The sequence below is a fragment of the Rhododendron vialii genome, chromosome 11a (assembly GCF_030253575.1).
Source record: "Rhododendron vialii isolate Sample 1 chromosome 11a, ASM3025357v1".
NCBI classification, from domain to species: domain Eukaryota; kingdom Viridiplantae; phylum Streptophyta; class Magnoliopsida; order Ericales; family Ericaceae; genus Rhododendron; species Rhododendron vialii.
Window position 1 is genome coordinate 35,390,715 of NC_080567.1, and position 71,101 is coordinate 35,461,815.

Here is a 71,101-nt window from a genome sequence, read left to right on the forward strand (position 1 = left end):
GTGGGGGCGAGGAACGTGGAGGAGACCTGTTATCTTGAACCTGAATGTAAAATTCACCAGCACACCTTATCATGTCAACCCAAATAAGGTGACCCTCTTCGCGAGTCACAAGCATAAGCATGGGCTTGAAGTTTGGGAAGTCGGTTAACAAACCCTTGACTGTCTTCATCTCTTACACACTTCTCATAGGTATCCACTGTATCTTCTTAAGTTCTGATTCTGTCGCTAGCATAACCAAGCAAAATAAAAACTGATAATATAGCAGTAACAATTACGATAAATGGTACATTCAAATAGTTAAACATCTAGTCTCCAAGTCTGCTCAAGCCGAATCATTAATTAAAAAGAGTGAGTGTGATTATGGGTGCCACGGGTAACAATAATGTAACTATGGGGTGGGATGTAATGGGATGATCGGCCCCGGGTTCTAAATATATGATTAAATTCGTTGAATTTGTGAGCGTTTTTTTGAACAATTGGTAACTTTAGTAATTTTTTTGGTTTTGATTGGACTATTGTGAATGCTCTAAAGGGACCTCGGGTTGGTGCTGTGCAGTGAGGTGCACATTACCATGCTGCACATCTCCGAGTTATAGATCTGACGGCTCGGATCTCATGTTGACAACCAAAGATCGAGAGTCGTTTATTGTTGAGATGAGATCCGAGCCGTCGGATGCACGATCCGACGGCTAGGATGCGCAGCATTGTGCTACGCACACCACTGCACAGCAACATCCCCCAATTCGCTCTAAAGAGGGGAGTCAAAATGTCAAAGTCAAGGTTTTCTAGCACACAAATTTTGGGTCCCACTTTCTACACCTTTTTTTTCTTATAACATAAAAAATGTTTAAAAGTCAAATGTAAATACTCTCATGCCCTCATAACGGTTTTGTACGCCCTCTGATTGCGATGATCTCACACCCTTTTTTGGATTTTTAAGGACTTCATACTCTTAATGTTCTGCGGAGTCTCACATTGATCTTTGCCATGTGGCCAAGCAGTGCCATTGTGCATTACTGCAGGGGTATTCAAGAAAATCGTCCTACCTGCAAAATCAATCTGTTATGGACCCAACCAGTCTATTTGGTCTGATTTTGCAGTTCATTGGTTAAGTTATGGTTCCGAAAAAATAAGAATCGTAAATTTTGGTTCAGTTATCGGTTATCAATTTAAGGTCCATAGTTAGAATCGAACCGGTCCATTTAGTATTAATTAGTAATATCTATGCATATATAATTATTTATTTTGATTTGGTAGGTTATTGTTTTCTTGGTAAGTTGATATATTTATAAGACAAATCTCATTTGTTAGAAAAGTCTTTAATATACTATTGTAGTTGAATAGAACTGGAACCGAACCAAAATTGGATCGATCTTGCGGTTGGATTCTGGTCAGATTCTACACATATATTGGTTAAGTTTTTAGTTCTCAATATTTTAGAACCATTTGAAATGGTCAGGTTATTTGTTTTCTCAAAAAAACTCGAATCAATCTGGACCGTGTGCACTCGTACATGCATGTGTTTGCGACTGGGTTAGGCGACCTAAACAAGCTAAGAATATTTATTAATGCAAAAAACATGTTTGACGGGTATTAATTATCAAAAACACGTCATTGACCATCATTTTCCCGTCCAAAGCACGTGGCCCAATGTATCACAGTCCGAACGGCACACTTTGAGCCGGCCCAAAAGGCAGCAGCCCACGAAACAGTTGGACTTACCCAACCATTCGACCCTCCATAACTGCATCTTATCCTAAAGTTTGCCCCCCAAAAAAAATAATAATAATAATTTCGCGATACGATTCGAGTCTTTTCTTTTGGTTGATCAACGCTTCTGTCTTCTAGATGCTGGTTATCGTCAATAATAACTAGGGGTGGGTGTCGTGTTTGTGTTCGTGTCAGAATTTTTTTAACTCTAATTCGATCTATTTAGTTTTTCGTTTTATCGAGTTGTGTCATATTCGTATTCTGTGTCAAAAATAGCCAACCCTCACTTGCTAATTTCGTGTCGGGTTATCGTGTCATTTCATAAATTCTCATGTCGTGTCATATCGTGTTCATGTCATGGCATGTCATCTCAAGTTCGTGTCAGAAAACTCTCAACGCTAAACCGACCTATTTAGTTTTTCGTATTATCGTGTATTTTCATATTCATATTTTGCGTCAGAAATAACTGATCTTAGCCCGCTTACTTCGTGTCGTGTAGAAAATTCTCACCCCTAATAATTTGCCTAGTCCAAGTCAAGGTCTTCGCTATTGAAACCATACCCCTCCAGTCCTAAACCGGGAACGTGTCAAAGTAAACAAAGTGATATTCTTTTTTCATTTTTTTTTTTTTTTTGGGAAAGTAAGTGATTCAAGTGAACAATGTTTTTAGTTCCGTTTCCTTTTACCTCATGAAAAGCCCCAGGTTGCGTACCCATTACATGTTGAGGCACAATTCAATTGTTGAACTTTTTCCCCTTGAAGCTCATCCATCTATCAGATGATGAGTTCGACTTTTACCGTCCCCACCCCTTCAGGAGTGAATCCATTCAATGTAAATGTTGGAGTTTGGTTAAGTGATCTTAAAAAATGTTGACGAATAACTAAAAAGATCACTAAAAGTAAAAAATACTGGTTTTGTTTGGTTGAGAGTTTAGTTTAGTTTGGTAGTGGGTAGAGAAAGAAATAAAGTAATGATTGAAAATAGGGGTAATGATTGGAGAGAGATAGAGAGAGATGAGAAAGTAACAATTGAAAAAATAAGGTAATGATTGGAGAAAGAATTAAGGTAATGATTGAAAATAAAACTAAAACTAAAACTAAAACTGAAATGTTAACCGAACAAAGTCACTGTCGTTTTTAAATTAAACAAATCGATTTAGGCCAAACTTTTTTTTTTTTTTTGAAGATAATTCTACACGATAAAATAAGAGGATTATTAAAATACATGAAGAGTTCCCAGGAAAATGTTCATGAATGGTTCCGATTCACACATTCAGTTGAGAATCGGAACATTCCTTTACTTTTCAGGGACATTTTCGATAAGATTTAACATTGGTTAGCTAATATGTTTCGACGGAGATAAGCAGAAAGAGGAAAATTCAACGTGAAAATTAGTACTACCGTACACTAGCGTTACTGTGACCAGTTCTTTATCTATTTACGAATTTTTCTTGAACGACCACTTAATTTGGTCAGAATTTACGCCCCGTTTGGTAGTGGAGAAAAAACCAGAAGAAAACAAATTTCCTTCCCCTAACCTTTGGACCGCTCAGGTGAAGAGGAAATTGGTGCGAAATTCAGATAGAAAATCGTACATGCTTCTCAAAGTACTATTTAAAGAGCGCAAACGAAGCCTACGACACCAACCCAAAAACAAAGCAACATTTTACAACAGTATCATGGCTAATATGATGTACTTCCTTTCTTTTCTGGCAATTCTATCAACCCTCCAAGCAATCCATGCGGTCGAATACAGCGTTGCCAACAACGTACCAACCACACCCGGAGGAATTCGGTTTACGAACGAAATTGGACTCGAATACAGCAAGCAAACCTTAATATCCGCCACTGAATTCACCTGGCGCCTTTTCCAGCAGAACTCCGAGGCAGATAGAAGGTAAGAGTATTTTTGGATTGCAGGATTTTGTTGTAATTCACTTTTTTATTTTTCGTACTTGAAATTTTTTTGGTGTTATATTATCCGAATTAGGGATGGCAATCTCAACCGACCCGTTCGAACCCGCCCCATTCTCCGCCCCGAAAATCCCCGAACTTTGGGGATTCGTTTGGGGATTGGGTAGGGTACGGCGAATTTTTAAAAAAAAATTCGGGGATCGAGTAGGAGATGGGGATAGGTCTGTCCCCGCCCCGAACCCTACCCGTTCCCCGATCATTACCCGCCCTGCTCCGTCCCTGAATCCCCGAAATATATATATTTATATATAAAAATAAATAAATGGAGGTGCTATTATGTGCCGCAAATACAGGTGCATGCCAATGTGTGTTGCAGAATTCTGCTGAAGCTTTTCAGTGATAAATATGGTCATTCCTGATACCTTACTTTATTTTATTTTGTTGGCTTTTCTAATTTTGTTTGTGAAGTTATGTTGGTTCCTAACTTGGCCAACCGACAACCGTTACTAATACTGTTTCCTCAGCATTTTTCCCTGGAAAAAAAATACAAAACAATCCAAGTCCTTTCGACTTTCACATGCTAGTATATGCTGTTAGGTGCTGAAATTGTGAAATACAGATGCCCGAATTTCGAATCCCCGTTCCCCGTTTGGGTCGGGGATAGAGAAAAAAAACAAATCCTCATTGGGGATCGGGTCGGGAATCGGGATGGGATAAGGGGTAATACCCCCGTCCCCGACCCGTCCCGTTGCCATCCCGAATCCGAATCAGTTTTGCACTTGTTACTTTAATCAACGCCTACGAGGTTAGGAATATCACTTTCTCTTTCGCTAACGACCTCTACTTTGTTCCTTAGAACCACCCCAAAGTTAAGCTTATTTATCGAGACACTCGGAGCGGGCCAAGTGGCCTTTTCCAGCAACGATGAGATCCGTGTAAACGCCGACTACATCCAAGGCTTCTCAGGCGATGTCAGGAAAGAGATCACCGGAATTTTATACCACGAGGTGGTGCACTCATGGCAGTGGGACGGAAAGGGGCAAGCCCCAAGGGGTTTGATCGACGGCATCGCGGATTTCGTGAGGTTGAAGGCCGGGTACAAGCCCGATTACTGGAGGCAGCCCGGGTCGGGTAACAAGTGGGATGACAGTTACGATATTACGGCATGGTTTTTGGATTACTGTAATGGATTGAGAAATGGGTTTGTGGCAGAACTTAACAAGAAGATGAGGACTGGGTATAGTGATAACTTCTTTTTTGAGTTGCTGGGGAAGACTGTTGATCAGCTCTGGAGTGAGTACAAGGCCAAGTATAACACCTAGATAACCTAGGTATATTGTACTCTTATATAATCATATATATGAATAAATCAATGGAAGTTATGCTGTAAAAGTGATTTTGTATGTTTCGAATGGCAAATAAAATTTATATGGAAGGCAAAAAAGTATTATAAATCCATATTATTGCCGTTGATTTGCATTAGCTAGAGAAGTTATATGAAATTCTACCAGAAAATGTAGCTTTTGATCGAGATAGGCTACAAACAACGAGATTTGGAGCTTTTGAGTTAGGCTCAGTTTAAACTTAGTAAAAGTACTCGAGCTCCGTTCGAGCTTATTTTTAAGCTTACCAAACTCTATCGATAAGCTAAACAGAGGACTAGATTGGATCATTTTCCCTGGCCACGCCAGTGTACAAGTACTGGTGTCAGGTGAACCCACTAAGCTGCAGAATCCGTAATTTTACGGTGTCTAACTTTTCTTTTCTTTGTTTTGGAAAACATCTAGTGCGATGACACCACTAGAAAAATCTCTTGAATCCATTGATCACATGTTTACATCTAAATCATACGGCTGGCATATGACCAGCTCACAGAAAAGCAGCTAGGAAAAGTAGAGAAGCACACCCACCCCACACTGTTTCGGTGTTTCCCTGCTATTATTTTGAACACATATTAAGGAACCCTGCTACAGGTACAACAATGGCTGTACAGCAGTCGAGTACAGATGGATTTTGCGTCCGTTTTGGGTCCCGCAAAGATGATCGGAGCCGTTCATTTTGTTCAAAACATTTCGATTAGGGTCCTTATGAAAAATCATCTCAATCCGATATCGGAAAAGGTATTTATGAATCATCTAACTTTGCTTCAAAATTTAGGCTAAATTCTGAAGTAAAGAATTTTGAAGCAAAATTGGATGATGCATAAACACCCTTTCCGATATCAGATTGAGATGATTTTTTACAGAGACCCTAAATGAAATGTTTTAAACAATCTGAGCGGCTCCGATCATCTTTCTGGGACCTGAAACGGGCTCAAACGAAATCTGTACCTGGCTGCTGTACAACTTTTGCTGTACTACTATCTGCATGTTAAGTATGTTAAACTACTTCTTCTCCTCCTTTTTAACCAAGGAACAATCTTGTAGCCGAGCCACTAATGGATCTGACTATGCAATTCAAACCTCGAGAGAGATTAACACAGCAACCCACCGCCATGACCTCCCAATTAAACTACCTTACTATCAATGATTTGAGAAACATAAATTAATTTTTCATTTTAAGAGATTTGTCAGAAGGTTATCGATGCTATAAATTATGACACCACAGATCATAATTTCTCAAGCCGCCACTGATCCTCTTCAGTGGTAAGATCGAAGAGATGAGCAAACGTAGAATTTTGCAGCCTTGCAAATTAATACTTCCTCCGTTTCAAATTGAAAGTTCCTTTTGAGGATTTCAACTATTTGAAGAGACATGCAATGATTATACCTATAATGCCCATTATTTTCACCATTACCTATATATTCTATCTATTACGTAATTTTTGCACAAACATCAATCTTCAACGAATTAAGGTAAATGATAGTACATTCAAAAAGTTAAACATCCAATGTCCAAGTCTGCTCAAGCCGAATCATTAATTAAAAAACATGAGTGAGATTACGGGTACCATCGTACCACGAGTAACAATAGTGTAACTATGGGGTGGGATGTAATGGGATGAACAACCCCGGATCCTACACGTGGTTAGATCGGTTGAATTGGTGAAAAATAGTTGTTAGGCATTTTGGTAAAAAAACAACTGTAAGTTCTTAGATAAATTCGTTCATTGTGATTCAGAATTCTAAGCTACAAACACTAAACAAAAAAATTAGATGTGTTAATCAAGTATTTACTGGCATCCGGTTCATATGAATTTTTACAAAAATTGTTCACAAAGTATCATCTACAAAATAAACGACTCTATTTACCTGGGATGGATCTCACCCACCCCAAGAGGGGGCATGCTATGTGCATCATGCCGTGCACTTCCAGAACGTTAATCTTGACAATTAACGGTCCGGATTGCATGGTACAGTGTCATAACCTCCACCATCCAATCATTCAACAATGTCGAGATGAACGGCCCGAATGTGCACAGCACACAATCCCCGCCCCGTGGGTTCACAATTGAAATCCATGGACTTCAGCCGACAAAAGTCGGTTAGAGTAATCCTGGGCCTTGACTTTACCCCAATTCATTAAATAAAGCAGCAAAATTGACCCAAGAGTCCAAGTCAACGTCTTCCCCGTGGAACTTTCCAACGCGTATGAGTCAAAGTATACTTTCCGTTGCACCACCGTTCCAGGTTTTGTAATTCACTTATGATTTTGTGTTGGTGACCGGAGTATCATGTTTTTGGTACCATACGATGTGTTATTGTAGTATTGGTAGAATATATCTCAATTATCGTGTAGCGGAGCACATTCTACCAATACAACAGTGACACCTCACATAGTACCTAAAATATGATAATTAGTTATGATAATCGTAGCATTACATATAATTAATCACTTTGAATATGACACAGTCCAAAGGGGCGTCACATCTTCCAACTTGTCTTGACAAAAGTTTTGTCAACCCACTGTGTGTGAAGCAGCTCCGCCATTATGCCATGTTTTAAGTAACGGGTAAAACTAAAACTCATTCCTCTTGTTTTTTTTTTTGGGTCAAGCGGAAAATTCAATAAAACTTAAAGAGAGTACCACATAAGAGTACAACTAGAGTTTTAAAAACTAGAGCACAAGAACTCACAACCTAGTCAAGCACTTGCCTGATATTCAGGCTATCTCTAATTACAAATTCCCTTATCGCGATGAGCATGTCCATAACAAACACGAGCTCTTCTGTGCGTTCCGCACCCATCCTGGCAAGGTGGTCGGCGCATTGATTGGCCGAACGATAGATATGCCCAATCGTAGTGTTAGTCTGAAACTCATTCCTCTTGTTTGACTGGCCTCCAAAGGGAAACAAGCAATGCTCCGGATGTGTATCTATCTGTGCGCGATTTTGTGCACCATCTGTACATGGTTGCTACACTTAGAATCATTTATATCCAACCCGTCTAGTACGGATAAGCATGCTCCGATTGTGCATACATCAACATGCATTGTCCACTTTAATCCGATCCATTCATTATTTTAAGATATTTATGCGAGTGGTTTCGACAAAAATCAGATTAATCGAACAACTGCAAGTGTTTGATCCTATGTATCATTTTTTTCATTCAGAAAACTGGATCCTAAATTGGATCAAGCACATACAACAATCGTATTGAGCTTAATTTTTTCTATGAAGTCACCAGCTTAAATATTTTAAAATTATTTAACGGTTTGAATCTTTCGTGCAAGACCTGGAAGTGGGCCCCGCGCGCCGATTCTGTACACCGTCAGTGCATGTGAGGTCGGTACCCTTAGAATTATTCACATCCATCCACCAGCTGCACCTTAAAGGTAACGGCAAATAGAGGTACAGATTCTAGAACTACGTATTATATTAAACTCCTTTACCTACTTTGGTTTCCACCAATTATTTCCTCGCGATAAAATTTCCACTTTTTTTTTTTGCTGGGTGGAGTGGCGCAGCCATAATCCCAAGTGGGTTGATAAATTTTCCACTTAAAACAACTAGCAATGGCCCAATTTTCACTTGTTTACTCCTTGTTATTTTATCTCCTTGTCGCCTTCTCTGACTTCCCTTCCTCCTCATAGGTTATCTATCCATCTTCTCCTGGTTGCCTTCTCTGACTTCCCCTTCTTCATAGCTTATCCATCTACTATATAAAGGACATGTTCCAAGTAACAACCACTTATTCGAAAACACCGCAATACAAAGTCATGGCTAGAACAATGTTCTCCCTGTCTTTTCTAGTGATTCTAACACTCCTAACAGGAAACCAAGCAGTCGAATACACCGTGACCAACAACGCCGCAACCACCCCTGGAGGAATGAAGTTCGCGAACCAAATCGGGATCGAGTACAGCAAACAAACGATGTCCTCCGCCACGGAGTTCATATGGAAGACATTCCGGCAGGCCTCGAATGCCGACAGGAAGAATGTAGATAAAGTGAGCTTGTCCATCGACTCCATGGACGGTGTAGCATACGCCGCCAACAACGGGATCCACTTCAGCGCGAACTACATACAACAGCACAAAGACAACGTCAAGACAGAGTTCCCCGGAGTTATGTACCACGAGATGACGCACGTGTGGCAGGGGAACGGGAACGGGCAGACCCCGGGAGGATTGATCGAAGGCATTGCAGATTTCGTAAGGTTGAAGGCGGGCTATGCACCAAGTCACTGGGTGAAACCCGGGCAGGGTGACCGATGGGACCATGGTTAGGATGTCACGGCCCATTTTCTGGATTATCGTGAGGGTCTCAGAAGTGGGTTTGTGGCGGAGCTGAACAAGAAGATGAGGACTGGGTACAGTGGAAACTACTTTGTTGAGTTGTTGGGAAAAACGGTTGATCAGCTCTGGAGTGACTACAAGGCCAAGTACCAGACCAATTAGACATGTCTAATTCATAATGGATGCTGGTTTTCCATTCTCTGCGATAAATGATTAGCTATTCTTAAATAAGAGAAACCATCATCCAATTACCCTCCGAAATTATAGTACTCCTACAATTACGTAAGCAGAAGTATGTTGACTACTACGTAAAGGTGTTGGAACTTTGGCGTGTATTTGTAAAACATTGTGTTTTTCTCTAATTCCACATTGCCTAGTCACAAAATTTCTATCTACTTTAAATGACTTTACACACAAGCGGGCTTGTAAACGAGGACCCAAGGAGAGGTCTCGCGCGCTCAGGAAAATGGGCGGCAATTTGAAAAATTGATTCGAAAACCAGTTAACCGGGTGCGCGTCACGAATTATTCGCACGCAAGGGGGTGCAAATTCGAGATTTGAGCCTCACGCCTTGTTTTGCTACGTTTTTTTTTTTGGTTTCTTACTGATTAAGAACGTGTAAAAAACGTGTGCTAAATTTTTTGCTGATTAAAAGGTTTTTGTTTCCAAAATCAAGCCCAGCCCGCACCTATAAATTCAGCGTTTCAGAACTGGTTTCAATACAGAAAAAAATAACCCTCTCCTTCACCCCTAAAATGTTTTCTTAGTATGAGCAATAGGTCGATTGTGTGTTTTGTTTTCGGTTTTCTTCTGTGCAGAGAAAGGCCGAGCAGAGGTAGTAAATTCTAGGCTGATTTATACTGGCGACGGCATGGCATTGACGAACTACTTGCAGAATCTAGACAGAGCCGTGAAACGTCTTAAAGAAAGCGACCTAGTCCGCGACTCAACCCAGACGTCGCTCTACAATTTGGTAATAGCAGAATTTCGAGGTAATCCGTTCTTGTTTTACAGCAATTAATCCAACAAAAGGTGATAAAAAATCGTTTTCGAAATTTTCATGGAGAGCATCAGAGCACCCGTTTATCTCTTTCGCGATTTCTGCCAGCATCAGAGTTTATAGCTTGGTTTTGAAAAGAAAAAGAAGAAGAGATCAGACAAGCTACGTACGGGACCCGTATGATCTCCAATTTGGAACATAACTAATCTTTAACCAATTCAGGATCAAAAATTTGACGACCACAATGTGCAATATAGCCGGGCCAAGTCGAAATTAATCAAAGTATGTTTAAGCCTGTGTCAGTACGATAGACGAATACCATTCAAGCTAATCCCAAGACATTAGGCACATACGGATACGGCCCCTGCTAACGAAGGGGAAAAGTTCTCAGATTATTACAAATATCAGTTACGTACAGCTTATCATGTTGTTAGTAGCATGCCATAAATAAAAACTCTCATGATACCTTGTGGGGGAGAAATGGGTTTGTGGCCGAACTCTAATGAAGAAGACGAGTGGATTTAGTGACTTCGTTTCTGAGGTGTTCTGGGGAGGAGGAGGACTGTTGATGGAGTACAAGGCTGTGTATGACTTTTAACAGGTTAGTACTTTGAAAATCAAGGATTACAAATAGAATCTCCTAACCTTAAGTTTCTTCTCCCACGATCAGAAATCCCCAAATGATACCCATTCTTCTTCTCCTTCTCGGCAAAAGAATGGAAGCCTACGGTGGATTCACAGTATATATATATATATATATATATATATATATATATATATATATATATATATATATATATATATATATATATATATATATATATATCTCTCTCTCTCTCTCTCTACAATTGGAGGAGACTTTGAGGGCAGATTACCACATTGACCTTTTTTCTGACTAACTTGTTAATCTAATTTTTTCTTACGTTTAGCAAATAGAAAAAGTGAATCGCACATAATTCTAATTTTTGATACATGACCACTTTGAATATGTAACTCAATCCAACACTGTCAACCAAAGGGGTATGATATCTTCCAGATGTACTTCTGGGCACCTGAGTAAGCAAAGCAGGAAATATACCCGTGCCGTGGTGGGCATGGCCTTGTGATATTCTCGTGACAAGAGTTTGTTTATCACTAGCATTATGTCCTTCCTTTCTTTTCCATTGATTCTAACATCCCTAACCGGCACCCAAGCAGTCCAATACACCGTCACCAACAATGCAGCAACCACTCCCGGAGGAGCGAAGTTCACGAATCAAATTGGGATTGCATACAGCAAACAAACGATGTCCTCCGCCACGGATTTCATATGGAAGACATTCCAGCAGACCTCGAACACCGACAGAAAGAACATACCTAAAGTGAGCTTGTCCATTGACTCCATAGACGGGGTAGCGTACACTGCCAACAACATGATCCACGTTAGTGCGAACTACATTCAAAAGTACACCGTCAACATCAAGACAGAGTTCACCGGAGTTATGATCCACGATTTGACACGTGTGGCAGGGGAACGGAAACGGGCAAACACCCAGAGGATTGATTGAAGGGATTGCTGATTTCATAAGGTTGAAGGCGGGCTATGCACAGGGTCACTGGGTGAAACCCGGGAAGGGTGACCAATGGGACCAGGGTTACGATGTCACGGCCCATTTTCTGGATTATTGTGAGGGTCTCAGAAGTGGGTTTGTGCCGGAACTGAACAAGAAGATGAGGACTGGGTACAGTGGGAACTACTTTGTTGAGTTGCTGGGGAAAACGGTTGATCAGCTCTGGAGTGACTACAAGGCCAAGTACAGTGGGAACTACATTGTTGAGTTGCTCGGGAAAACGGTTGGACAACTCTGGAGTGACAAGGCAAAGTACAATACCAATTAGACTGTCTAATTCAAAATGTACGCTGGTTTTCTGTCATCTGTAATAAATGATTAGTCTAAATAAGAGAAACCATCGTCCAGATTACTCTCACGAATTCTATTACTACTTCTCTGCACAAAAGCAAAAAGTACGTTGACGCAAGTATGGAAGGTGAGAAAATCGTCTCGAAATTAATAGAGAGCATCAGAAAACGAGCTTCTCACTTTCCCCAGCATCAGAGTTTATAGCTTAGTTTTGGAAAGGTAAAAAAACAAACCAATCAAAAAATCATATTCAGGTCATTAAAACCAGCTACGGTGAGGAATATGCAACTTTATGGGTTTCAGATTAGTGGACTTGGATACAAAAGGAGCAGTGCATCTACAGTAGAGGGGGTCAAGACAGGTAGCTACGGTCAACAATAAAAAGCCAGAAATCACAAGGATATTTGCAAATAAGAATGAATATAAGCATTCAGAGCCTTATTATCTCTAATTTGGAACACAACTACTAATTTTTTTCCAAATCTGGATCAAATTTGAGGACCACAATGAGCAATATAGCCAGCCCAAGTCAATACAATACAAATTCCATTCAAGCTAATCCGAAGACATTTGACACATGCAGCCCCTGCTAAGCGCTAAAGAAGGGGAAAACTGCTCTCTGATTATAAATTATAAGCCATCGCTTATCATGTTACTAGAGGCATGCCGTACATAAAAACTCACACACTTTATGTGGGAAATGACGAAATTGGTAGCAAATTACAAACGTTACCCGGAACTGTACCATTAATGGACTTTCAGAATAGCAGAAACGACTTCAGTGATGCCCTGAAATTTTCGCCTTTCCTTCAGAAGCATCTTGGCAAAGTCGAGAGCTCGCCTCTCACAGTCAGCTCTTACTCCAGCATCAGCGATTGATTCGAAATCCTCAACATGAGCTACCCCGACAATTCTCCTGTGAACAAAAGAAAAACGAGAGTTACGAAAGCAGCATTATTGCAATGTTGATCAACTAATCTACAACAGCCCGTCATTTAGTGACTCCTTTATCAAGGCAAAATGGTTTATTATCGACTATAGTGTTTTAGGTAGATTAGATACTAAAACCCAGGGCAAGAAAAGAAGGATTGCCCAAAAAGAAAGAAAAGAGAGAAGGTGCTAGGAAGTGAAAGATAAAATTTCAATGTCAGAAAACAATTTCAAATATTCTATGCACTTCGAAAATTGTCATTGAGTATATCTACAACAACATCAACTGAAGAATATGAATTATCAAACAGAGGTTAAGGAAACAATATTTATGTAAGGCATGATCACATGAAAAATATCACTGCATCTTTAGATTATAATTTCCTCCTTCTTGGCATTCCAAGGATTGAGGTTTGTAGAAAATGCTTCACAACCGAGCCATGCAAAACAGATGCTATATACCTTTAAGCAACGATGGAAAATGCAGCAAAGAAAGAATTGGCAGGTTTTATTAAGGACAAGGAGTGTATGCTCCAAAGGGAATCACTATCTCACCTTATCATTTTGGCAGTACCAAAACCAAGAGTGTCGTGGAACAAATCACTCATGAATTTCTGTTTCACAAGCTGCTGAAGCTGAGGGTTGTTATAAATTGCCGGAAGATAAGCCTCACCAGATCCATCCTTGTGTTTATCCCACAAAGCTGTAAATTTTTTGTGGAAGAGATTCCAAGTCTCCTCAATTGTCCTCAACAGCCAATCTTTGTATGCCTGCATAACAACATGCTCTTCAATCATAAACAACGAGAATGGAGTAGAAATCATTACCAATGGAACGAGGCATTAACATCAATGATAAATTCAATGTAAAACACCTGCACAATCATGGAAAAATGCTCACTGACATAGTTTCTCAACAGTAAGAAATAAATCATAAAGGACAGAAACCATAAGGAGACTACAAATTAAAATTTTCGAGGACACCTCAAAATAAGTGACTAAAGACTTCTTGGCAAGAAATTACCAAACTAAAGTATCCCCTAAGAAAGACTGATCAACTAAACAAACAGCAAAATGAGATAAGCTTCAACATTGACTGCCTACATATTTTAGGACATGTGGACATACTTCATGTTCATGCATCAGTCAAACAAGTTTCTAACTCGTTTTTCATCATATGGGAGCAAGTTTCTGACTTAGGAACTCAACTAAGTAGACAAATAACTGTTTATGTTTAGTAGGTGCAGTTCTATGTCACATTGACATATTACTAATGGTTTGTCCCCTCCACTTAACCACGGTAACTGAAACACTGAAGCAAAAGGTTTCAGACCAGCACAGGATACTGATCACTGATTTGGCATTTGGGAAAGTCGTGCGAGCCACAAGAACCCAACTTCAAAACACAAAACATGCTTAAAGCATGTTGTGCACTTTGTCAATTTCTCCAACAGAACTGGATTTCACAAACTAAAAACACAAAGAAAAGGCATGAATGAACAAAATGATCAAACCTTGAGAAATTTAAATCAGAAGCTAAATACTACCCATTAATCGGAAATTTGTATTGCAATCCCCTAAGAAAAATAGTCGTACAGGGGCTTAGGTGTTTACGAGCAACAAGGCCAAACAGGTAGGACTAAGTCCAGTGGAGTTAAGTTGAAGACATGAATTTCCAATGTGTTTAATTGGAGATCAATTGGTGCCATGATATCACTGGTAAAAAAAATTCGAATCAAGTACAACTAAAATCCTGAAATCAGAACAATTGTTCAACTAAATATGCAGGACTCCATAAGAAACAGGGAACACGTCCTTAAGAGATAGAACACCTGAAAACGAGTAAATAAAGAAGAGAAAAGGAATAGGAAGAACATACTTTTCGGTCGTTCTTTGGATCTGCGTGGCCATCTTGTGCAAAGAATGCCAAGATTAAATTTCCTAAAAAGGCTCCAATATCATACCCCATAGGACCGTAGAAAGCAAATTCTGGATCTATAACCTGGGTTGAGTCACTAGTAACCATGACAGAACCAGTATGGAGATCACCATGTATAAGCGCTTGGGCTCTCTCACAAAACCTGCACAAGTTAATGAAGAAAACCTTACAGGTTTGACAAAAGAAAAGGGGGTAACACATAGAGATAAAGTGAATTACGAGCGGCTAAAAATTTATCGAAGCAAATGTTACTAAGATGGCTGCAGTACATGGATTTCAATTCAGCAACTTCAAGCTTCAGAGTGTTATCCTCGCGAACTGCCTCCGCATCACGATCAAGATAAGGAGAAGTCCAGTGGTTATACTGAGACACTTTGTAAGGGTCAGAAAAGACAACCTGCTCAGTCAGCCGGCATAACTCCACATTCCCACAAAATTCAGCAACTGCAGAAAGCATGTTAAACACATTAGTATCATGAATTAAAACTCATCAACACTGTTAGATCCTTTTGCTTTTCAAGATCTCAAGTCAGGAAGCAATGAGAGATATTTATGTCATGAAAGCCAAGAAGTTCATCATGACCACCCATGTCAAACATGGTAGATACATACGTCGTGAAAGCCTAGTAAGAGGTAAGACATTTCTATCACCGAAATTCTGCATCACTCCTTAGGTGGAACTAACACGACATTGTTTAGTTGTGCAAAAAACAACCAAAAAATAAGCTCGCCCACATGTTTCATCACCAAAAGTCGAGTGTAACACAAACTATTAATATTTGTCACCTTTTCAAGGCACCAAGTCGCAAGTGGTTCTATAGTTTTCACATTTCAGAAACATATTATGGCATACACAGAGAAAATACAAATGACTTCTTATCCGCAAATTATATTTTTTCCCTTGAAACAAAATACAGAAATAGGAGAGAACTCCCATCGGAAAGGAGAACAAAACTCAAAACTACAATGACTTTATCCAACAATAAACTTTGCCTATGCAGTAGAAACAAGTGTCGGTTGAGTCCCACTACTTCTTCATTCTCGCTTCTTCATGTCTAGCAAAGATCATGCTTTGCATTCAATCTTACTCATTTAGGCTCTGCTAACTAGTAGAAAGAGATAAGAATCACCATAGTTACCTGCTTGTTTGTGCTCCGTGGTAGTACGGTAAATAAGGGATGTGAAGAAAAGAGTCCTTGCCATATATTCCGATATGTGTTCTGCAAGCAACGGGTACTCAATTCCAGCAATCAACCCTTTCCTCAGGATTATATGTGGAGGTTCCAGGTAACGCATGCCAATCAAAGACATGGCACGGTCAAAATGATAAACTTCTGGAACATGATCAGGGCACAACCGACCATGCTCTTTTAGCGCCACCGACTCAAAGTAAGCACGTTCCTTTGTCATCGGCCATGATTCCCCAATGCAACGTATGTACGGAAGAGCCTGCACTTAGTCAACCAGATTTCAGATACGAGGCTTTTTTTTACAAGAATGCTTTAGACACCATAGAACAAGTGAGTATTTTCAGAGACAAATGTAACAAAATCCAGAATACAAATTTACTCAATACACATAAACACGTGGATATACCGAAGTAAATAAGTACAAAGTCAACACTTCAAGCGTGACTACGAAATCAGCACAGCTACTGATATCGAAACATACACTGCATAATCTACTCCATACTCACAGTGGAGTACATCGTGCCGAACACGTTTTTGGTATCCCCAATATTTCTCATATGCAATAGCTTCTTTTGTTTTATATTACTAGAACACTCCAACCACAATGGACACACCCGTGGTGAGTATGCAGCAGATTATGCAGCATATATTTTCTGGCATCCTAACATTTCTCGTATCCAATTGCTTTCTTTCGTTTATGTAACCATTGTCAGTGATACCCTTTCAGCGATCAGTCCTTGTTCGACTACTTTGCTTTCAAACAAGCCCAACCTTGTCTCAGGCCTCTCAGAAATACTGTGAAATCTCATGTGTGCCGCTCCCAACGAGCCATTATATCTCAGGGAGGCCCCAAAGTATTTCGCTTCAGACAAATTATTGAGCGGGGTTTTCCATCACAATCGCATAATTGCAGTACACCTATACTCAATTTGCTGCACAGTTTACACAGATACATACACTCGTCTATAAGTATGCTACCTATGTATGCATATGGCACGATGACACCCAATTCATGAAAATTGAAGAAGCAGGTGTATCTATTTAACTAAAGTTCATAACCCAAGTTAAATAGTATCTATTCAATTCCGTTTTCCTTAACATAACATGAAATTGATCATCTAACTAAAGTTCATAGCACAAGTTTAATACCTGTTTGATGACGCAGGAACCGGAGGGGCTGGTAACGATGTAGACGAAGTTGAGATTGCCATCGCCGACTTCTTTGATTTGAAGCTCATCGATTTGGTTGCCGAGCCTGGAGGAGAGAGAAGGAGTGGCCTTTATGTACTCCGCCAGAGACTTGTCGTCCAGCGGCCGGAAGCCGTCGGATGCCATTACCTGCTATGATGTGTGGGGCCGACGGCGGTGGCGGGGTTTGAGAAGAGGGACGCGGCGTGAACCGCGACTGCTGAGAGTGGGAGGCGATAGAAAGAGAGGAACCGGATTCTATGGGAAAAAAAACAAGTGGAGGATTGTGATGGGTCGTCGTTGAGAAAAGTAAAGCGCTAAATAGGAAAACAGAAAAACAGAATAAAAAGGATACATTGAACCTGGCCAAGGGAAATTTTTTCAGTGCCGGCGGGTACCACGCGGTGTCCGCATGTGCATCCGAAGTGTTTATTGCGTTTTTAAATGCTCAGATTTGGAAAGAGAAAGTATTGGGATGAGAGTAGAGAGAGGATTTCAACTGGGCCATCCAAAAATTTATTGGATGACCCGAATGTACTGAACAAGTACCATGTGGAGTATACTCACCCTGCATCAAAAAATTTCTCCTTTCGAAGGGGGAAGTTTGGATAATTTTGGTGGAGTTTTTTCTTTTTGTTCTTTTGGATGATAAAAATTGGATTGAGTAGAGGGTTTTTCTTTTGTTTTTAACTTTTTTTTACCAGCTGTTATACAAAATCTCATTTTCACAAAGAACTGGTGTTTGTCCGTGTCTACGGCACTATTTACCTTTTGATGGCATTTTTGTAATATATTTGTAAGAGTGTGGATGTTTTCTTAAGAGAGTTGGAAAGCACATATCAGCCTTTAAATTAAATGAATCTCAGTTCTTCTTTCAACTTGTATTTGTATGGTACTTTTTAAAATTATGAATTTGACAGAATATTACTACTAGAAAAGAGTAGTAATTTATTTGAACCCAAATAGAAATAGGATCTCTCTAGTTCTTTCTCTTTATATCCATTTAAAAAAATTGATCCAATCAATAATGTCCTTATCTTCAATCTAACCCCAAACCTAAATCTGATTCAAATTCCTCCTCCATTTTTTCCTTTTATGTCATCTCCTTCACAAAACTTGTTTAAATTATTCAACGTGTAGACATAAAGTTGAGGTTTGGAGAAGCATGATTGATAGGGACCGAGGCATTTTGCAATGCTGTCTGCATTGCAGAGCTGTAGAACAGCGATCCAGCTATTTATTTTGGCGATGAACAACTCGAATTAATAGGAATTTGGATTAAATTCGAACTGTCGACGGATGGTCGAATTTGCTACCCTGCAACCTCCGCAGTGCATACTTCAGTGCAGGATTCCCATTCCAATTGACAGTGGTACGGAGGTGCACCAATGTTGACTTTCACTCCACAGGACGTGACAAGAAGTAATTGTACTTTTCTTCTTTAAAAAAAAAAATCACGAATTCTATTACTACTTCTCTACACAAAAGCAAAAACAAGGTGAGAAAATCATTTTCAAATTATAGAAAATTAGTCTTAAGATCATTATATAAATTTCGTAAGCCCACAAGTTCACCTATTAATTTTATAAAGTCTCAAGTCCACTTTAGGATATCCTAAAGAAGAGTAGGGTACCATGGAGTTTAGACACTTTCATAAGATTTTACGGTGCATTTTTTTATTATAAGATAGGATACCCTAGGGTAGGGTAGATTACCCTAGCATAGGGTACTCTAGCATAGAATACCCTAGGGTTTAGGCACTTTTAGGGATGGCAATTTCGGCCGATCTGACCCAACCTGATTCATTCCTCGCCCCAAATGGATAGGGGATTCGGGGATTATTTGGAGATCAGGTAGGGTATGGGGATAATTTTTTAAAAAAAAGTAGGGAACGGGTAGAGGTGGATATGAGTTAGTCCCTGTCGTATGCCCGCCCCGAATCCTCGTTATATATGTACATAATAATTAAGAAGTTAGGGTTTCATTTATTTACGCCACTGCCACTAGCCTACTATATATATACATAAGTTAGGGTTCCTAGAGACTTACGTCTTCATCCAGTTCCAGTCTACTCCTTTCTACTCTGGTAAATTCTCTTTCTCTCTCTCTCTCTCTCTCTCTCTCTCTCTCTCTCGATCTTGACTCACAGTCTCTCACACTATCTTTCTCACTGTCTGTCACACACACACTGACGCACACAAGTTCCAGAGTCTACTGATGCTCTTGTTTCTGCTATATAGGCACTTCAAGTTTCAAGTTTGGTAATTGCATGTGCTAGGAATCAACTGTTTGCGCTCCGTTTTCCAGAGTCTACTGTTTGTGCTCTGTTTTAATTTAAATTTAATTTGGTTTGTAATGGCACTATGGCAGCAGATATGTGATTGTTTTCAATTCGATTTGGTTTGTAATGGTACTATGGCAGTAACTGTGGCTGTTTTCCTTGGCATTTGGTTTGTAATGGCAGCCTAGATAAGCTAGATTATTATTATTTTTTTTTAATTTAGTTTCATGGTTTGTATTTTGTAATGGCACGTGACTTTTTTTTTTGGAATCTTTGGATTCTTGATTCCCCGCGGGGATCCTCATTTCCCGTTTGGGGCGGGGATGGAGGGTAAAAAAAAATCCCCGGTGGGGATCGGGGCCGGGATAGGGAGGAATTTGGGTTCGGGGACGGAGATAATGGTATCTACCCTTACCCTCCCCATTGCCATCCCTAGGCACTTTTATAGTATTTTAGAATGCACTTTCCTATTATATGGTTTTAGTAGTTTAGGTACTTTCATAGGATTTAGGATTTTAGGTACTTTCATAGGGTATCCTAAGGTTTAAGTTGTGTGGACTTGTGGCTTTACAAAATTATTAAGTGGACTTGTGGGCTTATAAAATGTCTACAGTGGACCTATCACTAAATCTCCCTTGAAATTAACAGAGAGCATCAGAAAACGAGCTTCTCACTTTCCCCAGCATATAGCTTCATTTTGAAATGGGCAAAAAAACCAATCAAAAAATCATATTCAGGTCATTAAAACCAGCTACGGTGAGGAGTATGCAACTTCATGGGTTTCAGATCAGTGGACAAGAGGAGCATGTGCATCTACAGTAGAAGGGGTCAAGGGAGACAGGTAGTTAAGCTCAACAAGAAATCATAAGGATATTTGCAAATAAGAATGATTATCTCTAATTTGGAACACAACTAATTCTTGTCCAAATCTGGATCAAATTTGAGGACCACAATGAGCAATATAGCCAGCCCAAGTCAAAATCTATCAAATATATTTAAGCCCGTGTTACAATACAAATTCCATTCAAGCTAATCCGAAGACATTTGACACATGCAGCCCCGGCTAAGGCCTAAGAAGGGGAAAACTGCTCTCTGATTATAAATTATAAGTTACAGCTTATCATGTTACTAGAGGCATGCCGTACATAAAAACTCATACACCTTATGTGGGAAATGACGAAATCCGTTGCAAATTACAAAAGTTACCCGGAACTGTAACATCAATGGACTTTCTGAATAGCAGAAACGACTTCAGTGATGCACTGAAATTTTCGCCTTTCCTTCAGAAGCATCTTGGCAAAGTCAAGAGCTCGCCTCTCACAGTCTGCTCTAACTCCAGCATCAGCAATTGATTCGAAATCCTCAACATGAACTACCCCGACAAATCTCCTGTGAACAGAAGAAAAACAAGAGTTACGAAAGCAGCATTATTGCAATGTTGATCAACTAATCTACAACAGCCCGTCATTTAGTGACTCCTTTATCAAGGCAAAATGGTTTATTATCGACTATAGTGTTTTAGGCAGATTAGATACTTAAAACCTGGGCAAGAAAAGAAGTAAGGATTGCCCAAAAAGAAAGAAAAGAGAGGAGGTGCAAGGAAGTGAAAGATAAATTTCAATGTCAGAAAACATTTTCAAATATTCTACGCACTACGAAATTTGTCATTGAGTATATCTACAACAACATCAACTGAAGAATATGAATTATCAAACAGAGGTTAAGGAAAAAATATTTATGTAAGGCATGATCACATGAAAAATATCACTGAATCTTTAGATTATAATTTCCTACTTCTTGGCATTTCAAGGATCGAGGTTTGTAGAAAATGCTTCACAATCAAGGAATGCAAAAGGATGCTATGTACCTTTAAGCAACGATGGAAAATGCAGCAAAGAAAGAATTGGCAGGTTTTATCAAGGACAAGGAATGTATGCGCCAAAGGGAATCACTATCTCACCTTATCATTTTGGCAGCACCAAAACCAAGAGTGTCGTGGAACAAATCACTCATGAATTTCTGTTTCACAAGCTGCTGAAGCTGAGGGTTGTTATAAATTGCTGGAAGATAAGCCTCACCAGACCCATCCTTGTGTTTATCCCACAAAGCTGTAAACTTTTTGTGGAAGAGATTCCAAGTCTCCTCAATTGTCCTCAAGAGCCAATCTTTGTATGCCTGCATAACAACATGCTCTTCAATCAAAAACAACAAGAATGGAGTAGAAATCAATACCAATGGAATGAGGCATTAACATCAATGATAATTTCAAGAGTTATTTTTCTTCTTATCCCCTAAACTATGCACATTTTCTCTACTTAGTCCATAAACTATCAATTTGATGATTTCATCCCCTCAACTATCGTACCGTTACCTATTTAGTCCAATAGATAACGGAAATTAGAAATTTGAACGGAAAATGTCACGTAAGACCCTATTTGGGACCCTGTAAAGTAGATACTTGATTATGAGAGCCTTAGAGATAAAAATTAATTACGACCCTTTAGGATAAAATGATCAGAAAAATAAGACATTCGCATCGGTTCAAACAGATTGAAAATTAAAGCACTTAATTTTTTTACAAGGTTCATATATTAGAATCTTACGTGGCATTTTATAGAGACTAACACATACATATTTTTTTTAAAAAGACTGATCTTTATATAGAATTTAAACTGCTTATATATTAAAAATATGGTTAAAAATTAAGCGCTCTAATTTTCAATCCGAATGAACCGGTGTGAAGATCTTATTCTTCCGATCATTTTATGCTAAAAGGTTATAAATAATTTTTCTTTCTAGAGCTCTCATAATCAAGTATCTGCTCTAAAAGGTCCCAAATAAAAAATAGATATTTAATTATGATAGACCTAAAGATAAAAATTAATCATGACTCTTTAGAATAATATGATTAGAAAAATAAGATCTTCGCACCGTTCCAAACGGATTGAAAATTTGAGCACTTAATTTTTTTAGAAGGTTTATATACTTAAAAATATGGTTACAAAATTAAATGTTCCAATTTTCAATCTGTTGAAACCAGTGCGAAGGTCTTACTTTTCTGATCATTTTATCTTAAAGGATCATAATTAATTTTTATCTCTAAGGCTCTCATAATTAAGTATCTGCTCTACAGGGTCCCAAACAGCCTTACATGGCATTTTTTATCCAAATTCCTAGCTTCCGTTATCTATTGGACTAAGTAGATAACGGTATGATAGTTGAAGGGATGAAATCGTCAAATTAATAGTTTAGGGACTAAGTAAAGAAAAGGTGCATAGTTTGGAGGATAAAAATAAATAAATAAATAACCCTCTAATTTCAATGTCAAACACCTGCACAATCATGGAAAAATGCTCACTGACATAGTTTCCTGACAATATAAGAAATAAAACATAAAGGACATAAACCATATGGAGACTGCAAATTAAAATTTTTGAGGACACAGAAAAATAAGTGACTAAAGACTTCTTGGCAAGGAATTACCAAACTAAAGTATCCCCTAAGACAGACTAATCAACTAAACAAACAGCAAAATGATATAAGCTTCAACATTGACTACCTACCTATTCAGGACATGGGGACGTACTTCATGTTCATGCGGTCTAGCAAGTTTCTTACTCAGTTTTCTTCATATGCGAGCAAGTTTCTGACTTAGGCACTCAACTAAGTAGACAAGTAACTGTTTCTGTTTCTGTTTAGTAGGTGCATTTCTGTATCACATTGACATATTAGTAATGGTTTGTCCCCCCCACTTAACCACGGTAACTGAAACACTGAAGAAAAAGGTTTTCAGACCAGGACGGGATACTGATCACTGATTTGGCATTTGGGAAAGTCATGCCAGCCACAAGAACCCAGCTTCAAAACACAAAACGCGCTTAAAGCATGTCGTGCACTTTGTCAATTTCTCCAACAGAACTGGATTTCTCAAACTATAGAAAAGGCATGAACGAACAAACCGATCAGATACCATGAACTCAAACCTTGAGAAATTTAAATCAGAAGCTAAAGACTATCCATTAATAGGAAATTTGTATTGCAATCCCCTGAGAAAAATAGTCGTACAAGAGCTAGGTCTTTGCGAGCAACAAGGCCTTAAAAGTGACGCAATGCGAAAACAGCACTCATGAAGCCAACACAAACAGGTAGGAGTAAGTCCAGTGGAGTTAAGTTGAAGACATGAATTTCCAATGTGGTTGATTGGAGATCAGTTGATGTCATGATATTACTGGTAAAAAAAAAAATCGAATCAAGTAAAACTAAAATCCTGAAATCAGAACAATTATTCAACTAAATATGCAGGACTCCATAAGAAACAGGGAACATGTCCTTAAGAGATAGAACACCTGAAAACAAGCAAATAAAGAAAAGAAATAGGCAGAACATACTTTTCGGTCGTTCTTTGGATCTGCGTGGCCGTCTTGTGCAAAGAATGCCAAGATTAAATTTCCAACAAAGGCTCCAATATCATACCCCATAGGACCGTAGAAAGCAAATTCTGGATCTATAACCTGGGTTGAGTCACTAGTAACCATGACAGAACTAGTATGGAGATCACCATGTATAAGCGCTTGGGCTCTCTCACAAAACCTGCACGAGTTAATGAAGGAAACTGTAGGAGCAGTAAAAAACTCTTGAACTCGTCTCCTCAGCGTTCAAAATAGAGCCCAAAATATTCATGAGAATAAAATGTACTGGAGAGGTAAAGAATGGTTAGTGTTTAGAATGAAGGGATGGAGGAGACCTAAAACGTGCGACCGTGCCCGAGTTATCAGGGCTACCTACGTATCCCGGTGTACAGGGAATCAGGTCAAACGTAGTTCCATTTTTTCTCGGGAAGATGGTCTCTCTTTTTCTCTGAAAATCTATGTTCTCTCTAGAGGAGATGGCTCTCTCTCTATAGAAATCCGTGTTCTCTCTAGAGGAGATGGCTCTCTCTCTCTCTAGAAATCTGTGTGTGTGTCTCTATTTCTGAAGGAGAGGTCCTCTCTCTATCTGAATACCAGCACTGGTATTTATAGGCTAGGAACAAAACCTCCGCTGGACCCATATTGCCGCAGACCTTGCCCTTCCATGGTCCTGCCGTGACCTTGTCCGCGGGACCCTGGAGGGCCTATCTACCCTTACTCGCGATTGCTCTTGCGGGCCTCAATAACCCCGTGAGCTTGTTCAGCTACGCGGGGCCTATCTTGCCGCGAACCCCACCCTTCCGCGGGACTACTGCGGCCCTGTCCGCGGGACCCTGGCGGGCCTGACTGCCCTCGCGATGGCTCTCGCAAACCTCTTTTACCCTCACGAGTTTGTTCGGCTGCGCGGTGTCCCTCTTGTGCCATGTCTACGCGCGGGCTCCATCTCATGCCTCATGGCACCAAATCTCTCTGTGAGGCAGCTACTTACCACATGTCAATCTCACGATCTGTCCACGCATCATCACGTGAGTGGTAGGTCAAACTTCTTCTGAGGTCGACGGTCATAATCTTGACCGCACCTACAAAAACCTTACAGGTTTGATAAAAAAAAAAGGGTAACACATGAAGATAAAGTGAATTACTAACTGCTAAAACTTATCAAAGTAAATGTAACTAAGGTGGCTGCAGTACATGGCTTTCAATTCAGCAACTTCAAGCTTCAGAGTGTTATCCTCGCGAAGTGCCTCCGCATCACGATCAAGATAAGGAGAAGTCCAGTGATTATACTGAGACACTTTGTAAGGGTCAGAAAAGACAACCTGCTCAGTCAGCCGGCATAACTCCACATTCCCACAAAATTCAGCCACTGCAGAAAGCATGCAGTTAAACACATTAGTATCGTGAATTAAAACTCATCAACACTGTTAAATCCTTTTGCTTTTCAAACAGGACTAATAGTATTTGCGAGATCTCAAGTCAGGAAGCAATGAGAGATATTTAGAGATTTGGTTGCCTGCAAGCTTGTTTGTGTCTAATCGGCTTGTGCCTTTTGGAACCAAGAAGTTCATTATGACGTACCACCCATGTCACACATCGTAGATACATATGTCATGAAAGCCTAGTAAGACATTTCTATCACCGAAATTCCGCATCACTCCTTAGGTGGAACTAACACGACATTGTTTAGTTGTGAAAAAGACAACCAAAAAATAAGCTCGCCCACATGTTTCATCACCAAAAGTCGAGTGCAACACAAACTACTGATATTTTAGTTACCAAAAAAAAACTACTGATATTTGTCACCTTTTCAAGGCATCAAGTCGCAAGTGGTTCTATTGTTTTCACATTTCAGAAACATATTATGGCAAACAAAGAGAATATACAAATGAGTTCTTAACCCCAAATTATATTTTTTCCCTTGAAACAAAATACAGAAATAGGAGAGAACTCCCATCGGAAAGGAGAACGAAACTCAAAACCACGACGACTTTATCCAACAATGAACTTTGCCTATGCAGTAGAAACAAGTTTCAGTCGACTCCCACTGCTTCATTCTCGCTTATTCGTATCTAGCAAAGATCATGCTTCGCATTCTACCTTACTCATAGTTACCTGCTTGTTTGTGCTCCGTGGTAGTACGGTAAATAAGGGATGTGAAGAAAAGTGTCCTTGCCATATATTCCGAAATGTGTTCTGCAAGCAACGGGTACTCAATTCCAGCAATCAACCCTTTCCTCAGGATTATATGTGGAGGTTCCAGGTAACGCATGCCAATCAAAGACATGGCACGGTCAAAATGATAAACTTCTGGAACATGATCAGGGCACAACCGACCATGCTCTTTTAGCGCCACCGACTCAAAGTAAGCACGTTCCTTTGTCATCGGCCATGATTCCCCAATGCAACGTATGTATGGAAGAGCCTGCACTCAGTCAACCAGATTTCAGATACAAGGCTCTCTTTTTTTAACAAGAATGCTAAGACACCATTGAAGAAGTGAGTATTTTCAGAGACAAATGTAACAAAATCCAGCAAACAAATTTACTCAATACATAAAAACACGTTGCATGCGGAGATATACCAAAGTAAATAAGTACAAAGTCAACACCTCAAGCGTGACTGCAAAATCAGCACAGCTACTGATATCGAAACACACGCTGCATAATCTACTCCATACTCTCAGTGGAGTACATCATGCCGTACGCGTTTTAGGTATCCCCAATATTTCTCATATGCAATGGCTTCTTTTGTTTTATACGGAGTATTACTAGAACACTCCACAGTCTCCACCCACAATGGACACACCCGTGGTGAGCATGCAACAGATTATGCAGCATACATTTTCTGGTACCCTAACATTTCTCGTATCCAATTGCTTTCTTTCGTTTACTTAACCATTGTCAGTGATACCCTTTCAGCTATCAGTCCTTGATTCGTCTACTTTGCTTTCAAACAGCATCAAAGAAGCCCAAGCTTGTCTCAGTCCTCTCAGAAATACTGCAAAATCTCATGTGTACTGCTGCCAACGAGCCATTATATCTCAGGGAGGCCCCAAATTATTTCGCTTTAGACAAATTATTGGGGTTTTTTTCCATCATAATCACATAATTGCAGCACACCTCTACTCAAATGGCTGCACAGTTTACACAGATACATACACTCGTCTATGCGTGTCCATATGCTACCTATGTATGCAAATAGCACGATGACATCCAATTCATGAAAATAGAAGAAGCAGGTTATCGATTTAACGAAAGTTCATAACCCAAGTTTAATATCTATTCAACTTCGTTTTCCTTAACATAACATGAAATTGATCATCTAACGAAAGTTCATAACAAAGTTTAATACCTGTTTGATGACGCAGGAACCGGAGGGGCTGGTAACGATGTAGACGAAGTTGAGATTGCCATCGCCGACTTCTTTGATTTGAAGCTCATCGATTTGGTTGCCGAGCTTGGAGGAGAGAGAAGGAGTGGCCTTTATGTACTCCGCCAGAGACTTGTCATCCAGCGGCCGGAAGCCGTTGGATGCCATTACCTGCTATGATGTGTGGGGCCGACGGCGGTGGCGGGGTTTGAGTAGAGGGAGGCGGCGTGAACCGCGACTGCTGAGAGTGGGAGGCGATAGAAAGAGAGGAACCGGATACTATGGAAAAAAAAACAAGTGGAGGATTGTGATTCTGTGCTGGATATAGTCGTTGGAAAAAGTCGTTGAGAAAAGTAAAGCGCGAAATAGGAAAGCAGACAACAGAATAAAAAGGATACATTGAACCTGCCCATTTTTTGGAAAAAATTTCAGTGTTGAGTGGCTATCACGTGATACCCGCTTGGCGCATTCGAGCAATTTATTGCATTTTTGGACGGCTCAAATTTAGAGAAAGAAAAATGAGAGAGAAATGATTTGGGTGAAAAGAAAGAGAATGTTTCAATCCAAGCTGTCCAAAAGTGTATTGGACGATCCAGATGTGCCGAGCAGAGTATCACGTGGGGAAGTTTGGATAATTTGGGTGGAGTTTTTGAGAAATTTTTAATGAGAATAATGATTGGAAGTAGGGGTAATGAGTGGAAAGAGATAGAAAGAAAAATGAGAATAATGATAGAAGATAAAGGTAATGAGTGGAGAGTAATGATTTGAAAATAGTGGTAATGCGTGTTTTTTGAGTTGGAAAAAAATTTTCAAATCTCGATGATTGAAAGGCTTTTGGCTTCAAGTGCATTTCTATAGATAGATAGATAGACATCCCGCTTTAGCTGAGGTCGCCCTTAAACCTGAAAAATGCAGACGTCAACTCACAGCCGTTGAATTGTGTTTTCAATGGTCGAGATCTGGTGATGATCATAAACCATACCATAACGTGGTTGGTGGTACTACAAATTTATTTTCTATGACACATATGTCTTTCAATGCATAGAATGAGATCGTGCATCGAACACAAGATCGAAAACTATATTTTTTATCGCTAGTATTGTGCTCATTCGATATTGGAATATTAGAAAAACCAAGTCAGGAGGAAAAGGACATGAGAACATGATTTTTTTTAAAAGAGGTACGACATTGGGAATTTTTTCGCCCCCAAGTATCAAACTAACCGGCGCAACAAGTACTTGATAAAAAAATCTATACCCTCAATCCTAATTTTCTGAATTTTCTAATTTTGAAATTCCCCCACAAAAAAAGAAAAAAGAAAACCCACATCCAAAGAGAAATGTTGTAGTTACTGACAAATGGATTTCGACGAAATTCCAACGTGCCAACCGCAACCCACAGTCTGAGAGTGAACCACGTTCTCTTCTTCCAGCATCTGCCCTACACCCGCACTTTTTTACTTTGATGAGAAGGAAATTCCTTCCACCAAAATTTATATGATATCAAGCCACACGAGAATTACAAGAATGGTTTCGTAAAGTGTAGTGATAATACTAAAATTGTTTTTATTTATGCCAAAATTCTAGTGCACAAAAGACTAGAGCCCGTTTCAGTTTTAAATAAAAGTTCTTATCTTTTAAGAATCTGTTTTCAAGTTTAAAAATAATGATCTTATTGAAATAAAAAAAAATATGCAATATGGATCTTATTTGATAAATCTCAACGAGATCTTTTGAACGATATAAAAAAAATTAAAAAAATATTTTCATAGATACATTATTTTTAGTTTGAAAATTGAAAATAAATTCTTATTTTTTAAGAAGAGTGCCTCGTTCTGCTTTCTCAAATAAGTACTTAAAAAATAAGGACATATTTTCAAATTTAAAAATAATGAGCTTAAAAAAAGAATTTTTTATTTTTTTTTACAGGGTTTGATAGATCTCATCGACATCTATCAAACAAAATCTATATTGCTTATTTTTTGATTTTAGTAAGCCTATTATTTTTAAGCGTCAAAATTACAAATAAGTACTTATTTTTTAAGGGGCGTTAACCCCATTCCATTTTCTCCAAAAATTACTTTTTCAAAAAAAAGGTAATTTCAAACTCAAATATAATAAAATGAAAAATAATTTTTTGAATTTTTTTTTCACCGTTTAAAAGATCTCAATGATATCTATCAAACAAGATCCGTATTGATAGGAAAATTATTTGCGTAAACACATAATTTTTGAGCTTGAAATTACCTTCTTTTTGAAAAAATACTTTTTTTGAGAAAGTGGAATAGGGGGGGCGTTCCACATTCCAAAACAAGCGCTTAAAAAATAAGGGCCTGTTTTCAAGCTTAAAAATAATGGGTTTATGAAAATAGTTTTTCAATTTTTTTTTACAGGGTTTGATTGATCTCAAACAAGATCCATATAGTTTATTTTTTTATTTCAATAAGCCTATTATTTTTAAGTTTGGAAATTGCAAATAAGTACTTATTTTTTAAGAAGGTATACCGGAACAATGTACAAGACTTTCATGCATTGAAGTTTTAGTACCAACAAAAATAGTTTTAGCATTATCACTTCCCTTCGCAAAATGCTGACAACACGGGTCAGGTAAGTTAACCTTTGTAAATTTTTGTTTTCACAATCTAAAGTTCGACTAATGTTTGAATGAATTTGAGATACATGTAATTTTCCGTTATACAGATTACTTTAAACTATGGTAAGAGCTCTACAAATAATTGATGACTTTCATTTTTCTGTTTTCCAATGGCTTCTTGATTGGCTTCTTTTACTTTCTGGAGGAATTTCAGTAATTTTTTTTTCTCAAGTTTTAATTTGACAATTAAATATATTTTAAACTACCATGGTGCCCGTTCAATGTACAGGATAACATAACAAAACAGATGCCATTAAATTATTTCCCGTTTCCCGTGCATCGAACGGGCACAAAGCTAGTAGGTACATATGAAAATGTACATACTATGTACATATGAATTTTGTCGAGCCCACCTCGGATCCCACAAAAATGATTTGAACCGTCCATTATTTTTAAAATATTTTTTAATGGAGCTCTGCAAAAAAAACAGCTTAATCCAATATCGGCAAGGATTTTTTCTGAATTTGTAAGGGCGAAACTACTTAATTGTTCAGTTTTGTCCCTACACATTCCGAAAAAATCCTTACTGATATCAGATTTGTTATGATCCGGGGTCACTCAACAACACAACGATATGATGAAAAACTCCCTTAATATTATTTACACAATAATACAAGATGAAAAAATCTCTCCGGGAGAGCCACAACCGGCTCTCCACCGCTCTGGTGAGCCACACCGGAGTGGGGTGTTGGCGCGAAGCACAGGATCACTCTCTACCTTATTTTCCTTACATGTATTAGGGTTTTTTTTTTGCCTATATATATTGATGTATATGAGAGCAGAGAGGTGTGTGACTGAAAACAATGTGAGGAAGAGGGTGAGGTCGAGTGGGTGAGCCGGTGTGGCTTACCGGAGCAGTGGAGAGCCGGTTGTGGCTTTCTCAGAGAGGTTTTTTCATCTTGTATTATTGTGTAAATAACATTAATGGAGTTTTTCCTTATATCGTTGTGTTATTGAGTAACCCCAGATCCTAAAAAGATTGAGTTGATTTTTTGCAGGGCCACATAAAAAAATATTCTAAAAATAATGGGCCATTCGGATTTTTTTTGTGTAAGATTTGAGGTGGGCCCCACAAAATATATATTTACATAGTATGTACAATACATATGTACTCATAGCAGTACTTATACAAAATCTCATTTTCATAAAGAATATACTTTTTCAAATTATGAATTTGACAGAAAATTACCAGACTATTTCTAGAAAAGAGTAATTTTTTATTTGAACCCAAATAGAAGTAGGATCTCTCTAGTTCTAATTTCTCTGTAGATCCATTTTAAAAAAAGTAATCCAATCAATAATGCCCTTATCTTCAATCTAACCCCAAACCTAAATCTGATTCAATTTCTTCCTCCATTTTTTCCTTCCATGTCATCCATCTCCTTCACAAAACTTGTTTAAATTATTCAACGAGTTAACGTCAAGTTGAGGTTTGGAGAAACGCAAAGTTAAGGTTTGGAGAAGCAAGATTGATAGGGACCAAGGGATCCTGCTGTGCCTGCACTACAAAGTTGTATAACAGCGATTCGGTTATTCATTTCGGTGATGGACAACTCGAATTAATAAAAGATCAAATTAAATCCAAGTCTTCGGCGTCAAAATAGACTGCCGAATCGGCTACTCTACAACCATTGCAGTGCATGCTTCAGTGCAGAATTTCCCATTCCAATTGATAGTGGTATGGACCGTAAAAGTAAAAAAAAATTACTTTTTCGATTTGTCTTGTCGGGACGAATTAATAAGGCTCCGTTTGTTTGGACGTAAAATGTTTTACCTATTTTATACTAGTGTTTGGTTGTGTAAAAAATAAGAAAAACATTTTACATGTAAAACATTTTTCATTAATTGGATGAAAATGACTTACCTTTAAATTTTTCGTAAGTTATTTTCCGAAATGAATCCGCTGCCTTCTACTGCAATTCTCACTGCTCAATTTTCTCGATCGTCAGTCATGATCCACGTTTAATTCCAATATTCTCAGATCTCTTCATCGTTTAAGCCCCCTCTCTTTACACTATTTTATCGATTTTTAAAAATATTTTTCAAGTACTAATCAAACACCGAAAAATAAAAATTTAAAATTTGTTTTCTGAAAAAATATTTACATGAAAAACATTTACATCGAAACAAACGGAGCATAAGTCACTCAAATTTGACACAAAATTAATAAATAAATAAAAAAGATTGAATAAGAAAAAAAAATGCACTTTTAAAAAATGGTTATTTAACTGGTTCTTTTTTGCGAAAGGAAAGGAAGATTCGAAGTTACTTATGAGAATGGATAAGGAATCGAAGTCATTAACGAGGATGCGCTGCACGTGTTGCCATCGAGCGTTGGAAATACTCCGCGTCAGAAGCCCAACTGCTCCTCTCTCTCTCGCTCTCTCGCTCTCTCTCTCTCTCCCATTTTCCTGGCGTCCTCTTCCCTCTCCCGCCTCCTCGGTGATGGAGAAGTTGGCGGTGGCGGCGATCGTCACCGTCGCATTCTTTTTCACTCTCTCGTTTTCCGGCGTAGAATCTGGCAGCAACTTCACCGGAGATTCAAGCATCGGCGGTTTATGCCCTGACCTCATCCAACGCTTCGATTATCCTTGCTCCGAGCACAAAGTAATCTCTCTCTCTCTCTCTCTCTCTCTCTCTCTCTCTCTCTCTCTCTCTCTCTCCTAGTTTATCTTTGCTCGATTAGTTGCTCCCGTATTTGAGCCATTGTATTTGGATCTATGCTAATTAATGAGATGAACCACGGTGTAGGAGTGACCTAGAAGTGACTACTTGATTTTGAGATTTGATTTTACTGTTATTTTAGAGCATCTCCAGCCCTTATGCTAATTTGAGTAAAAGCTTCACTACTGGTATGGTTGTAAATTCGAGGGGAGAAATAGCCTTGTAAAATTTGCGTAAGGATTTGAGTCTCCTTGAGTAAAATTCAATTTGGTATGGATTTGAGTGAAGTAGGTTTTAAATGATATTTACTCAAATATTTAGTTCGAGTAAAAGAAGGTTAAGGGCTGGAGATGTTCTAAAGTGCTTTTATTTTTATTTTTATGTTTATTGTTGGATTTGATTAGTTGCGTGCTTAGTGAAATGGGGGGTTTGTCTCCATTTGCTTTGTCAAATTCCAGGTGCAGACAAAGGATGGTTACGTATTGGGCCTTCATCGCGTCTCATCCGTAGCTGGGATGTTGAGAGAACAAAGGGGTCCTCCCGTTCTGCTTCTACATGGACTCTTTATGGTGAGCTTTCTCACCATTATTTCGAGCATAAACTGTTTTCACAGTAATGTCTTTGTATCTGTTTAATCTCATTTTAAGACTTACTACTATTCACCAAAAAGAGTAAAAGATACTACGATATCCCAGTGATTGCTAGTTTTCCAAAGGTTAGCAATATATACAGATACGCATGTATACACATGTATTGATGCTAGCGATGTGGGTGCAAATCTTTCTTAGGAATACCTTATGCATTAAAAAAATTCCATTGCCGTTGCAAGAACTATCTGCAAACTTTTCCTTCGAAAGTGCACTATTAAGTTGTCTAATCAAACATCTGGAGATATATGGGTCAGGAAGCGGTCAAAACCGCATGGACGTTAGAATTCTCTTAACTTATGGGGTCTTTGAAGGAAAGTGAAAATGTGAGCCAACATAATAAACTGACCCAGGCGCCGCCTAGTGCCTAGGCCGATTAATCAGGGATTATTAGGCACCTAGAGATTAGTCAAGCTCTTTTCTTTAAATATTCGCCACCCCTCCCCAAGTTTTGAGTAAGTAGAACAACACAAGTAGAACAAAACATTAAATAACATCCAAAATAGAATCATTAAACATTCAAGGTCTCAGATTCAGAACAACCAACGTATAAAGCAAATAGAAAACTAAATGGTGCATCACCCATGTAAACATGCCAATGGTGCATCACCAATGTAAAACAGTAATGCCCACATAGAAGTAGAACTCATATGCATACCCCTCCCCAAAATCAGGCTTGGTCAGAAGATCAACTAAAGAAAAAGAATAATCATGCGACTTGTTAAGCCAACAATGAACACATTATGACTTGGGGCAAAATGGAGTTTATTTGCAAAGTAGCTTCTTAGACATAAGACACTCTCGTTTGTATTGTCCATGTCATAGAAGATAAAAATTATAATTACCATGCGAACAATGTGTATTTATGTTCTTAGTTGGTCATTTTGCTAGTGAATTGCTCAATAGTAAATGTGATTGTAAAGTATACCCCTGCATGTGCTGCTAGATACACGTAAAACTACACCTATTTTTCCTATACCATCATTTTTAAGGCAAGAGGGAAGGGCAACGGAATGGTGTATGAAGAAATGGCCTATAACGTGGGGTTGGTTGTTCCTTCATTTCGTAGTCCAGGATTATCACAGATCCATGCGAGGAATATCTAGTATGCGAAGTGGATGACACCTTGTGAGGGGTTGTTTGGTTGGACTTTGGAGAACTCTGTGAAAGCCTCAAAGGCGTAACTCTGAGACATGAAACGGTTTCTTTGGCTTGTTAATCAACCATGTAGTTTCTGCTCTTCTATTTGGTCCCCCATAAGTATCTGTCCTTCTTCCTTCTCGTTTCCTTCTTCCTTCTTCTGGATACTTCTCAGTCTTTCACCTAAGGTTCTTCAAGGCTTCTATAACCTAATCTGGTTGCCAGTGCTTTCTTGGCTAAACATCTTTTTTCCTCTATCTTCACGCTACCTTATAAATGTTATTATGGATGTCTCAGGGTTCAAGTGTTTGTTTTTGTAAGATATTTATTCAATCATGGAGTATGCGCGTTTAAGATAAAGTGGAACTCACGCACTTTCTTTCCCTTTTGATAGTCACTGTATGAGAAAAGTTTTATGTGGTGACAGTTGTTTGCTTTAATATTCAAATAGGCTGGTGATGCATGGTTTTTAGGTTCTATGAATCAATCACTGGGTTACATCCTTGCTGATCATGGTTTCGATGTCTGGGTTGGAAGTGTGCGCGGTACACGATGGAGTCATGGGCATGTATCACTATCAGAGAAAGATAAGGTATCATATCTTTTTCTACTTCTCAAAAAAGAATAAAATGGGTAGATGCCTAGTTTTGTTTTTCCTTTCATATTGTTCCATTTCTTTTTTAATTCTGGTTGCTCTCTCTAAGCAATCTGAACAAACCACATGGTGAATGCAAAATCCTGGCTTGCCTCTATTCTCTAGTTATTTTCTATGCCTCTGCTGGATACATGCAACTATAATGGTACATAAAGTATTATATCTTCCATTTTTTCCATTAGAAAGACATGGGCTATGCACATGATCTCTTTCTCACTATGTGACCAACTAATCCTCTGATTCCATTCAATTTTAGATGTCAATAAAGACCGTAAACCCTGAGAGATGTATGGATGTAGTATTGCAATCAAATTAGGTATCCAATTTAATAGCAGTCATATGTGGAGGATTGGCATTTCATTCTTGACTGTCACAACTGGAAAGTGCATGGCAAAAGTGAGATGCAAGGAAAATTGCAGGGTTGCAAATGTATGCAAGCAAGCTTATTTTTCTTTCTCAAGTTCATAGTTGATCTTGTAAAAACAGAAGAGTTCAAATTTGATACATGATCCTCTAAACAAATCATAACAAAAGAGTTCAAACTTCAAAGTTCTGTTTAGGCAATAACGATGCTCCCTTAAATAGTTGGATTCCCAAAGAGGGACGATGAAATAGGAATGGAGGGATTAGTAATTACCAAACATGGATGTAGTGACGGAGATATTTATCTAAGTAAAGGAAATATGTTTTGATTGAGATTGAACTTGAAAGCTGAATGAATGGAAAATGTGAAGACTCTTAACAAGACATCCAGATCCAAAATTGCCCTCTTACTCGTGCACGTTTTGCTTCCCATAAGATGATAACGCTTTTTGTCCATTCTTGGTTTTAGGAATTTTGGGACTGGAGTTGGGAGGAATTGGCTCTTTATGACCTTGCTGCAATGCTCCGTTATGTAAATTTGGTTTCAAACACTGAAGTTTTCATTGTTGGACATTCACAGGTCTGTTGTTTCTTAAAAACACGTCTTCTTCTGGTGTTGTGATTTGCTTTTGGTTTCTATTGGTTCATTATTACGGTTACTTTGCAGGGGACAATTATATCTCTAGCTGCTTTCACTGAGCCAGACATCGTAAAAATGGTTGCGGGTGCTGCCCTTCTATGCCCCATAACATACTTGGAACATGTCAGCGCTCCATTGGTTCTTAGACTTGTTAGCATGCATCTTGACCAGGTGATTATCTCGTTTTGATGTGGTAAAATTACTGCAATAAATGATTTGTGGTAACCTTTGCAATTAAGTTCCCTATGGACAGGTGGTTCTTGCATTGGGCATTCATCAGCTTAATTTTAAAAGGTCTTTCTCTACTGGATTTCCCCTCCTTGTTTTCCAGGCTTTATTGTTCCAGGTTTTTAGTCTATGACAAGTTTTATGATGTATAGTGATATTTTGGCTGAAATCTTGGATTCTGTATGTGATGGGCATGTAGACTGCAAAGACTTGTTAACTTCCATCACAGGTTCTTCTTCTTCTCCTCCTCCTCCTCCTTTTTGCATGTGCCAAGCCACCGTTTAGTGGACAAATATAACCTTGCTCGTCATATATAGTACACATTAATTTGTAAGTAGTTTTACTGGGTCCTTTCTGTGTATATTTTCTGTTCTTCTTGGGGTGTAATTTGGGACCCAATGATAGAGAATGATAATATCTAATCTAGGTAATGTGAGTGCGTTTATGCAACTGACTCTCCAACTCTCTGTTGCCATAGGATCCGATTGTTAGAAGCACTCAGTAAATGGTATTCTGATGATGGAGCCATTCTTTAACTATATAGGGTCACCTTTAGTAGGGTTTGCTTACGGTTTTGTCCTTTGAAGAATGTTACAAGCAAAAGCCCCGTCTATTTCTACTCACCCGGATTAATTTGGATTGGGCATGTTGTAAAAAAAAAATGCCTCTCGTTCTGTAGTCTCAAACCGCGAAGCCTTACGGTCGAGAAAAGTCCCAAAGGAAAGAAGACTGACACAAAATTGACTGACAGATGAAATCCCTGCAACGAAGGACCCGTTCAATATTGACCCACTTCTCAGATTAACCAATAAAAAAAATTCTTCGGGTTGAAGCAGTACAAGCACCTGCAAACTGCTCGTGATGAGCACTGTCATAAAATGAATGGGTAAGCCCGGTAGTTCAAGGTCGTAATCTACGGGATCAACTCAGAGCTGATGTTGTTCTTTGTTTACCAGGGAAACTCCATTGCTAGGCCCACCTGGATATAGGCTCGTACAGAGACAATATCCAGTGACAGATTCATTTTCAGAGTCGGATCGAGTGGAATCTGTCCCAGAAGTGGGGCCAAGCCAGGGGCAGTGGGGGATTGAGATCGGGCCGGGCCAACAAGCAACATCAGCTTCTAGGGCAGACATGACACTGAAAGATATATGATAATAATACTGGTTATGATATTTAGAGGAGCCCAATTGGGCATTTGGGCCCTTTAATTTCTGACTAGTTAATGGTTCCCCTGATGGCTGACTGCACTAAATTGGATGGGTGAAATGAAGGGAGTTAATGCTGTCTGAGTGATTCAGTGTTGCTGCTGGACTTGTTTTTTAGTGGAGTTAATATTCAGAATTGCTGTATTCAGATGTCAATAGGGTAATGGTAAAATGACTACTCTAGGAAGTTTTAGTGGACTAGACTTGGAAGTTGCCGTAAGTAAATTGAGACATAATACTAGACTACTGAATATGAATGATGTGATAGGCTGCACATCGCTCTAATTTATGAAGGCTCTTGTTATACAGAAAGTCTACGCCGACTGCTCAACTTTTACCGCTCTCCCCACCACTCTCAATCTCACGGTCCAAAAGTGTTTTGGACGGTCTGGATTGTAAAAAACTCTTCCAGGGAAGAGCCTCATCCCTGGAATAGTTTTTTTAAAATCCGGACCATTGATTGCCGAGACGGACGGTGAGATGTTGAGTGGTGAGTGGGCGTAGCATCGCTGCTTATTATAAGCCAATATTTGGTCCCCTTGAATGACTTCACTTGCAAAAGCCATCATAAGTATTACTTTTTATAACACGAGTTATGAGGTCGTTGTGTGGGCCTGCTCGACAACTATATTGATTAAGAAGTCAGGCACCTACCACCGGAGGTGGTTGCCAAGATGGCACGTGGTGTGGGTGAAATTCCCTCCCAAGCACACGGTCGCGGTTTGAATCCCGCTTGAACCAGATGCTGTATATTGGGCACCATATGTCTAGCTTGCTCCTTGGTGGGGCTGTGGTGTCGAATTACGCTCCTGTTGGTAGGGTACTTTGAGCTTAGCTCCTTCAATGGGTGGTACTGGCTTACTGGCTGAACATGCTATGTTGGTTGGGAGCCCCTCTTTCCTGAAGGGGATTGCAACTTGTAACTCAAGTCTCCCCCTCCCAACCTTTTAATGCAGCAAAAAAAGAAAAGAAAAGTCAGGGACCTATTTTCCAAGAAATAGGAGATGATAGATGATGATCAATTAGTATTTGGTTGTCCGATCTTGTACTTTGTTTTCTATGTACTCTTAAATATGTTTGTACTCCATACTTTCGGACATCTTACCAAGAGCATTCACTTTGCAGGGCCAAACTGTTGCCTTAATATGTCTCAAGTTGATTTTTTCCTGGAATATGAACCTCATCCATCATCCTCAAAAAATTTGAATCATCTTTTCCAGAGTAAGCTCTTTGCACTTCCAAGTAGCATTTTATTGGTCTGCATTTAATTTAGCTTGAAGATGCTTCTTCATCCTATCCATTAGCCCCATCTATTCATACAGCTGCAACATTGCCTTTGATTGCGACTAGAAATTGGTTTACTGGTTCTTCTTGTTTAGATTTGGAGGTGTAGATCCCAACTAATTCTATTAAGTTTCCTGTCACCGTCAAACATTTTCCTTTTTTCTGGTAATATTTATGCTAGTGCGAAAAGAGCACGAGGGAGTTAGAATGAAGGGAGAAGCATGAAGTAGCGAGGTTTCTCGTATCAAATTGCCTTACATAGTGCATGAGCAAGCAAGTGATGCTTACATCTGTTTTCATTGAATAACGGGCTATCGCTCAAATACTCGTAAATTATTTGCTAAGTATAATGTTCTTACGCAACGCTTCTGGGTTTGTGTTATTTTCTCTCGCTCTCTCTCTAGGGTGCTTACTAATGCTTCATGTCTTGGCAGTGATCCGCAAAGGCACTTTTGCAAGGTATGACTACGGAAGGTCGAAAAACATTAGGCGATATGGCCAGTTTAAACCACCGACTTTTGATCTTAGCCGAATACCCAAATCATTGCCAATGTGGATGGGCTACGGGGCAAATGATGACCTGGCAGACTTGATGGATTTTCAGCACACGCTGAGGGAATTGGAGTCCCTGCCGGAGTTGCTTTACCTTGAGAACTACGGTCACGTTGACTTTCTAATGGGTGTGACAGCAAATAGAGATGTTTATGATGATATGATCGAGTTTTTCAGGTCATTGTTGGGAAAATCTAGTAGTTGACTGCGTCTTTACACAAAATGGTCATTTGTGTGTACTTCTAGTGGTTGTGGAGGAAAGCCTAATACTAGTAAGGTCTTTAAGTGTTGAGCACCAATGGGTGTAGGTTGCTCTGGAAAAAAGCCAAAGTTACTTGGGCAAAATGCTCTGTCTTGGTTGTAGCTCCGTATATATTGTTGTATATATTGTTCTATAGAGATCCTTTTTCTTCTGTTGGTCTTCAACGTATAATTTTCCGTCGTTTTGAAAATTGGAAGCCAAAAAGAGCATGGACGATTTTTCTTTTTAGCCCCAAGGTCCATACACACCCTTGAAAACGAGTTCAGGTTGAACCAGGAAGGTTAAAAGTTTCCTTGTCCATTGCTCATCGATGCCAATACCACCCCATATTTTAAATGCTACAACCTTGGCCAAAAATCTCATGGGCCATCTCCAAATAAGGAGTCCAAAAACTACTGTGGCATAATTTTTCAGAGAGACTAGAGGCACCACATGATAGTGTCCCAAATACACTGAATAATATCTCCTAAAATTGAGTGAAAGAGAGATTCATTTCTCCAACAGATGAACATACCCTTTTTCTTCCATCTGAGAGTTACTAGTTACTACAAAAGTTCAGTGCAGCTCTTTACGTATGCTTTTTCTAAGGTTAAGCTAGGTTTTTATGCGTATAATTTCTGATATGTTTTTTTTTTTTTTTTCATAATTCAGGTGTCCGGATTAGATTATATCGTACCTCAATTAATCTTGAGAGGCTAATACAACAAAGTCAAAGTAGTGAAATTACTGAATATGATTGTTGGTCAAATAACACCCATTTAGAGAAAGGATCAAAGTAAACTTGGCCCTCATTTATTAATTATTAATTTAGGGTCCTTTTCTTTTCCTTCTTGAGCATGTCTTTGTTGGAAGAGGATCTTATTTTCCCACGTTCCCTAATAATCCTTCATCCATTTTGATATTACTAGAAAAGTAACACGTGCGATGCACGTGGACCAAATCAAAAAACATATACCCTTTAGTGTAACTACTTTGTAATCCCAAACACTGAGTCCATAGAACTTAATTTTTCCGTTCAAATCAAGTCTCAATTACACCAATACACATGAAAAACTACCTTTTGAATATAGACCACTTGCGGATCAATATATATATAGACCACTTGGTTATCAAAAAAGAATATAGACCACTTGGTTAGATAGAAGGTTCTTGTGAGCTTAAATCCTGAAGGACATCATTGGGTTCTTCCACGTGCTGCCGATAGTTGGGTAATGTACAGTGATTGTATTACTGTATTACCTTATGTACTCATGTAACGCTTATGTGCCAGGTATCTATGAGGAAATTTGGTATTTGTGAGACTAGCTCATTAACCGTTAATGGCTTCGTAAATAAAAGTATTACCCACCAAAGAAAAAGACATGATTATCAAAATGACAATGTAGATAGTTAATCATATAATGTTTTTTCCCACAATGTATGTCCTCCTGACCAGCATTCGTAACCTAATAAGAACAATTTTGCTTTTAAATGATCTGTATTTCTCATCCTAAGATCCAAAGGTTTTGCCTCACCATACTTGACATTCTCGCATAGTATAATTTTATCATGTTGTTTGGTGTTATTATGCTTCTAACGACAATAGAAATACTCCTATTTTGAAAGTCACAACAAAAAATAGACAAACAATCAAAGTAAGAACATAAGATTGAATGTACTTATGAATATGGGATAGTCTACGGATGCAGATTCCAACTACCATGCCCTCAAAATGTTTAACAAAATACCTGCATCTATGAACCAAAAAGATTAGTTCATAAGTTAATTTGTTTGGTACATCTTCTCGATTTCACTTCCTTTTTGCAAAATTCTTTCGTTGTTGGGCTTGATGATAATAGGAGGAAAAGACAAAGATATATAAACAATTACACACACATAGATATAGGAGAACAACTTTTCAATTTTGACCAGTAAAAATTATCTTTTACCGATCAATATTGATTTCCAATTCGGATCGTTCAAAACACTTTTGGATGCTCGCAATCGACTTCCATAAAAACTTGTTTACGGAACCCTCCGCATAAAAGATTTTTTTGTAGACATAAATACGCCAACTATTCTCTACAACTTAATTTGTTCAAATTCTAAAGCAAGTTTACTATGGAGTCTACTTGTTTGTTTCTCCCAATCCGTGCGGCGCGTCACTTAAGAGCTGCATTCCACTCATTTTGGGGGAGCAATTATTAATAGCCTAAATGAAACACACAATCGAATTCACATACAATTCCATTTTCCCGCTTCTTCCGTTCTCATATTTGAAGGCTGCATGCTATTAAGAAATTGTTAATATCAACCGACAACGAACAAACCTTTGAGGATAATGAAGAAATGGAACCCTTCGTACAGATAAATTTTGGTGGCTTTTGGGTGGATTTAGGCACCACTTCTCTCCGGTCATACAAAAACATGTTGAGGATTTGAAGCGAACATTTGGTGTGCATAACGTCCCCTGCAAGGAACCCCGTCCACACTACATATTCTATCAATAAGACAAGGGATAAAAGGCTAAAATCATTATCCCTAATACAAACAAATTTTCAGATTTTGAAGTTGTAGAATAGCCAAAGCGAATAATCCGCCTATGTCAATTTCCTGTTCTACTAATGAATATTATAGGAATACGGTGGATACGTTTGGGCTGACTAGGGAGGCATCTCGTATCTGTGAGAACCTAATTAAAAGGGCAGAGATGGAGATGGAGGGCAGAATATGGAGACTGTGTTTGTCTCCGTAGATGATTCCTCCGACATCGTCATCGTCGCCAATAAATTCAACCACGGAAGGCGATGGGGATGCCTTTTTTAATTTGCAGGTCGACGGACGTTTGTGATGTTTGCCGTTTCCATATTTCGCCGGCGGACGTGACCTTTGGAAGTGCATCCGTTGGTCATGTGTGCCACGTTTGCAGGTTAAGGCACCAAAGGGTTTTTTAGGTATTTAACTGATTTGGGGAGGGCATTTGTGGGAAGAAAAATGAGAAAACAATAGATAAGGCTTTCGTATTTTTAAAAGAGAAATATAGATGAGTAATGATCCCAATCCACGTCTCAATTACTCTCCTCCACCAACCCCTTCTCTTGGCAACTGCCTTTCCACAACCCCTTTTCTTCATCCCAATTTTGGGCACAAAGCACATGTCTCCCTTTCTAGGAAACGAACTACTAGAAAAGAGTGAATTTACTCTTTCCAATGTTTGTCAAGAACTTAAATTCATTGAAATTCTTTCATCCCGCGATCTCTTATGTGATCCCATTTGTGATAGTACAAGAATAGAACAACGGGGATACCATTCGACGATCCAACCATTTATTTTGTCGTCTTCAATGTGTTTATTGTCGATGTCAAATTAAAATATGTTAATTTCGTTCAAATAGATATACCAATTTTCAATCAATCTAAGTTTTCTTACGGAAAACAACACATATTTTGTGTTTTATAAAAATGAACCGCTTGAATCATCAGATAAAATTGTGTCAGTTTCTATTCTGCATCGTATGAAGATTCCATACGCAAAAATCTAAAAATAAAAAAAATCTTGAATCGACAGTGTTAAATTTTTTAAAGGGTTCCAACCTAAAACCAATTGGCAATAGGTTGAGTAGCCACTATAATATATTAACCAAGTTTAGGTGGCTTAAATGAGCGATGTGGGGCAAGTCTAACTCTCCTCTCACGTGCAACCTAGATGCATGTGGATGTACGAATTAAGGAAACCAAGAGATTTTGACTCAGGCGACCCCTCACGTGTAGTCCAGATGCACATGGAGATATGAATTGATGAGATGAGACGATTGACTCGGGCTACAGATATTAGATCACACAAGGTGAAGCCACTTAAGACCTAGCTTTGATACCATGTTAGATTTCTTGGAGGGTTCCAACCAAAAACTAATTGGCAATAGGTGGAGTAGCCTCTAGATTTTATTAACTAAGCTTGGGTGGCTTAAATGAGCAATATGAGATAAGTCTAACACTGCCCCTCATGACTCACGTGCAGCCCAGATGCACGTGGAGGTGACAGATCAGGAGACCATGAGCTGACTGATTGACTCGGGCGATGGAGATGACAGAAACTATCCTACGTGAGATGAAGCCATCCAAAATCTAGCTCTGATATCATGTTAGATTTCTTAGAAGGTTTCAACTTAAAATTAATTGCCAATAAATAAAGTAACCCTCTAAAATATATTAACTAAATTTGAGTGATTTAAATAAATGATCTGAGACAAGTCTAACCGATAGTAATACTCTCTCCAATGGGAACTCAATAGAACAAAATCATGACCACATTAATAAATACGGCTCCAATGCGAACTCAATAGAACAAAATCATGACCACATCCAATGCGAACTCAATACAACAAAATCATAACCACATTAATAAATATTAAGTACGGAGACAATTATTAAGACAAAATAGAATATTGGGGATTACAAAGAAAAGCGACCCAAGCACGCCTTTTATGCAGGAGATGACAACAAAATAGAGGATTCTAAAGCTGAAAGAGAAAGAAGATCAGGCTGATATGTGGTGGGCTACCGTCCCGTAATGTCCGTTGACATTTATTTAACACTTAGATTACGGCCGCTTCCATTCGATACCCAACACGTGTCCTACCATGCAATTTCCATAGAATCCACACCACACGCATACAAAACTTTATTACTCCACAAGAGCTGGGATTGACTTCAACGCGATACCCAAACTTCTCCTCCGAACATCATCCACAAAAGCCTGCAGGTTGCGGTCGGAGGAGCCGCCTTCCGCCACCGCTTCCTCCGCGGCCTCCTTCCACTTCGAGGCGTTGGCCTTCATCTCTGCCGCCACCGGACCGCTCGTGGCCTCCCTCAGGCACTTCTCCACCTCGTCCCTCGGGATGACTCGGTCCTCGGCCTCCCCCCTGCACATTCTGATACCGACTTTGAACACGTCGACTAAGTACTTGGCGTCGGTGACTTGGTCGCCCCACTGTGGGAACGCCACCACCGGCATTCCGCTGGTTAGGGCTTCCATTGTCGAGTTCCAGCCGCAGTGGGTTACGAAGCAGGCCACGGATGGGTGGGCCAGGACTTGCTCTTGTGGGCTCCATTGCACCACCCTTCCCTTGTCACCTGTAAAAAAAAAAAAAGTCCGTTAGAAACAGGTACAGTACTCGAAGTTGATCTAGAGAGGAGAAAGAACAAGGAGAGAAATTTTTTCCCCACAAGTCGATGGTATTTTAGTTGATTTATGTGAGTTGAATGACTTGTATTAAAATCCCTGAAATTATGAATTTTAGTCAATTTAGCCAATATGGCAAAGTCACCAAAAGTGAAAATAGAAATAAATGGCCATGTTGTGTTTGGGAAAAAATATTTTTTTGAATGGGCATACTCTATTGAGTTTTTATTTAGTTGTACATCTATATTTTCTAGATGAGTTGAGCCCCATAGAGAGTAGGTTTGGAGTTCAGAGGCTATGGTGTTCAGAATCAGCCGTCTCGATTAGAAAAATATAGAATTATGGACCGAAATTGTAAAAAATCCACGTAAGACAACCCTAATGTCACTAACATAAGTGGGGTGTTCGGACAAATAAGCCATTTTGGCTTATTTTTTGTCCTTATTCAAATTTTTTTCGTTTCACTTGGCTTATTATCATTTTTTTTGGGGATTATTGCATCCTCACGACAAGAGGAATCTAAAAAGTAAAAAAATTTGACCGAAATCCAATTTTTTTTGAATAAAGACGAAAGTAAATCAATAAGCCAGTTTTTTCGTCTTTATTCAAAAAAAATTAGATTTCGGTCAAATTTTTTTACTTTTTAGATTCTTTTTATCGGAGAGCTGCTATTCCCCCCTCCCCTGACACACACACCCCCCGGCCCCACATCCCTTTTTCCGGAATTACCCCCGCCTCTCTCTCTCTCTCTTCCTTTTCTTTCTTTCTTTACCGTTTCTTTCTTTCTTTTTTTCCTTTACTTTACAGTTTGATTTTTTTTTTCATTTTATTTCATTTTCTTTCTTTTTAGTTTGAATTTTTTTTCTTTAATAATAGGTTCAAGTCTAATTTTAAGCTTTGTAAAGTAATTAAGAAAAAAAAGTGTTTCAATTGATCATATTTATACGACTGTTTTATTTTTCTTTTTTTGTCCTTTATAGATTAAAAAATATAATTACAAAAATAAGTGTTTCAATTTTCAATCCGTTTGAACCAGTGCAAAGATGTTATTTTTCTGATCATTTCATCTTAAATGGTCGTAATAAATTTTTGGTTCCAAGGCCTTTCAATGGACATCCTAAGAAAGTTTTAAAACTAAAAAATAAGTCTTACGGTGTTTTGTTGAAAGGCCTTAAAAAAATACGAGTAATTAAGTAAAGAAATAAATTAAAATAATATGATCAGAATAAAAAAATCTTCACACCAGTCCAAACGCATTAAAAATTGAAGCACTTAATTTTTTAACCATATTTTTTAATATATATAAACGGTCTAAAAAAATTAAGTGCTTAAATTTTCACTCCGTTTGAATCGGTGCAAAGATCTTGTCAATATAATCAGAATAACAAGATTTTTGCACCGATTCAAACGGAGCGAAAATTTGAGCACTTAAGTTTTTTTTAGACTGTTTATATATTAAAAAATATGGTTAAAAAATTAAATACTTCAATTTTTAATGCGTTTGAACGGGTGTGAATATTTTTTTATTTTGATCATATTATTCTAAAGAGACATAATCAAATTTTGTCTCTAGAGCTCTCATAATTACGTTTCTGCTCCATAGGATTGCAAATTGATGGTGAGGATATTTTTTTTAACCCAAACGTTGCCGTTTAGAGGCAGCAGGGCTCAGGGAATTAAAATGGCGGAGGAAGGTAATTAAAAGGGCTGAGGGAGGGTAAAAGCGGAAAAAGGGTGTGGGACCGGGAGGGGTGTGGTGTCAGGGGGGGTGGGAAAAGCAATTTTCTTTTTATCGTGAGGATGCAATAATCTCCAAAAAAATGATAATAAGCCAAGTGATACGAAAAAAATTTGAATAAGGACAAAAAATAAGCCACTGTGGCTTATTTGTCCGAACGGGGCCTGAACAAACCTTGACGCAATCAAAAACCCAAAATAACTAAAATATCAATGACAACAGTATGAAATCGTTTTGTTCAAGAGCAATGCTACGTACACATTTTTAAAACGCAATTCTACATGCTACTTTGATCAGAACTATTCAATACACATGGATTTACGTGCATCGAACGGTTTTGATCGCAAATATATATATATATGTGTGTGTGTGTCCGGAATTATATTTTAAAGGTGTATGCAACAACACTATTTACCTGCTTTCTCCAAGAACCCCTCCGGCAAAACCAGCAACTCATACCCCGAATCCTTGTGCGGCGGCTTCATAACCCACAAGAACGAAACCCCAGCCCTCAAAATCCCCTCCGCAATCTCATCCACCTGCTCCTGCTTCAAATACACCACACTCCCAAACGAAATATACACCACCGACGCCGCCTCCTTGTGGTCCAACCACCCAATAATACTGTCGTCCGCCTTCATAAAATCCCCCTTCACCGCCCTCGACCCCTTCCCCGCCGCCTCCGGGTTCTTAAACAACGGCCCCACAGCCTTTATTGGGCAGTACCTGCACATGTTTAATTTTGAACAACGAAAAGAGAAATTTATTAATCTCGGATAAAACTTTTTGCAGAGATTAATGCCTTGTTTCAGTTGTTTGGATAGTGATTTGAAAAAAATTTAAACTCAAAAAATACTCATTACTTATATTTTCAATCATTACATACATTTAGAGGTGACAATCTCAATCTATTATTTTCAACCCGCTCATATCCGCCTACTTAATGTCTAACCCAACCAGCCCAAATTATAAAATGGGTTGATATGGGTTCAATCTATATCAACCCATATTTACATGGGTCTGTAGAATAAAATTGGGTTCAATATGGATTGGAATTAAAAAACCCAAATCTGGTTCAAAAAAAAAACGGAAGTGCTGTTTACATCAAAAACACGGAAGTGCTGTTTCCACTTTCCACATGTGGTCCTAGGGAAAAATTTTCAGTGCCATCTGCTGCCCCCATTTTTTAATTACTTTTCGTAATTTTCAGTACCGATTCTGCTGCCCCATTTTTTTTTTAACTTTTCGTAACTTATAGGTCTAGAAATTATTTCGGTATTTTTTTATTTTTCACAATTTTTTGTTTAGTTTTTCGTCATAATTTTGGGATTAATCGTTCATCTCGACAAGACGAATCAAATTTTGGCAAAACAATCCAAATGGATTTGTCTTTATTTAATTTTTTTTTCACATTTGTTAGTTTTGTGTTGATCTTTTAACATCGAAACCCAAATTTTCTTAATAAAGACAAAAATAAGTCGCTTATTTTTGTCTTTATTATAAAAATGGGTTTCGATCGTAATCTTTTACTTTTTAGATTTCTCTTGTCATGACGAATCAATAATTCAAAAAAAAAATTGACAAAAAACAAACAAATGCAATTAAAAAAAAGGTTTGGACCATAATTTTTTACTTTTTCAATTTCTCTCATTGAATCGAACCAATAATCCACACAAAAATTGACATGAAACTAACAAAAGTCCAAAAGGCAAACATTTACAAACCACGCAAGTAGAATGAAGTGCGGTTGGTATCTCTCTTATACTCTATGCATATGACCAGGATTCGATTCCCGTAAACATTTATTCCCCCTCTCCCCCCAAAAGATGCGCCAAACCTTTACAACCACACAGTTTGAAAGACAAAAAATATTCACATTTGTTAATTATGCGTCTAACTTTTGTAACTTTTTATTCGTCTCGTTAAGAGGAATAGAAAAAGTAAAGAATAATGATCAAAACTCAAAAGTTTTTGAATAAAGATGAAATTAAGTTGTTTTTTTTTTTAAAGAGAAAACGGGTCTGATCAGGCGGGTTTGGGTTTGACTTGACTCATATTCGACTGAACCCATTTCAACCCGTTTACTATTTCATCCATATTTAACCTGTGACACGTTTTAACCCACCCAAATCCGTCCATTTGTTATCTCGATCTACTCACACCTATCTCTTTTCAATCATTATTTCTATTTTTTACTTTCAATCATTACTCTCATTTATCTCTCCACTCGTAGCCTTACAAAATTTCTCAAAAATTCATAAAAAACAGCATAAAGGTGCAAAGGCAAGATGACAGTACCTACACATGTACTCAATCACGTCCCGCTCCAGCTCCTCGAACGTGTCCATGAGAACGCAGAACGGTTTGGTCAGGTTTTTGTACTGTCCCATGATTGCCCTCCGCAGGAACGGGTACGGCGTGGTGGGGTAGAGGAAGCTGGGTATCTCGTCGTGTTTTAGCAGGGGCATGTTGGGTAATTGGACGGTGATTTCCATTTGGGATTCGGACGGGAATGGGACGAGGTTGTGGTAGTAGTGGTAGTAGGCGGAGAAGCAGGCGGCGGACTGGACCCACAGCATGGCGGAGGGGAGGTTCAGGGAGTCAGCCACGTCGGAGACCCACGGGATGAAGGGGTTGTTTATCAGGCAGGATACGGGCCGGTCGTTTTCGGCGTGTTTTTGGAGCATTTTGGGGAGGAGCTGTTTCCCGACGAGTTCGAGTTGCGGGAGGTATTGGTCTAGGTCTTGGCGTCTCGGCTCGTTTTCGGCCCAACCGTCTTCGAAGAACTCGAACCTGTTCGGAAAATAATCGAGAAGGAAAATGCGCGCATGAGAAATGTAAAGAAAGTTGTAATGTAGAAAAATGATCTTTTCTTCTTCCGATGATGCTATGGTGTTCCCGATCATTTTGGAGATACCGTAATTTTTGACATAACCGGACCATTACAAGCATAACCAAGACTCGTGATGTGTATAACCAAGGCCTTACAAAAGATTTTGGGAAAAATCTTTTGTAAGGCCTTGGTTATACACATCACGGGTCTTGGTTATGCTTGTAATGGTTCGATTATGTCAAAAATTATGGTGTCTCCAAAATAACCGGGGACATCATAGTTTTCCTTTTCCCTGGGAATGACTTCGGTGTCCCCGGTCATTTTGGGAACACCGTAATTTTTGGCATAACAAAACCATTATGAGCATAACTAAAATCCATTATGAACATAACCAAAACTATTATGAGCATAACAGTACCATAGCAAGGCATAACTTGTTTGTTATGCCTTGATTGGGTTTGGTTATGCCTTGGTTGGTTTTTTGAATATTCCTTAGTTATGCCTTGTTTAGGTTTTGTTATGCTTATAATAGGTTTTAGTTATGCTCATAATGATTAAATTATGTCAAAAATTACGGTGTCCTCAAAATGACCGGGGACACCATAACATCATCCTTTTTCCCTCCTCCTTTATCTGTTTCTAAGTTCAAACAGGCGGCAAGAGCTTGTTTCTAACTTAGGAAAATATAGAGAAAATAAAAATTCTCGTTTTTTTTTTTCAATTGCCTTTCTATATATATATTTTTTAAAAATTGTCCTGTTTCTCTTGATTTCCTACCCTCTTTCTCACCCCTTTTACAACTTCCAAACGCAAAGCAGTACATTTTGGCCTATTTAATGCAATTTAAAAATTGAATCTTTTGGTTGACTGACAACTAAACAAAGGTCTTTTTCGAATAAAAAAAAAAAAACAAAGGTCTTTTTGAGTGAAGTACAAAAGTTACTTTTTGAAGTTGTTTTTTACTACTTCTTTTGTCTTTTGATTAGCGAAAAAAGAATGTCATTAGTCAAAGCAAAGGGGTACAAATTAATTAATTAAAGGAAGCATGGCCATGCATGCATGTTTCCCTTGGATAAGGAAATTTTATTAACCACAAAACACTAGTCTAGCTATAAGCAACAACAAAACCCTCCTTTGCACTGTTAATTTTGTTTATAAGCTTGATTTGTTTCGGGAAAATATTTCCTATATATTGGAACATAAGCTAAAGCTATATATGCATGTTTACGACTTTACGTACTACTTCCACATACTATACAATAGTACTAGTCGTAATTCACAGAACCTGATGTAACCATCGCCGACGGGAGTGGGCTCGTCGGTGATGTTGCTAGCCTTCCGCATCTCTTTTCCGATACTCTCTGGCGTCGAGAAAGTTACCAGAAGACCCTTGGAAGCCAGTTTCTTTCCTAGCCTAAGCAAAGGGTTGACGTGCCCTTGGCCGGGAAATGATACAAGAAACACATGAACTAGAGCTTCCGAGCCCATTGACTACCAGTTTTCAGAGAGAGAGAGAGAGAGAGAGAGAGAGAGAGAGGGGTCTACGTTTTGTGTTTGTTTTTTTATTTTATTTTTCTGGTGTGGAGAGGGAATGGGGGGTGGGAGTGAGAAGCTTTAAATATACTACTGTCTCTAGCTCATAGTCTACGCCTGTGTGGAAGTATTTTAGTAGACCGTTTGGCAGCTGACTTGAAAGTTAGGTCTGGGGACGGGACAGGACAAACCGAAATTGATTAAGGCCACATAATTCCCAAGAGAACTATCTATCTATATTATAAAAAAATATTTAGGCATACAAATAAGAATAATCTTTATGATCGTTGAATCACTTCATATTAAATATATAATCATCGGATTATTTTTTTTTTAAAACGTAAAAAAAAAAATTCTCCTAATAAATTTATCCTTTTTTATCCTTAATTTTTAGACAATGTATCTCTATGTAAAATATAGCGAAAATATCTCAAAATAGTAACGCTTTGTGGAGATCACAACTATTTCGTAGAGCAGTCAGAAATACATTCCACCGTGCCTTTAAGCACTACAACTGTCGGATCGAATTTTCAATAGATCATATCCGTTCGATCGAGAGCATACTTCCTAATATAAACCTTATAACTTTATGATCTTTTAGGTTATTTTCTTAAAAAACTTGATTACCTTTTTGAATTTAAATTAACTAAATAATTGATTTATGTCTAAAGTTGATTTCTTTACATTCAATTCAATATTTACTTTTAATTTGTGTCCTTTTAGGTTGATTTTCTTACAATCATATATGAAGAAAAATAACATAGGACCTTATATATGAATGCAATAGTTTGAATTTGTTGGCTCGAATTTATGTGATTTAGATGATCATTGGTAGTGTTGTACACTACCATTAATGAAAATAGCGATGAGGGATCGAAAATAAAAACTTTTTATTATAAAAAACTTTTTATGCTCAAAACGCATTGCTTATCCCTAGTTGTTCTATAATATATATAGTAGCTCCTTTTTTTTATCAGCAAAAAAAAATTCATTAACTCATAACACGAAGTACAGAGATAATAAGGGCTTAGGTACACCGGCCTGACCATCCAAAACCCTCTTCTCCAAACCACACAGAGGAAACTGATTTAGGCCTAACAACTTGAGCCCATACAAGGAGTAAAAAAAAAAAAAAAAACCAATGATTGGTAAGAAACCAACCTAACCCAAAACAACAACCCAACCAAACACCTAAAACCCTAGTCCTAACAGCTTCATCCACGACGCCAGATCACCGCCGCCGCCTTCGCAACCCACCGTCATCTAAGAACCCCCAATCACAAGCTACCTCCATCGGCAGCCACCAAAGCCGAAAAAAACGACGATGCACGCTTGTGCCCTCCACCGAACAGCCAGAGCACTGGATGACCATAGAACAAAAACGGCGACAATCAAAGGGGAGTCGTATCCACACTTGCCACATTTGATGACCACCACCACCGTCTCAAAAACACCCGCCAAACAACCACTGCCACCTCAGAAAACCCTCCCAAATAGCTCCAAAACCTGGAAGAAAAAAAAAAACCCCTTAAACCAATCAACTACCGCTTATTTGCATGTGATGAATATATAGTTCCAAATTCCAATTTTAGTCTTCGTGATCAGACTGACATTTATCGCTAAGCCATAGAAGTTTAACACGACAAGTACATTTATTTGTCGTTGTTATTCGACTGACCACTAAAGATGTGACTTGTCTTTAATTTGTTGTCGATCTGTCTGTCATTTATCGGTCATATGTAATAAAAAATTTATGTTTTTAATCGGCTAAAAGAGGATATTAGGCCCCGTTCCAAAAAATAAATAAATACTTATTTTTTAAGTAGGCAATTTCAAGTTTAAAAATCTTGTATTTACGCAAATAATTTTCCTATCAATATAGATCTTGTTTAATAGATCTCATTGAGATTTTTAAAACGGTGAAAAAAAAATTAAAAAATTATTTTTCATTTATATTATTTTTGAGTTTGAAAATGTGAAATAAGTATTTATTTTTTAGAAGGTGTTCTGGAACGAAGTCTTAGTAGTTATATTAACTCGATAAAAGTATATCGAGAGGGGAAAAAAAAAAGCCTAGCAAATCACTTAATTTGCTCATCGCGACAGGACCATGAAGCAAATTAATGGATCAGCCAGGAAACAAAAGCCAGAGACTACAACATTCAACAAAGCTCGATCGACAGTCAAGATGTTCGGGGCAATTTACGTTTCGGTTCATTCAAAGGCTGGTCATTCATGTCTTGAGACTTGGAGATTCACGAGAGATTTTCTCTAGTGCGGCCTGAGTACTCCAAGAGTTTGCCAAATTTGAAACTTAATATGTCCAAATTTACTGCTCATCTATGTCGCCACCTGAGCTATATACCCTTTGAGATTACACGTTATGTAAATTTAAGGAAAACTGGTTTAAAATGTATGTTGTCTTACCTATTAAGAAATTGGGAAAATATCTCTTATATTCCTTCGACTTTAAGCAAAAGTTCACTTTGATCCTTCACATTTAAATTTGGACAAACACATACTTCGATTTTCAAATTGATTTCAATGTCAATCCTGTGTTAACTACCGTTAGTATTTTGGACGGAAAATTGTTGTGTAGCCAGCGCCTAACCACTTTTGAGGGGTAGATTTGACCATTTCCCCCTCCTCTCTGCAAATGCATAATTTAACACACACACTCACTCCAAAAAGTAAATTACCACTCCAATCAACAAAAATCACAAAAAAGAAGAAGCAAAAAGTATAATTTTAGCTCTATCCCCTACGATTTCTATCTAAACCCATTTGGCATTCCAATTAACAAAAAATGAGAAAACCAAAGAAAAAACAAAGCTAAAAGGAGTAATTTCAACCCTCTCTTTCTCTCCCAAAAACCCACAAAAAATAAGAAGCAAAAACGAGTAATTTTCACACTCTCTCCACAAAAGTTAACCCAGCAACCCATAATTATTGATTAGGCTTAACATAAACTTGTAGAAAAAACAGAGATCACAATGTAGATACTAGAGATAGAACTCCATTTTAGTGGAGACAGAAAAATGGAAACCCAGCAACATTAACCCTCCTCATGCAGGTAAAAATGAAAACGCAGCAACATATATAAGCCTAATTCAAAAAGGGAAAAAAAATCTAAACAATTGAAACCTACAAGTAGCTAGAAACCAAATTAGAAATAAGTACTAAGAGATTCCAATTCACCATTGTCGTCGACTCGTCAGCTTCTCTCTCCCTCTCTCTCTCTCTAAAATGGGAAACTATCTTTGCAGCTAAGTGGCGTAGGCGTTGTGAATCTCGATGAAATCACGGCCGTACGACGGCGTCCGGGTGGTACAGCTTCGCCAGGCTCCTGTACACCGCCTTGATCTTCGTCAACGACGGGTTCCTCTTCACTCGTAACCCCTCGTACAGGCTCCCTCCTCGTTGCTGTTGTTGATTCCTCGGTTCCAACTACGGTGCTGTTTCGGCGCACCGGCCTTACACGGTAGATGCCGATGAGGTGTACATGTCTCTGTACACGGTTAATTGAACGGCGATTGGGGGCGGTTGAGTCGGAGGCGATGGGGGTGCTCTCTTTTTTTGAACCGGTTGGGGGAGTGCTCTTTTGTTTGGGTTTTTCGGTGGGTGGTTTGGGTTGGATTGGGAAGGGGAGGAGTGGAAGAGTGAAGTGATGTTATGTGTCGATGGGGGAGAGACTGGAGAGGGAGACTGGGGTTTGAGGGAGGAGTGAAAGGGCAAATCTACCCTTGAAAAATTGTCATGTTCGGCGCATGACAATTTTCCGTCCAAAAAACTAAAGTCATCCGACCAAGGGTTGACATTGAAACCAATTCGAAAATCGAAATATATATTTGTTCAAATTAAAATGTGAAGGGTCAAAGTGAATTTTCACTTAAAGTCAAAGGGATATAACATAAATTGTTCCAAAAATAAGGGATATAACATAAATTGTTCCAAAAATACATGAGTGATGAAAATAGTTATTATCACGATTCTGTCACAGTGACACTAAAGGGCATTGAGATCGAAATGCAGAGAATTTTTACTATCTTCACAACAATCGATTTTTCATCTAACAATTTCAGTGGAGAGATTCCAAATGCCATTGGAAAGCTCAATTCCCTCATAGTGCTTAATATTTCTCATAATAGCCTTAGAGGCAATATTCCAGAATCTTTGGAAAACTTGACAAGTCTTGAATCATTAGACATTTCCTCTAACCAACTCACCGGGAGAATTCCAAGCCAATTTGACGTTTCTTGAAGTCTTGAACCTTTCATAGAACCGTCTCTAAGGTCCCATACCCCAGCGTTCGCAATTTAATACATTTCAGAATGGTTCATATGCTGGGAACTTAGGACTATATATGTGGGTTGCCATTTTGGAAGGAATGTGAAGATATTTGGACAAAAGTACAACCACCGGTGTTACAACAGGAGGAAGATGATCACAATTTTGATAGATTTTTTTGGAAAATTGTGGCGATAGGTTATGATTGGGGAATGACACTGGGACTCTTTCTAGGATCTCTCATGTTCTTAATTGGTAGACCTAAGTTATTTGTGATACTTACTGAAAGAGAAATGCCCAAAAAGATGATAAGATTGAGAAGAATGCTTACAGACACAGTGGGAAGAAGAAAGTAACAAACATATATTAGTCGCATTTTCAGGTATAAGCTCCTAATGCTCTTACAATATTTCACCATTGTTGAATTAGGTTATAACTATGTTGGCCATTATTTTAGAGTACTTCATCTGGTATTACATTTTGAAGCTAGTATTAACCTGTCTTTCTACATGTTAGACATAAGTCACATAACCGCGTGCAACCCAGTAGAGGGTTTGCTCGGTACTTCAATTTTCCCACTAATGCCCAAAATTTAAACTGTGTGAATCTTCTGAGAACGGCCAGTTAAACAACTACACTAGTTCAATCTACTACTAGTTTAACCTGCTTTTGAACTTAAGTGAACTAGCTAGGAACAATGATTTTCACTGAAAGTGCCGTATGAAGCAAATGTAAGCTCTTTCCTTAAGTAGTACAGCTCATGGCAGGCTAGGAAATTGGCATCATGTCATTTCCCCCCGTAATCAGATACAAAAAGTATCGATCATGTAACTATTTCGAGTAGCAGGTTCTCTTTAGAACGTGCGCGCGAAGAGAAGAAAACTCAGTCATATCTGTGGCTCCTTTTTCTTTCTTTGTTTATTTTTATCAGATACCTAAAAAATGTATTGATCATGTATTCCTGTCTTTTATCATATACTTAAGTAAAATCTATAAAACAAGATCTATTGGATATGAAATATAATCAATTAGAAAATTTAGAAAATTTTATGTCAATAGTACAAAGGACAATCTTTATGAGACGGAGGGCCGGAGTATCACGTTATATATGAAACAATTTAGTTTGACCGTTACCACTCTTCTTTATTGCTTAATTCTTAATTCTTTTTGAAAAATACTACTTATCCAGATAATTAAGTGGTATGCAATAACTTTTTAATGTTGTATCTTCAACTCAAATACTCGTATAGAATAGATTAGATTTATTGGCTCGTATACAAACACCAAAAAAAAGGGAGGCCTAAGTCTACAGAATCATTTGGCTTTTGAATTTGTACTCGTATCTCTCTCTCTCTCTCTCTCTCTCTCTCTCTCTCTCTCTCTCTCTCTCTGATATTCCCATCGCAGTGAAAAAGAAGGAAGCTCTTATTGCTACTTGAGATGATGTCGGAGCAATGTACGATCAGATGAGCGAGAAAATGACGAGTTTGTGCTACATTTCATACTATCGTTGTAAAACTTCTCGTAGAAGAAGCTATAAAGTATAGGGGCGTAACTAACTAGCTAGCTAGCTTGTGGTGGTTTGAGATTTCAGACGTTTGATTTTGTTGCATATATCCATGTGGCCTGGTGTTGTTTATGGTTTGCTTTGGTATTGAACAATTTAATACGCAGAATGAATTCCATTGTGTGCTCTTTCTGTTGATTTTACTTTTCATAAACAGGGTCTGGGGTAGGGGTGGAGGGTAAAATAAAATTCTTCATCAGGGATCGACAAATAGACAGAGACGGGGTAGGTAGGTTTAAGAATCGAAAACGGGGACAATGATATCCACCCCATCTCGCCATTGCATGCCATCCCTAGATGTGGAATGTTCTTGTGTCTTTCCCTATTTCCATTGACCATTAATTGTGAGCTAGCATTACTCTATGGGCAATCAGGGAGAGCCATTTATGTAACGACCCTAATTTTGGCCTCAAATTTTTCAAATAAATTTTATATTGCTATTCCGAATTGTATTAATTTAGTTAAATTAATTAGTTTAATAATTATCTTGTCCCGATAATTTAATTGATATGCCTATATATGTATATGTATCTTTTTCTAGAAATAAGGGTTTTGGTTTATCCTCTCCCTTTCCCAGCCGATTCTCTCTCTCTCTCCACAATTCATGCCGAACCAACACCACTTCTGCTCCCCATTTTTTTTCGGCTGCACACCTTATCCTTCCCCAAAACCAGCCACCACCTACATCACGTCCCCTTCATAACCGACTCCCTCATCAGCATTACCACCGTCCCTCTCTCTCCACTCTTCTCTATAATACCCTCTCTTGCCCTCCAAAAATATATCAGATTACAAACACACCACACACCACTGAAAATCCAGAGAAGAAGAGGAGGAAGAGAGATTTTCGGGCTCCAACAATGGTGGTTTGAGTGAGAGTAAAAATGGGTTTCGATCCTACACTTGTTCGAGCACCCATTTCGACTGCCCATCTTCTAGAACGACCCCGAGCACCTCTAAACGAATCCTCAATCATCCTAAGTTAGCGCCGACGTCCTGTTGCTCCGTAGTCTTGCCCGATTTTTTTTCCGAAGCCGTCCAAAACTGTCCGGAATACCGTTAACCGTTTTTTTTCGGTCGGGACCGAGGTAGGATAATCGAATCCCTACTCTCCCCTAAGTATATTTGTACTCCTATATGTTAGTTTTAATGCTTAGAAGTATCGAGAATCGAATTCCATGTTGAAACGGAAAAGAACAAAACCAATACTCTGTTTTTTTCTTTTCTTTTCCTCCTGCGTAATCTGTTTCTTCAGTTTTGAAATTGTATGCTATTATTACACTATTAACCCTAAACTTTGTATGCTTGCGGATTTAATTCCAAATTGTTTATTGCTTTTATAAGTTGACCTGAATTATGGTTTTTACTCTACTGTATACACCTGTCTTGTTAAATACGTGGTATTAACCTTTTATGCTCACAAATGTCAAATATATGGTGTGACTATTTCAATCCAGATTGGATAAGATGTTATTCATTTTTTTTATGTTATTCATTTTTTAAAAAATAAATAAAAATGGTGAAGTCCTATAAAGAAAACATAACATTTTACTTAAGAGAAATATGTATAAACAGTACATACTTAATAAACTTATTACTACCAGCCTATGTAAAAACCAGTACACTTTCTATATAAGCAAGTTAAGAATTAACATTAAGAATTAGGGTTGCCCCTTTAACATAATCACAGCAACCTATGGACACGTAACATTTTGTAGACTACCGAATTACCTTGAGATTACAAAATTCCTAATTGAACCCTTACAGAAATAAAATTTGTTAACACCTGTTCAATAAGATTTACGCTAACTCAAAAGACATCTGCCCAATCCTAACATCTACGTGTTTATTTACTCGCACTGATATATTGCTATGCTTGTGTTCAAATTGAAATGTATGATGTTATTGGATGAGTCGTTTATGAAATTTTCATGTTGTACGTGTTAGCGCGGACTTAGGTTCACTGGGTGGTTACGAGTAGTGACTCACGTAGACGGTGTTAAGTAAATGAAAAAAATGGTAAAGTGTTAAGGTGTGAGATTGTGGATTGTGATTTGAGCCATGGCTATGGCAAGGGTAATCAATGGGGCCCTGTGTTGAAATGAGTAACCAATGGGGCCCTGTATTGAGAGATGTTGTGACGCTAATGTATAATGCGTCATGGGAAAATTTACTTCTTTCGTTCAAGAGGGAATAGGTCCCATGAGACGGTTATAGTTAGTGGTAGGTAATGTCCGACCCTAATGTACGATGCGTCATGGGATGACTCGATCCTCCTGTTATGGTCTTCAGTGAGAACATGCTAGATATATAATTTAGGTGAACTCACCTAGGATCCTGGTACAGGATAAGCAAGAGGAAGGGTGAACCCATGAGACGGTTGTAGTTAGTGGATGTGGGAGGAAAAGGATCTCGTGGAGAGAATCTTTAGATATCATGTAAGTTGATGGATAGTAAAGAAAAAGGTTGATGTGCTATTATTCTGTACCTTCTGTATGTTGTCAATTTTATATCGTCGAACTGCTAACTGTAGAATAAGAGGTTAATAGGGTTGGAAATATCTACTGAGTTTCAAAACTCATTATGGTGCCGTTGGGCTGGCGTTTTATGCCAGGTAATCAAGAGACCGAAGAGCAGAATCATCTTCAAGATGATCAGTATCAGGGTGAGGACCTCCCAGCTAAGGAAGGGGAGTTTGTCGAGCCTTGGATACCATACCCTTAGAAGCTCTGTTAATTTAAAGTATTGTTATTTGAATTTCCAAAAGTGTTATCACATTTTTCAAACTCTGTTTTTATTTCATTGGGTTGTAAGACAATTAAGTTGTTTTGAATTCGGTATTTGATCGAGATTTTCGCTGCTAAACTCTGTTTAATAAAATTTTATTTCTTAAATCAGTTTTATGGATTATTAAATCAATTAGAAATGATTTAATTAACGTGTCTGAAAATCGGGGCGTTACAATTTATGTGTCTTTATAATTAAAAATAAAGTATTTCAACAATATGTCTCTATATCAATAAACCATCATTCGTCACACAAAAAAATAAGACTTTCCTAAGTTTTAATTAGAGTCAAACTATTTCACTTAACGCTCTCATACTTATTTTGACAGCGTCTGAAGCCTTTTTCTTGATGTTCCAGTAATGTCCAAATGAAGAATGTTTAGAGGAAGATGGGACACTTTTGAATTTTAAATACTATTGAACATGGAGAATGTCTAAAGAATATCGACATCGATACGAGACATTCGCCGAAGAATCCATATTACGCGGGTTCCAAACTTACACCGGCCGGATCTTCCGGATCACCCTTCCCCTAGAAATTACTACTACGGATTTAATTCGGCTTCTAAAAAATTTCCCCTGAAAAGCAAGCAAGAACCATGCCATAGCATGTGATGGGATCGATAGCTTGAATAACAGAGTCTCTCTCTTCGCTTGAATCAATCCTTTAATTCTGTTTGTTTTCCTTAATATCTGATTCGAAATCCGGAACGTACATCTTTCTGTTTATTTTCCTTGTTTCCCATTAATCGGAAGTTTCTTGTAAGCAGCTACTAGTATCTTGGGCTTAAACTTTTGGGTCAAGTGGTGTGGCTTGTGAATCAAAATCAAAATACTAGGCCAGTGGTCTGCTTGAGGCATTACAAATGGTATCAGAGCCCCGCCATGGTCCAAGTGGTGGGTAGGATGCACTCTGGCACCACGGACACCAGGGGAGGTGGCTAGGACTATGCAACGAGGACGTAGCATCTCTAAGAGGGGAAGATTGTAATACCCTGAGTTTCGGAGTTTGAGAGCGTTTAGTCCCACAATATTAGTTGAGAGCTAAAGTCTCATATGTTATATTAACACTCACCTAGGAGCTACATGGTATCTTCTTAGGCATACATTTTCAAACCAAGTATTTGGACCGAAAGAGGGTCTATGGTAAGTCGGATTAGGTTGTTACATATTAATTGATAAATAAGCCATGTCTACATGACCACATGGTATTAATAGTCCAAAAGTTGATAAACGACATGGACAACCTCCATCAGCTTATTTCTCCAATTTTCCTTTTTTGGACATCAATTTCAATTTTCTTTTTCTTTTTTGGACATCATAATTTTAGTCTCCTTTTTCTTTTTTTGACCATCAACTTTAGTCTCCTTTTTCTTTTTTGAACAGCAACTTTAGTCTCCCTTTTCTTTTTTGAACAGCAACTTTAGTCTCCCTTTTCTTTTTTGAACATCAACTTTAGTTTGATCAGTTTTTTAATAACATCCACAAATTCGACATTTAAAGGGGGCTTTATGGGTTGCTGGGTTAACTTTTGTGGAGAGACTGAAAATTACTCGTTTTTGCTTCTTCTTTTTTTGTGATTTTTGTTGATTGGAGGGGTAATAGTATCAATAATTCTAGGGACACACCCACTCACACACCCAAACACACACCCACACTCACATGGGTGGTGGGTCCCATACACACACTAAAGTGTGTAGTGTGTGTGTGACCCACCACTCATGTGAGTGGTGGGTGTGTGTTTGGGTGTGTAAGTGGGTGTGTGTTTGGGTGAAGGTGAAAGCTGAAATGAGTTTGCGTAGAAATTGTGGAGAGAGAGGGAGAGAGAGTGTGTGTTAAATTATGCATTTGCACTGAGAGAGAGAGAGAGAGAGAGGGTGGGGGAGGAATGGTCAAATCTACCCCTTAAAAGTGGTTAGGTGTTGGCCACATGACAATTTTCTGTCCAAAATACTAACGGTAGTTAACACAGGATTGACATTGAAATCAATTTGAAAATCAAAGTATATGTTTGTCCAAATTAAACGTGAAGGACCAAAGTGAATTTTAGATTCATAAAATATTTTGAAAACATCATATCAACTTTTTGTAGAAAAGATATGAATCCGATATTGATCATATCTCGTAATCTATGAGATTTTATGTGATCTTAAAAACTTGTTCAGAAGTACTACTAATCGAGAGCTATCAAACAAGAACCATGTTGTATATAAAATGTATTACCAATTGAAAAATATATATTATATATTTACTATATCCAATTAAAATGGAACGAGGGACTGAAAAATGGAAACGGAGGAAGTATCATTTAAAATCCAGTTAGTTAGTTAAACGATTCCACAATTAAACGAACATCTTTCCTCTAATACATGAATACTGATGGTCGATGAAAACGGATTGATCAAAAGGGAATTAGAAACTACTCCACCATATATATATGGATACATATCAGTATGTCACTATCGTACCTAGCTCCCACCTAATTAACGGCATTTGTATTTAATTGCCACTGGCCAGTCAATAAATAAATGGAGGTTCAAAATTTTGGTTGGGTAGACAAATATGCTGGCATGGGGAAGCCCACATGGATGAAAGTATAGCTAACCTTGGTCGTCACATTGCATAGACGAATGTTTTCACCTGATCTTCAATGTGGAGTTAGGTATTATTACTAGTCTAATTGCCCTTTGGTGCAGCACCATCTCGTCAAGTACACACTTTGAAACGGGATATGTTGGGCAAGTAGAGTGGAGTGCAGTTAGTGTCTCCTTTATACTCCTATGTATATGGGCAGAGTTCGATTCGCGCAAGCGCCCATTCCCCTCGATCCCCAAATCCCATAGGATAAAGTAGATTAGGTTTTAACGAATGACAAAAAAAAAAAAAAAAAGAAGGAATGTTGATAGTGTTAGAATAATATTAGGCAATATTATATATATTATCATGTTTTCTAGATTTTATTATTGTGTTTCTTGTTTAAACTATGCTAGATTATTTATACTTATTTCTTAGTTATAGTTAGTTTATGTTTCCTTGTCATGCATGTTTTTCTAAGTTGTGTAAGTTTCTTAGGAACCGAGTTTAATTTGTAACCCATATAATAAAGGCATGTTTTTTGCTAAGCAAATAGATTTTATTAATCTTCATAAACGATTACGAAGATTAAATGGAACAAGAGCATATCGGCAAAAAGCCACTCAAGGCCACCGAAAATGGCTGGTAAGGCGCCAACCAAAAAAGCCACAACCTGAGAAACTCCAAACTAAAACACCCAAAAAACCAACACCCAAAACCAAAACTCCACAAAAGGCGAAAACCAACAGAAACTCCAAAACCTAAAAGAAAAACTCCAATCCAAACCCCAAAGACCATAACATACTCCACAAAAGCACATACACATTGGAGCGAGATTCTGAATCAAAACAATGGGCCAACGCCAAAAACAACAAAAACGCACTAAACGCCTCTAAAACTCAAAAGATAAAGAAGCATTTTCCTCCCAATCCGATGTGTTTCCCTCTTCTAACTCCGCGAGCTTCTCAAGGCATTCTCCCTTTCTGCAATTTCCTCCTCTTCCATTTCAACCCATTTCTTCAAATTATAGTTTCTTCTTCCTACAATTTTAATTCCCAATCAAGCACCAAAATCCAAAGCCTTACTAGCATTCTTGAATAAAATAAAATTCCTATTCTGAATGTCTTTGGTCGAGAGAGAGGGAGGAGGGAACCATCCTATAATAAAAGCATCTTAGAACTATGTTTTAGAGATATCAATGATAGCTAGCTAGGTAATTGACAATTTACTTTTTCAACAGAGAGTTCGAATCTCGTCAGAGGCGAGTGTGGTGTGGTGACTTTGATGCTTACAATTAATGAATTTTCCGCACCCTTTGTGTACGTTCACGGTTCATCCGTCCTACTTCTTAGCAGCATCCTTTCTCTATCCTCGTAAGAGTTGGTTAAACGATATCTAATAATTGGAAAAAAAAAAAATTATAGAGCAGTATTAAACCTAGCTACCAATTAATTTGTTTTCGGTCACGGTGTCCATTTTGGCTTAAACAAAAGCTAATTCGATTAAATTATTTAGCATGTCATAATTAAGATCACCATAACAAAGAACCCAAGGAATACTATTCAATAAACTTTTTGTTTATTCTCAATTTGATTGTTTTCCGTGGATGTTCTTACCTACGTGATGACTATTTCACGTCACCAAGGGTAGATCCAAGTTTGAGAACGGACTTCGGGTTGGTGCTGCGCGGTGAGGTGCACAATACTGTGTTGCTCAACTCCAAGCCGTCGAATCATGCATCTGACGGCTCAGATCTCATCTCGGCGACTAACGATCGAGAGCCGTTCATTGCCGAGATGAGATTCGAACTGTCGGATGCACGATCTGACGGCTCGGAGGTACACAGCACGGTGCTACGCACACCATTGCATAGCACCATCCCCAAATTTTGTAAGAACACACATTAGACTTAGAGTCTTATAATTAATATTTAATCCTTAAAAATGCTCTGCACAGTTATACTTTTCCTCTCAATTCTCGCACTTTATTCGCGCTCTCAGCCCTCAATCTCACTGATTCTAGCAGTTTGAAAAGTGTTTCAAAAATGCTTTCATATGCTCCGCTCATGCACTCGCAAGCGAATTACGTGATTTAGGTCTGTGCTCCATCTATTTTATCTGCACCCCTTTATAATCTTCTTTATATATAATTTTCTCCTAACGCATTAGTAGAGCCGGCCTAAGAGTTTTTAATGCTCAAAGTCTAATAAAAAAATGTGTGTCTTTAAAGAGTTAATACTTACTCTCTTCGTCTCTAAATAAGTGTCCGGCACGCAAAACTAAGCCTTACAAAATATGCATGTTTTTCATTAAAAAATTTGATTTTTTTTCACAATCTAATAAAACTCATTGCTAGTTAAAAAACAAATGCATCTTTTTGACGACCTAAATTTGCGCGTTGAACACTTATTTAGGGACGGAGAGAGTAATAATTTGGGAAAATGACAGTCCAGGACGTGTTTTGATAATTAATACCCGCCAAAGACATGCTGAGAATATTTGTTAATGCTGTAAATGTCATTGGCGGATAATATTAATTATCAAAACACGTCATTGGCCGTCATTTCTCCAAATAATTTTTACAGCAACATTCACAATATTGGAGTTGGACACTTGGATTTATGGGATAGTGGATTGGGCTAACATATTACCTTCAATTGGACATTGTTTTTTCATTCTATTGACCTTAAAAAGAGTCATACTCAAATCCAAATAGTAAAAATATTATAGTGCCCCTAAAATTTGAAATTTTTGGAATGCTCAAGGCTCAGACCTCTTGGACCTGGGCCGGCCCTGCGCACATCAGATGTAATTGAAAATGGAGTCGTGTATTAGAAATATGAAACCGCATACTCTCTCTAGAGTAGGAGAAGGAAAACGAGATAGGAGTAGTTGAGAGCAATCTTTACCTAGCAACCAAACGGAATGTCAACCTAGCTACCAAACTGAATGTCCAGAAGAATATACATTTTATTTATTCGTGTTTATCTTTTGCATGTCCCATATGTAGCTATCCTAACAGCTTCGATAAAGTTCAAAAAAGAAAGGGTTTTGTTAACGTATGCTCCCTAGGCATATGATAAACACTACTATATTCTCTTTCATTTATTTCTTTTTGTATGAGAAATCTAAGTTCCAAACACTAACCATAAATGAAAAAAAATTCATCCTTTCAAAAACAATAAATGAAGAGTTTATGGTTAGTGTTTGAAACTTAGATTTTTCATAAAAAAAAAAAATAAATGAAGGAGAATATAATAGTGTTTATCATATGCCTAGGGGGCATACGTTAACAAAACCCAAACAGAAATGGGAAAATATCTAGCCGTCGATGCGCTTTTCTCCAAGAAGCAGGAGAAAAAGAGCCCCAACGCAAATTGGCGTGTGACTGAGAAAATGCGAGGGCGTGCCAGGACCACGGTTGGTCCGGTTTGAAAATTGCTGCGAGTGCGTGAAAAACTGACTTCGAACAAGAGATTGTGGACCTCATTGCCACAATGAAGTAGATCGACTTCAAATTTTCACAAGCGATGTGGAAAAAGAAATTAAGCCAGGACTCAAGCATAAAGATCGCCATAGAACCTCATCGCACGTGGGCACGTCCCTCCATTTGCATGGTTTCGGTGGTTAGCATTTGCGCATCACACCACTAATTCATGGTTTGGAATGTATCCACGTTGCTGCCCAATTTTTATGGAACAAAAAAACCCAACTAGTATTTTTCACCAAGTATTGGCTACGTGGCACTTTTACATTGGCGGTCATTTTTTAGCACAAAATACTAGCTAGCTGCTAGCTTATAGCAAGTGCTAAGATTAAGGCTATATCGGCTCTCTCTGGGACTCCGGCCCTGTTGCGCCTTGCTTCGTCTGGAGCTCAAAACATAATTTAAGCCGTGCTCTGTTAGCCTTGCCTCGTCTCGAGCTCAGACGAGCTCAAAACATAATTCAAATCGTGCTCTGTTTAGAGCCTTGCCTCGTCTCGAGCTCAAAACATAATTCAAATCGTGCTCTGTTTAGAGCCTTGCCTCGTCTCGAGCTCAAAACATAATTCAAACCGTGCTCTGTTTGGAGCTAGACGCAAACAACCCCCTGTAAAACATCAAGTCAACGAACATTGTTAGCCAAGTAAATAACTTGCATTTTTATTCAGTGAAATAACAGCAAATTCAATTTCAAAAATACACGGCAAGATTATTTGATTCGATCAGTAAGATACCGATGCCCAATCAACTTGAGTTTTTCCGGAGTTGTTCGCCTCTCGCTCAAAAAGAATTTTTCAAAAAATTCCCCTAGATTCTCCCTAAATTCCTCCTACTTCTAATATTTCTCTCTCTATTTCTTTTCACTTATTATTTCTACTATTTTTCAAAAAACTTTTCAAAAACCAAACCAAACACAGCATGAACGGTTATAATTATATTTTTGAGCTCGGGATGAGACCCGAAGTGAGGGCACAACGTAAGGCCTGTTTTGTCCCAAGTCACAGCGGGGCCGTGAGTCCCTCTCTCTGTGGCATGGGAAAGGTATTGATTGAATGAGAGACAAAGCAACGCGATTGGGCCTATAAAGCTTTCTAAGACAAAGTGGGCCTGGCCCAATTGAATATTAAGAGGGCCACGTAACAAGGTGAGAAATGGCCCAACAAGATGTAAACCCCATTGCTTGGCCTGTAACGAAATTACAAGAACTTAAGCCCAAGTAACAACACAAAATTTTAGGGAACTTATATTTTTCATAACTAATAGTGTTCGGGCTGAATTACCCACAATTCGACTAATCTCTAGGGGATGTTTCCCACTGGTTACTTGCTGGGGTCCAATTAAGCCAAAACCCCCACGTGGACCGACTCTGATAAGAATTGATTTTTGCACTTCCATTCAAATGAACTCTCTTTTTGTCCGTATCTATATAAATTTGCAAAAGTACCTTTCATGTATTTTTTAAACTTTTTTAAACACAAAAAAAGGGTAATCTTAATGGAGTGGTACTTCACAAGGGGAAAAAAAAAAAGAAAAAGAAAAAAGAAACGTACTAGTACAAAGAGAAATTATTTAGAGCATGAGTAGTTTTTTTTTTTAATTGGCGAAAGTCAGTAGTGTTATAAACTTAGAATAACAAAATTAGAACCTTGGGAAATGACTTGAACTCTCAATCTCCTAGCTCCGGACGGCAGGCACCGAAGTGCACTACTAATGTGTTGGGCCAAAAACCTCTTGGCAAAGCATGAAAATTAGTTACTTAACAATATGAATGAATCCGCTGCATGCAAGTATGAAATTAACTCTGAATTTCCCAATGCAAAAGCCTTGAAAATCATATGGTGGCCTGTAACCAAGTTTTGGTACACGAATCAAAATTCTGACCTTTGGAGATGATAGCGCCATCACCATGAGATTGCTAGTTTACCAAATTTAGGTCAGGGGAGCTTTACAGAAAGGGCTATAGTATATACCCCTTCTGTCCCTATTTAATTGCCCCTTACAGTTTTGCATGCATTTTCAACGGTTTATATCTCTCGACGTATATTGTTAAAAATATTTAATATGGTCTTGTTTGATAGATTTCTGTTTTTTTCTATAAAACAATGATTTCAAAAACATAAAACATAATAAATACTTCGAGAGATATAAGTCGTTGAAAATGCACGCAAAATCGTAGTGGACAATTAAATAGGGACGGAGCTAGGGAGTACTGTATAACTATATCGATATCACGAAAGCTTTGATAGTGATGATCAATGGTGAATTTGGTGATTGGTTGAGGATTATATCAGCCATCGACCACTAGCTATGCAGTGGGGTTGGCAGCTCCTCGATCTCATGGACAGAGATATGTAGTACCTTCGCAAACTACAATATGTGCATACTAATTAACACTTTCCATAGGAGTAAATATATAGTATTACTCCAATATTGGTGCTACTATACTATGCTTTGTTAACATCACTAATAAGAAATCTCACCCACAATAGTAGTGTAGACCAAATTAAACATGATTCATCAATAAGAGACGTGGGAGTCCCAATTAGTATAATGAGAAACTATTTTTTATTTGATCGATGATACCCCCATGCATGCATAGAATTTGTAACCGTTGTATTTAACAATATAGTGTGGGGCACGTGCTCTGCGCGTGCTCAATAGCCATCAAGAAAACAAAGGTTTACTTTTGTTGCGAATAAGGATAGGGGCTTCGTCATTTTTGTCACAAAAAAGTTCTTCCTAAACCTCACAAATGTTCTCAGTGCTCCAATTTCTCCATTTCGAATGTCGGTTGCCTCTAAGACTTCACTTTGCATTTTATGTTTGAATGTTAATCCCCACAAACTCATAATCTAGTATTTGCAATCTGTTTCATTATAAATATCAACTTCAACTGCTTCCATTGGTTTGTTTATGATGACAATCAAGTAATATTTCTTGAGTCGAATAGTGTTATGCAAGAGTTAATATTCCATCTTTAAGTTTAACATTAAGGATCGTCCAAAGTTTGAATAATTATAGGCTAACTAAATGTGGTGAGTCTCAATAATGGTATACTTATTCAATTTTAAATTTTAAATCTGTTGACGTAGTGCCACATAACCTACTCCATTAAATATTGCAGGTCCCACAAAATTTGAATAGCTATAGGCTAACCAAGTGGGTGGGTCCCAGTACTATTACATAAATACATAAATCTATGTTACCAATATATCTAGCATAATTACTAAATTCTAAAAACAAATTCCAACATTCCCCCTCGGTTATAAGTCCATGTCGCTTTGGTTCTCCATCGTGACCCAATAGGTGGGGGCACCCAAAAGAGAGACCCCGAAAAATGCTCCTATGCTTTTGGAAAAATGTTCAATTGTCAAAGATTCCCCCCCAACTCATAAACAAAAGATTTGCCTCTCCAATCTCCAAGCACTATAAATACAAAGCCCATAACCTCGATCACCATATCATCCATACCAACCTAACACCAATACATCATTACATAGGTATTTTAGCATGGGGGCGAAGAGTCCAATTTCTACCACCTCTTTTATTCTACTTCTTCCTCTCGTGTTAACGACTTTATTAACACTAGTTCCGAGTACTGCCATACGGCCGCCGATTGACTCGAGGCCCAAACTGCATGGGTCTAGTAGTAATGTTGGAGAGATGAAGAATTTTCTCGGTGGATTTTCTGTTGGGACTATGGAGAGCTCAGGGCCAAGCCCTAGTACTGGAAACAAGTCACGGAAGCAAGTCCGAACAACTGTTGGAAAGGTCAAGGACGGCAAGGAAGGCCCCAGTCCTGGTCAAGGACATGATTATGTGCACGACAACCACACTTAATCTCATATCCAGCTAGCAATTTGGCAATAGAATTTCTCCTGGAGATCTATGTGATGTAATATCAAGTACGCAAGTTAATTCGCTAGATAATGATACTAAATGCAACGACACAAATTTTGGTCACAATGTATGACAATCCGAATTACTTGCCTTGCAGTTGTTCCATTGAGAAAGCATGTTATGGTGTGATCTTTTGGAACCAGATCAAAAAATAATAATAATAATAATCTTTTGGAAACTTATCACTTATCTTAATTTGAATTTCAGTAATTAAGTTTTAGCATTGCTTCTATATACATTGCTTTTTTCTTTTTTTTTTTATGTTAGCAACTTGTTATCATCTGAATGGAGCGACTAATCCGGGATAGCATCCCTACCGTTCACTAGCTCGTGATTCAAACATTGGCTAGTAAAATCTGTTTCTTTGGTGGATGCAAGGCACAAATCCTGGACTTAGAATATTTTTCAAATGGCATAACCATGGCATTATCATTTGTACCGTGAAAAGCCTACCTTCACATGAGAGACTATTTTCACTCATACCAATGCACATGTCCACATACAAGGATATTCATGGAACAATTTTAAGAAAGATAAGTCAACTTGATGACTGAAAAAAAAAATTCAATGAAAACTAATATAACATGTGTCGTTATCTTTAATATCAGGTGCGGGCAGAAATTCAAAGAACCCAACATGTATAATTATGATTTTCATCCAAGGCTTCGGAATCGCTTGGATATAAGTGGGGTCATGTGACCCAATGAGTTTGAAATCTCATTGAAGGAATACATATTTTGCAGATGCATTTTCCTTTTTATAAATTTGACCCGACTAAAACACTTGTGCCCTGAACCGAATTTGACTAAGCTTTCTAAGACAAAGTGGTCCTAGCCCAATTAAATATTACCATGGCCGAGTAAAAGGTGAGAAATGGCCCAACAAGACGTAAATCCTCATTGCTTGGCCTGTAATGAAATTACAAGAACTTAAGCCCAAGTAAGAACCCGAAAAAATTAGGGATTATTTCCATAAATGATACTCTGATAGTGTTTGGGCTAAGATTACGCACATCTCGATTAATTTCTATTCTCTAGGGGATGTTTTCCACCAGTGGAGGTCTAGTAAAGCCGGAAAAATACCTCATGTGGTCTGGCTCCGATAACACCTGGAATGTTGGAACTGAAACCTAGAAAGGAGCAGAGCTCTAAGTCGCCAATTAGGAAATTATTTTGAGAGCTGCTACACACACAGCAGTCTGTGCACAGATTGTGCACAGATTTTTTTGTGGGGCCCACCACGGGTCCCACACAAGTCATTCGAGCCGTTCATTAAATGTAAAACAGTTTTTCAAAGGTCCCCGTAAAAAATAGGCTCAATCCAATACCTATAGGTGCTTCATCCAACCATCTAACTTTTCATTCAGATTTCCGGTTAATGAAAAGTTATGTGGTTGGATCGAGCACTTATAGGTATTGGATTGAGCTTATTTTTTATG

The 71,101-nt window shown here is 38.3% G+C and overlaps 7 protein-coding genes and 1 pseudogene across 7 annotated transcripts; 5 read left to right on the top strand and 3 right to left on the bottom strand.

The window, feature by feature from the left end:
- Positions 1-3,342: 3,342 nt before the first annotated feature.
- Positions 3,343-5,082, top strand: LOC131308331 (uncharacterized). Its single transcript, XM_058335245.1, has 2 exons — positions 3,343-3,607; positions 4,481-5,082. The coding sequence occupies exons 1-2, from the start codon at positions 3,390-3,392 to the stop codon at positions 4,944-4,946; spliced, it is 684 nt and encodes a 227-aa protein (XP_058191228.1). The 5' UTR covers positions 3,343-3,389; the 3' UTR covers positions 4,947-5,082.
- A 3,612-nt stretch (positions 5,083-8,694) lies between these two features.
- Positions 8,695-9,561, top strand: LOC131308761 (uncharacterized). Its single transcript, XM_058335766.1, has one exon. The coding sequence runs from the start codon at positions 8,734-8,736 to the stop codon at positions 9,289-9,291; it is 558 nt and encodes a 185-aa protein (XP_058191749.1). The 5' UTR covers positions 8,695-8,733; the 3' UTR covers positions 9,292-9,561.
- Positions 9,562-11,190: 1,629 nt separating this feature from the next.
- LOC131308764 (uncharacterized) lies at positions 11,191-13,090 on the top strand (annotated as a pseudogene).
- LOC131308762 (methylthioribose kinase-like) lies at positions 12,605-17,786 on the bottom strand. The gene is made up of 6 exons (XM_058335767.1): positions 17,409-17,786; positions 16,209-16,518; positions 15,339-15,513; positions 15,010-15,211; positions 13,687-13,901; positions 12,605-13,117 (listed from the first exon to the last, which is right to left on the bottom strand). The coding sequence occupies exons 1-6, from the start codon at positions 17,592-17,594 to the stop codon at positions 12,949-12,951; spliced, it is 1,257 nt and encodes a 418-aa protein (XP_058191750.1). The 5' UTR covers positions 17,595-17,786; the 3' UTR covers positions 12,605-12,948.
- Positions 17,787-20,701: 2,915 nt separating this feature from the next.
- Positions 20,702-27,861, bottom strand: LOC131308763 (methylthioribose kinase-like). The gene is made up of 6 exons (XM_058335768.1): positions 27,489-27,861; positions 26,250-26,559; positions 25,329-25,503; positions 24,117-24,318; positions 21,689-21,903; positions 20,702-21,117 (listed from the first exon to the last, which is right to left on the bottom strand). Exons 1-6 carry the CDS (start codon positions 27,672-27,674, stop codon positions 20,949-20,951), a joined length of 1,257 nt encoding a protein of 418 aa, XP_058191751.1. The 5' UTR covers positions 27,675-27,861; the 3' UTR covers positions 20,702-20,948.
- A 4,551-nt stretch (positions 27,862-32,412) lies between these two features.
- On the top strand, positions 32,413-39,952 carry LOC131308087 (triacylglycerol lipase 1). The gene is made up of 9 exons (XM_058334910.1): positions 32,413-32,765; positions 33,281-33,391; positions 35,061-35,201; positions 36,097-36,207; positions 36,295-36,438; positions 36,521-36,561; positions 36,648-36,724; positions 38,829-38,924; positions 39,422-39,952. Exons 1-9 carry the CDS (start codon positions 32,430-32,432, stop codon positions 39,742-39,744), a joined length of 1,380 nt encoding a protein of 459 aa, XP_058190893.1. The 5' UTR covers positions 32,413-32,429; the 3' UTR covers positions 39,745-39,952.
- Positions 39,953-44,157: 4,205 nt separating this feature from the next.
- LOC131307208 (gallate 1-beta-glucosyltransferase 84A24-like) lies at positions 44,158-51,128 on the bottom strand. Its single transcript, XM_058333617.1, has 4 exons — positions 50,819-51,128; positions 48,999-49,493; positions 47,116-47,426; positions 44,158-44,913 (listed from the first exon to the last, which is right to left on the bottom strand). Exons 1-4 carry the CDS (start codon positions 51,019-51,021, stop codon positions 44,465-44,467), a joined length of 1,458 nt encoding a protein of 485 aa, XP_058189600.1. The 5' UTR covers positions 51,022-51,128; the 3' UTR covers positions 44,158-44,464.
- Positions 51,129-55,026: 3,898 nt separating this feature from the next.
- On the top strand, positions 55,027-55,709 carry LOC131307167 (putative receptor like protein 25). Its single transcript, XM_058333577.1, has 2 exons — positions 55,027-55,317; positions 55,422-55,709. Exons 1-2 carry the CDS (start codon positions 55,027-55,029, stop codon positions 55,707-55,709), a joined length of 579 nt encoding a protein of 192 aa, XP_058189560.1.
- Positions 55,710-71,101: the final 15,392 nt, after the last annotated feature.

Coding starts and splice junctions, on each gene's coding strand:
- LOC131308762 (XM_058335767.1), bottom strand. CDS start 17,594: ATGGCATCCGACGGCTTCCGGCCGCTGGACGACAAGTCTCTGGCGGAG. Junction 16,519..17,408: donor GTTCCTGCGTCATCAAACAG/GTATTAAACTTG, acceptor GACTAAGTGCAG/GCTCTTCCGTACATACGTTG. Junction 13,902..15,009: donor ATCCAAAGAACGACCGAAAA/GTATGTTCTTCC, acceptor GTTGTTATGCAG/GCATACAAAGATTGGCTGTT.
- LOC131307167 (XM_058333577.1), top strand. CDS start 55,027: ATGAGTGATGAAAATAGTTATTATCACGATTCTGTCACAGTGACACTA. Junction 55,318..55,421: donor GAATTCCAAGCCAATTTGAC/GTTTCTTGAAGT, acceptor CTGGGAACTTAG/GACTATATATGTGGGTTGCC.
- LOC131308761 (XM_058335766.1), top strand. CDS start 8,734: ATGTTCCAAGTAACAACCACTTATTCGAAAACACCGCAATACAAAGTC.
- LOC131308331 (XM_058335245.1), top strand. CDS start 3,390: ATGGCTAATATGATGTACTTCCTTTCTTTTCTGGCAATTCTATCAACC. Junction 3,608..4,480: donor AACTCCGAGGCAGATAGAAG/GTAAGAGTATTT, acceptor TTTGTTCCTTAG/AACCACCCCAAAGTTAAGCT.
- LOC131308087 (XM_058334910.1), top strand. CDS start 32,430: ATGAGAATGGATAAGGAATCGAAGTCATTAACGAGGATGCGCTGCACG. Junction 33,392..35,060: donor TTCTACATGGACTCTTTATG/GTGAGCTTTCTC, acceptor ATATTCAAATAG/GCTGGTGATGCATGGTTTTT. Junction 36,562..36,647: donor CATCAGCTTAATTTTAAAAG/GTCTTTCTCTAC, acceptor TATGATGTATAG/TGATATTTTGGCTGAAATCT.
- LOC131308763 (XM_058335768.1), bottom strand. CDS start 27,674: ATGGCATCCAACGGCTTCCGGCCGCTGGATGACAAGTCTCTGGCGGAG. Junction 26,560..27,488: donor GTTCCTGCGTCATCAAACAG/GTATTAAACTTT, acceptor GACTGAGTGCAG/GCTCTTCCATACATACGTTG. Junction 21,118..21,688: donor GGTGCTGCCAAAATGATAAG/GTGAGATAGTGA, acceptor TTCTGTTCACAG/GAGATTTGTCGGGGTAGTTC.
- LOC131307208 (XM_058333617.1), bottom strand. CDS start 51,021: ATGGGCTCGGAAGCTCTAGTTCATGTGTTTCTTGTATCATTTCCCGGC. Junction 49,494..50,818: donor GTCGGCGATGGTTACATCAG/GTTCTGTGAATT, acceptor TTTTCCGAACAG/GTTCGAGTTCTTCGAAGACG. Junction 44,914..47,115: donor GGGGTTCTTGGAGAAAGCAG/GTAAATAGTGTT, acceptor TTTTTTTTACAG/GTGACAAGGGAAGGGTGGTG.